The following is a 72,089-nucleotide window of genomic DNA, read 5'->3' on the forward strand; positions in this document are numbered from 1 at the left end:
AGAATAAATTCAGAAGACCCAACAACAACAACAATGTTTTGGGGAGAAGATTTGGGAAGCAGCCCCTTAGTGAGCAAGCTTGCAATAGGTGTGGGAATTACCATCTTGGTGCTCCGTGCAAGGCTGGTTGGGGTTTATGTTACTCATGTGGGAAGCCAGGGCACCGAGCCTCCAACTGCCCAGAGAAGCAGAGACAGGGTGCTAGGAGAGCACAACAGCCTGGACGGGTGTTCACTACCTCCACTGTGAGTGCCGAGGGATCCGAGACACTCATCCGAGGTAACTGTGAAATGGCTGGTCATATTTTAAATGCTTTGTTTGATTCTGCAGCATCACATTCATTCATTACATTTGAGAAAGCTAGTGAGTTAGGATTAAAGATTGAGGTTTTAGGCTACGATCTGAAAGTGTATAATGCCACCCATGAAGCTATGATAACTAGGTTAGGATGTCCACAAGTTTCCTTTAGGGTCAAAGAGCATGATTTCATTCATAACTTGATCTGTTTGCCGATGACTAGTCTCAATCTTATCTTAGGGTTGGACTGGTTGTCTGAGAATCGTGTTTTGTTGAATTGTTTTAAGAAGTCGTTACATTTCATGCTGGAAGGATCAGAAGGACCATTTTTGGTGAATGGTTGTTACTTGAACTCTGTGGAAGTGAATTGTTCAGGACAGGAATGTCAAGGTGTTATGCTGTTAGCCGCAAGTGTGTTGGGTGAGGAGCAGAGTGATGGGTGGAAATTAGATTCCATACCAAAACTCACCGGCAAGTGTACCGGGTCGCATCAAGTAGTAATTACTCACAAGAGTGAGGTCGATCCCACAGTGATTGATGGATTGAGTAATTTTAGTTAGGTGATGAATTTAGTTAAGCGAACAGTTGATGAATTGAGTGATTTTGATTGACAGAAGCTAAATTGCAAGTAAATAGAAGTGCAGAATGTAAATTGAGTAGAAAGATATAGTGCAGAAGATAAATTGACTGAATCTAAAGGTGCAGAAAGATTAAATTGCATGAAACTTAGAGTGCAAGAAAGTAAATGAACTGAAACTTAAATTGCAAGGAAAGTAAATAGTTGAAACTTAAAGTGCAAGAAATGTAAATTTGCTGAATCTAAATTGCTGAGAAATATAAATTGCTTGAAGATTAGAAGTATTTGGGTGCTGGGATTTGAAATTGAATAAGAAATTGCAAACTAAAATAAATCAGAAAGCTCTGAGATGCAAGAATCCAGATATAGATCTCAGTTGCAAGAACAAAAATGGAAGGCTTCTTCAAGAGACAAAACAGCAAGAAAACTTGACTCAATAGTGAAATCTTTAAAAAGAGATTGAAGATCGAAGAAGAGCAATGAGATTAGAAACAGATCTAAACTCTTTTGATCAAGCAGAAGACGAATTTCAGAAGAAAATGAAATTGAAAACAGCGAGAGAAACTCAGATCCAAATTCAATAGAATTTCTCAATCTCAATCTAAAAACCCAAAACAGAAAAGTAGAAGTTGCAGGTGAATGAAATTGAAAACAGAAAAAGAAACTCAGATCCAATTCTTAGAACAATTGAGAAGAGAGGTAAAAGATGATTCTCAAACTTAGAATCAATGAAGCTCTTCAATCTCAATTCACATTCCAAGAACAGATAGTGAAAGTTGTAGAAGAAAAGAAAATGCAGAAGGAAAACCAGATCCAATTCCCAAATCCCCAAATTCAAAACAAAAGTGAAAACTAAAATTGAGCTAAAAGTAAAACTAAAAATGAGCAAAAGGTCCTTTACAAATCAAATTAACTCATATATATACACTTTCTATTTTGGTCTTCAAAGCTTGGAGTGGGCTTTTCAAAGTTGGCCTTGAATGAGAAATGGATTTGAAGAAGGATGGGTCCGGTTTGGCTTTGGTTCAATTGAAGTGGAGGCATGGGTCCGGTTTGGCTTTGGTTCAAATTGGTTTGGTGTGTGGGAACCTCTCAGGGAAGCACTCCGTTTGGTTTTGTGAACGCTACATTCACTCTTTGCCTTGTCATGTGCCAAGCCTAGCCCATAGCGCTCACATTTTGAGCATTGCGCTCAATTTTTGAGTGCTACACTCCTTGTCATTGATTGTGTGCCTTGGTTCCTTGGATTAGAGGCATGAGAAAGTGAAGAAAAGATAGCGTTGCGCTTGATTTCTTGAGCGCTACTCTTCAGTTTGCTTGGTTCCCCTCTTCGAGCCTTGGTGAGAGCTCTTGACTTCTTTAAATTTCTTGGGCAAGAGCCTTGTGTGCCTTGGTTGAGCGCGAGAAAGTGAGAGAAATAGAGCGTTGCGCTTGAGTTTTTGAGCGCTGGCCCTTGGTCTTTGGTTTGTGCTGCACCATTTGGTGCTTTCTCTTTGATGAAAGACACGCATAAGTGAGGAAATTGGAGTGCTACGCTCAAATCTTTGAGCGCCACTCCTTGCTGTGCCTTGCTTTGCTTTGTGCGAGCTTTCCTCCCTGGGCTTGTTACTCCACGAAAAAGTGAACAAAAGAGAGCTCTATGCTTGAGTTTTTGAGCGCTACTCCTTGTGTCTTTCATGCGCCACGCTCTATGTTCATGGGCCACGCTTTTCAAAGCATGGCCTAAGGTCCAAAGCGTGCCCAAACTTCAAAAGTGTGCTAAAAATTCCTCTTTCCACCTTTTCTTTACCTACAAGCAACCAAACAACTAATTAAAGCTCCACCAAAATCAATGAATTCTAGCATAAAACCTATGATTTTGTGTAAAATGAATGATGTTTGATTGATTCAAGATAACCATGAAAATCCACTCCAATTACTTACTTAAGGTGCAAGAAAGTGCATAAAACCTAATGAAACTAGTGAAAAATGATTTTAAAACTAGTATAAGATGACTTGTCACACCAAACTTAAACCTTGCTTGTCCCCAAGCAAGCATTGAACATTGAAAAGAAATGAAATGAAATAGAGAAGCATACATGTCCTTATTTAGCAGATAATAGAATTTAAACTATGGGGTTTTATTCAGACAAACATGCAGCTCATTTATTCTTTGCTGATGAATAAGAAATGCTTCTTTGAGGATTCACTAGCGTTGCTGTCATAATGCCTTACTTTTTGATTGATCCTTGTTGGTTTTTCCTTCTTTCTATTGCTTAGAAAGATTATTTCTTAATGGTCACTCAGTGTCAAGTGTTGCAGCAGCCTTTTGGCTTAGTTTTGCTCAATACTTCTTCACTACAGACACTTGGCTCACAAATTCTCTTAGGAACATTGTGCCTAGCATCTCTTTGGATAACTAAATGCTTTGTAGCTAGGTTGCTCTTGATAATGGACTTTCGGTTGATAATCCCGGATTAGTTAATCAAAGTTACCAAGTTTTAAAAGACTCCTCAGAACCTAATTGTCCAAGCATATCCTAGTACAAAAAGCACCACAGACATATGTCCTAAGATCAAAGCTATTGGTGTCTAGCCTTATTGTTTGTTTCTTTGCCAATTCTTGGCTTTTCTTTTCTTTTTCTTTCTTACTTTGCTTCATTTTCCAGGGAATTTCATGTATAAAAGGTTTTATGACAGCAACCAAGCTCACACTACAAAGGACACTCTATTATACAACTTTTATTATTGAGCTCATCATCTTAATCAAGCCTTTACCACCACAAATTTCAATTCTAATTTCTACAACATTGGACACTCACTTTTTTTTCAAACATTTTCTCTTATTGATGCAACAAGGGAGACAAAACATGAATTTAAAGCAGATGAGTGATAACAAGCATAATACAAATCCTAACAAGAAAACTACTCAAGATATGAAAATACAAAACATAAAACATTTAGAGGCATATCATGTTTCAGATATGCATCATCCTTATTTAATAAAAGACTATAAAAAGAACTCCACCACCTCTAGTTGTCTTGCTTTTTCCCTTTGCTGCTTTCTCCTTTCTTCTTCTTCTTCTTCTTTCTTTCTTGGGGTTCTTCAACAGGGCACCTTCTATCCCAAATTTGGTCTACCTGATCCCAGAGTCCAGCATCCTTCAATCCTTGTTGCATGTGTGTTGTTTGTTTATTGGCTAGTGCTCTCTGATGATCAATTAACTTTTGGCATTGCTAAAATGGCTTGATCTGTTGGTCCAATGCTGGCATGCTATGGACTACGTAGTCCAACTTTGCTTGAGTTGCTATATCATACTCCATTCTATCCACATAGCTATGTTCTCCAATTGTATGATATATGTTTTTCCATTGGTAGAGATTTTGGGTGTACTCCCCATACTTGGCCTGTCGTAGGAACAATCCATTAATTGATTCTTGAACATTTGCTGATTGTTCCTTTTGCCCCTCAAAAACTTTTGCTTGAAACTCCCTTTGTTGATCTAACATCTGAAGCTGGAAGTTTTCTTGGATCTCCATCATTTCCTGCTGCCATTGCAGTTGTTGCTCACGATCCTTCAAATATTGCTCTTGTTGTTGCATGTATTGCTCTTGCTGCCTCAGATATTGCTCTGCTCTCATGTGTTGTTGAGATATTTCTTCAATGGCTCTTTGTAATTGGCTTAGGTCCATTGCAGCAGGAGCTTGTTCCCCCTCAACCTGTGGTCTTCTCCCTCTTCCTTGAGCTCTCCTCTCTTGCTGATTATCAGTGTCATCAGTGACACCCTCCATGCTTTGCTTGGTGATCCCTCTACTCCCTTTTACCTTCTCAGTGTTTTCATCCTCGAAGAATACTCCAGCTCTTTTGCACAGCCTCAGAATAGTGCTTGGGTGTCCAAGTCTACTTTTACCAGTATCCTCAGCTATTTCTTGAATACTATCCGCAATGAGCTGTGGGACATTGACTTCTCCTCTCCTAAGTATGCAATAGGTCAGAATTGCTCTCTTGATGGTGACCTCAGATGTATTTGCAGTAGGGAGAATGGATCTTCTCACTATCTCATACCAACCTTTGGCTTCTGGTATGAGATTTATTCTTCTCAAGTGGCTTGGAGCTCCCTCTGAGTCTCTTTCCCAATCCTTACCTTCAAGACACAACCCATTTAATATCTCATCAGGGTCATTCTCACCCTACAATCTTTCCTCAAAACTGGGTTCTCCATATGATATCACCCTTATCTGTAGAACTCTCATAATAGATGGTGGGCTAAAATCTACCTCAACCCCCCTGGTGCACGAAATTGTGATTACACTTTTCACAACTCCGCACAACTAACCAGCAAGTGCACTGGGTCGTCCAAGTAATACCTTACGCGAGTAAGGGTTGATTCCGCGGAGATTATCGGCTTGAAGCAAGCTATGGTTATTTTGTAAATCTTAGTCAGGAGATTAACAACAAGAGTGATTGAATTTATGAAAAATAAATAACATGAAATAAACAGTACTTGTGATTCAGTAATGAGAAACAGGCTGAGCTTCCGGAGATGCTATGTCATCTGAATCTCTGCTTTCCTATTGTCTTCTTCTCCAAACACGCATGGCTTCCTTCAATGGCAAGCTGTATGATCCTCTCGAATGAAAAAAAATCCATATGCGCTGTCACCACACGGCTAATCATCTGTCGGTTCTCACTAGCATCGGAATAGGACCTTTGTCCTTTTGCACACTGTCACTGCGCCCAACATTCGCACGTTTGAAGCTCGTCAAAGTTATCCCTTCCCAGATCCTACTCGAAATACCACAGACAATGTTTAGACTTTTCAGATCCCAGGAATGCTGCCAATTGGTTCTAGCCTATACCACGAAGGTTTTAACCTCCGGACTCGGTCCGTGGATCAGAAACCCAAGAGATACGTATTCAAGCTGTCGCCCAATGACTACGTTGAGCTCAAATAGAACAGAATAGTTGTCAGGAATGCGTTCATAGATTTAAGAATAATGATGAGTGTCACGAATCATCATCTTCTCCGGATTGAAGTACGAATGAATATCTTAGAATAGAATCAAGCGTGATTGAATGGAAAACAGTAGTAATTGCAATAATTCATTGAAACACAGCAGAGCTCCTCATTCCCAACCATGGGGTTTAGAGACTCATGCCATCAGAAATACAATATGAAGTGTAAAAAAAATGTCATAAGTTGTCAACTGAATCTCTAAAAGTAGTTTTTATACTAGACTAGTAACCTAGGTTTACAGAAAATGAGTAACTTAGTGCAGATAATGCAAAATTCTACTTTTGGGACCCACTTGGTGTGTGCCTGGGCTGAGCTTTCAAGCTTTCACGTTCATATGCCCAAGGTTGGCATTAAACGCCACTTCAGGTGCCAGTATGGGCATTTAACTCCGAAAAAGGTGCCAGTTCTGGCTTTTTATGCCAGACAGTTTTAGGATGACTTTGGATGCTGGTTTGGGCCATCAAATCTTGGGCAAAGTATGAACTATTGTATATTTCTGGAAAGCCCAAGATGTCTACTTTCCAACGCAATTAAGAGCGTGCCAATTGGACTACTGTAGCTCGATAAAATCCATTTCGAGTGTAGGAGAGTCAGAATCCAACAGCATCTGCAGTCTTTTTTCAGCCTCTGAATCAAATTTTTGCTCAGGTCCTTCAGTTTCAGCCAAAAAATACCTGAAATTATAGAAAAACACAAAAAATCATAGTAAATCCCAGAAATGTGATTTTTGAATAAAAACTACTAAAAATATAATAAAAGGTAACTAAATTATACTAAAAACTACTTAAAAATACTGCCAAAAAGGGTATAAATTATCCACCAAACTTAAATTGTTGCTTGTCTCCAAGCAACTAAAAACAAAATAGGATAAAAATAAGAGAATATACAATGAATTCCAAACTTATCAATGAAGATTAGCTTCAATTAGATGAGCGGGACTTGTATCCTTTTTGCTTCTGAACAGTTTTGGCATCTCACTTTATCCTTTGAAGTTCAGAATGATTGGCATCTATAGGAACTCAGAATTCAGATAGTGTCATTGATTCTCCTAGTTCAGTATGTTGATTCTTGAACACAGCTACTTTGTGAGTCTTGGCCGTGACCTTAAGCATTTTATTTTCCAGTATTTCCACCGAATACATAAATACCATAGACACATAACTGGATGAACCTTTTCAGATTGTGACTCAGCTTTGCTAGAGTCCCCAGTTAGAGGTGTCCAGAGCTCTTAAGCACACTCTTTTTGTTTTGGACCACGACTTTAACCGCTCAGTCTCAAGTTTTTCACTTGACACCCTCACGCCACAAGCACATGGTTAGGGACAGCTTGGTTTAGCCACTTAGGCCAGGATTTTATTCCTGTGGGCCCTCCTATCCATTAATACTCAAAGCCTTGGATCCTTCTTACCATTGCCTTTTGGTTTAAAGGGTTATTGGCTTTTTTTTGTGAGCTTTTCTATTCACTGCTTTTTCTTGCTTCAAGAATCAATTTTATGATTTTTCAGATTATCAATAACATTTCTCCTTTTTCATTATTCTTTCAAGAGCCAACAATTTTAACATTCATAAACAAAAAATTCAAAAATATGCACTGTTCAAGCATTCTTTTAGAAGACAAAAAGTATTATCACCACATCAAAATAATTGAACTAATTTCAAGATATAATTCAAAATCATGTACTTCTTGTTCTTTTGTAATTAAAAACATTTTTCATTTAAGAAAGTGAAGGATTCATAGGACATTCATAGCTTTAAGACATAGACTCTAAATTTTATTAATCATGAAATAAAATAAGACATAAAATAAACATAAAAGCAGACCAATAATAATAAAAGCAAGGAAATTAAAAACATAAAATTAAATGACTCTTAAAATAGATATCTAATGACAAAAGTTATCACAGAGTTATGATTCAACAACCTTGATTTTGAGGGGTAGGTACTCCTTCAATTTGTGGGACATCCAGCTCTTCAAGGGACAGCTTCTGGCGCTTTAGTTCCTGTAGCTCACGCCCTTGCTTCTCTTGTTCTCTGAGTAGTTTACAGAGCATGCTGTTTTGATTCTGCTGCTCTTCTTTGAGTTGATCCATAGATTCTTGCAGCTTGTTGACAGATGCTTCTAAGCGGGCCCAATAGTCAAATTGGGGAATTTCTGGGAGGAGCTCATGCGCCTTCCTCTTGGTGAGGTTGTCTTGAACTTGAGGTCCATCCATCACCCTTTTGGTGATTGGGTGTTCGACTGGGATATACTCATCAACACCTATTTGTACTCCCACATCTTTACATAACAGACTGATCAAGCTTGGGTAGGCCAATTTGGCCTCAGTAGATTCCTTATTTGCAATTGTGTAAATTTCACAAGGAATTAATTGATGGACCTCCACTTCTTTTCCCAGCATAATACAGTGGATCATCACTGCTCTTTTGACAGTAACTTCAGAACGGTTACTGGTGGGAAGTATGGATCGCCCAATGAAATCCAGCCAGCCCCTAGCAACTGGCTTGAGGTCTCCTCTCTTTAGTTGGTTTGGGATACCTTTTGAATTGGTTATCCCCTTGGTTCCAGGGAGGCATATGTCCTCTAGAACTTGATCCAACTTTTTATCTTTAGCCATTCTCCTGTTAAAGGATTCTGGATCATTCTGCAGTTGAGGAAGTTTGAGGACTTCTCTCACTTTGTCAAGATGGAAGTAGATAATCCTGCCTCTGACCATGGTTCGAAAAGTGTGGAAGGCAGTTCCCTCCATTCTTTGCTTATCTGTCATCCACAGATTTGCATAAAATTCCTAGACCATGTTTCTTCCCACATTCATCTCAGGATTATCTAGGATTTCCCAGCCTCTGTTTCGAATCTGCTCTTGGATCTCCAGATATTCGTCTTCTTTCAGATCGAACTTGACTTCTGGGATCACTGATCTTCTGCACACTATTTTGAAGTAATGATCTGCATGTTCTTTGGTGCAGAACCTCTCATGCATCCATTGTGGTTTTAGATGTTTTCTTTCTTGCCTCTTGGAGTGGTTTGTTTTCCTTTAGGGGCCATGATCTTGGTCAGTGATCACAGAAAATCACACCAAACTTAGAGGTTTGCTTGTCCTCAAGCAAAAGCAAAGAAAGAAGATGAGTAGATGGAGAGAGTGATTCGAATGATGGAGGAGGGGTGATGGCCGAATGTATAAATAGAAGGGGGGGAGGGTATGGTTTCGAAAATTTAAAAAAAGAAAAAGATATGATTGAAAAATATGATTGATAAAAGATAAACATGATATGCAAAAGAGAATATTGTTTTCAAAATTTAAGAGATATGAAGAAGATACGAGGAAGTTAAATCTGAATTTTTGTTTATGTATCTAAGAAATAAAAGATAATATGAATGAATTGAAAAGATTTGAAAAGAAATTAGGAAGTTACATAAGTTTTTGAAAAAGATTTGAAAAGAATTTGAAGGAGAATTAAAAGGAATTTATAAGATTATGAATTTTTGTTAATGGAAGTTAGAAATTGAATGTTTGCAATGTTTAGATGCAGAAAATTTTGAATTAAAACAAGAAAGTTCGAAAAAATTTGGATTGAAAACGAAATTACCTCTCCCCTGTCTGTTCTGGCATTAAACGCCTAGAATGATATCCATTCTGGCGTTTAACGCCCATCTGGTGGCCATTTTGGGCGTTTAACGCCCAGCCAAGTACCCTGACTGGCGTTAAATGCCAGAAATCCTTCTTCACTGGGGGTTTTTCTAAACGCCTAGAATGCTGCCAATTCTGGCGTTAAACGCCCAGAATGCTGCCCATTCTGGCGTTTAACGCCCAGTTTGCCTCTTTACTGGCGTTTTGATGCCAGTGAGCTCCTTTCCTCTGTGATTTCTCTGTTTTATGTCTTGAACCTCCATTTTCCTGACTTTTTCACTAAAAATATATTAATTAGCAAGGGAAACAAAATTAAAAAGACTTATCTAACTGTTACAAACATCTAATTATTGATAATAACTGGGTTGCCTCCCAGCAAGCGCTTCTTTACTGTCTTTAGCTGGACTTTACTCAGCTTTTTAACTTAGTCTCAAGTTTGAGCATTCTTGCTCAACATTGCCTTCAAGATAATGTTTGATTCTTTGTCCATTAACAATGAACTTTTTGTCAGAATTAATTTCTTGAAGTTCTTCATAGCCATATGGTGACACACTTGTAATCACATATGGGCCCCTCCACTGGGATTTCAATTTCCCGGGGAACAATCTGAGCCTAGAGTTGAACAGCAGGACCTTCTATCTTGTCTCAAAGACTCTAGATAATAGCCTTTTGTCATGCCATCTTTTTGCTTTCTCCTTGTAGATTTTAGCATTTTCGAAAGCACTGAGTCTGAAATCCTTTAGCTCATTCAGATGGAGTAATCTCTTTACTCCAGCTACCTTAGCATCAAGGTTTAGGAACCTGGTTGCCCAATAGGCCTTGTGTTCCAGTTCTACTGGCAGATGACAGGCTTTTCCATACACAAGCTTGAATGGAGAGGTTCCTATAGGAGTCTTGAATGCTGTTCTGTATGCCCACAGAGCATCATCCAGACCTCTTGCCCAATCCTTTCTACGGGTACTTACAGTCCGTTCTAGAATTCGTTTTATTTCTCTATTTGAGACTTTAGCCTGCCCATTTGTCTGTGGATGATATGGGGTGGCCACTTTATGGTTAATTCCATATCTGACCAGAGCAGAGTCAAGCTGTTTATTGCAGAAATGAGTGCCTCCATCACTGATCAGTATCCTAGGGACACCAAACCTGCTAAAGATATGCTTCTGGAGAAACTTCATCACTGTCTTAGTATCATTAGTGGGTGTTGCAATTGCCTCTACCCATTTAGATACATAGTCTACTGCCACCAGAATATAAGTGTTTGAGTATGATGGTGGAAAAGGCCCCATGAAGTCAGTACCCCATACATCAAACAACTCAATCTCTAAGAACCCTTGCTGAGGCATGGCATAACCGTGAGGCAGATTACCAGCTCTCAGGCAACTATCACAGTTACGTACAAACTCTCGGGAGTCTCTGTAGAGAGTAGGCCAGTAGAAACCACATTGGAGAACCTTGGTGGCTGTCTGCTCACCTCCGAAATGTCCTCCATACTATGATCCATGGAAATGCCAAAGGATCTTCTGTGCCTCTTCTCTAGGCACACATCTATGGATCATTCCGTCTGCACACCTCTTAAAGAGATATGGTTCATCCCACAAGTAGTACTTTGCATCAGTAATCAATTTTTTTGTTTGCTGCTTACTGTACTGTTTGGGTATGAATCTCACAGCTTTATAGTTTACAATGTCTGCAAACCATGGTACTTCCTGAATGGCAAAGAGTTGCTCATCCGAAAAGGTTTCAGAGATCTCAGTAGGAGGGAGGGACGCTCCTGCTACTGGTTCTATCCGGGACAAGTGATCAGCTACTTAGTTCTCTGTCCCCTTTCTGTCTCTTATTTCTATATCAAACTCTTGCAGAAGCAGCACCCATCTTATGAGTTTGGATTTTGAATCCTGCTTTGTGAGGAGATATTTTAGAGCAGTATGGTCAGTGTACACGATCACTTTTGATCCTACTAAATAAGATCTGAACTTGTCAATGGCATAGACCACTGCAAGTAACTCCTTTTCTGTGGTTGTGTAATTTTTCTGTGCATCATTTAAAACACGGCTAGCATAATAAATGACATGCAGAAGCTTATTATGCCTCTGTCCCAATACTGCACCAATGGCATGGTCACTGGCATCACACATTAGTTCAAATGGTAATGTCCAGTCTGGTGCAGAAATAACTGGTAATGTGACCAACTTAGCTTTTAGAGTTTTAAACGCCTGCAGACACTCCGTATCAAAGACAAATGGCGTGTCAGCAGCTAGCAGATTGCTCAGAGGTTTTGCAATTTTTGAAAAATCCTTTATAAACCTCTTATAGAATCCTGCATGCCCCATAAAGCTTCTGATTGCCTTAACATTGGCAGGTGGTGGTAATTTTTCAATTACCTCTACCTTAGCTTTATCCACCTATATTCCTTTGTTCGAAATTTTGTGCCCAAGGATAATTCCTTCAGTCACCATAAAGTGACATTTCTCCCAGTTTAAAACCAGGTTAGTCTCTTGGCATCTTTTCAGAACAAGTGCTAGATGGTCAAGACAGGAGCTGAATGAGTCTCCAAATACTAAGAAATCATCCATGAAGACTTCCAGAAATTTCTCTACCATGTCAGAGAAGATAGAGAGCATGCACCTCTGAAAGATTGCAGGTGCATTGCATAGACGAAATGGCATCCTTCTATAGGCAAAGACTCTAGATGGACATGTGAATGCTGTCTTCTCTTGGTCCTGAGGATCCACTACAATTTGGTTGTAACCTGAATAGCCATCCAAAAAGTAGTAGTATTCATGACCTGCTAGTCTCTCTAGCATCTAGTCTATGAATGGTAAAGGAAAGTGATCCTTTCTGGTGGCTATATTGAGTCTTCTATAGTCAATACACATACGCCACCCTGTAACTGTTCTTGTAGGAACCAGTTCATTCTTTTCATTATGAACCACTGTCATGCCTCCCTTCTTGAGGACAACTTGGACAGGGCTTACCCAGGTGCTATCAGAAATAGGATAAATAATTTCAGCCTCCAGTAACTTAGTGACCTCTTTTTGCACCACATCCTTCATGGCTGGATTTAGCCGCCTCTGTGGTTGAACCACTGGCTTAGCATTATCCTCCAATAGGATCTTGTGCATGCATCTTGCTGGGCTAATACCCTTAAGATCACTTATGGACCACCCAAGAGCCGTCTTGTGTGTCCTTAGCACCTGAATTAGTGCTTTCTCTTCCTGTAGATTTAAAGCAGAGCTTATGATCACCGAAAAAGTGTCACCTTCTCCCAGAAATGCATATTTCAGGGATGGTGGTAGTGGTTTGAGCTCGGGTTTAGGAGGCTTATCCTCTTCCTGAGGAATTTTCAGAGGTTCTTCTATTCTCTCTGGTTCCTCCAGATCAGGCTGCACATCCTTAAAAATATCCTCTAGCTCTGATTCAAGACTCTCAGTCATATTGACCTCTTCCACCAAGGAATCAATAACATCTGCGCTCAGGCAGTCTTTTGGTGTGTCTGGATGCTGCATGGCTTTGACAGCATTCAACTTAAACTCATCTTCATTGACTCTCATAGTTATCTCTCCTCTTTGGACGTCAATGAGGGTTCGTCTAGTTGCTAGGAAAGGTCTTCCTAGAATGAGAGTTGCACTCTTGTGCTCTTCCATTTCCAGTACTAAAAAGTCAGTAGGAAAGGCAAATGGCCCAACCTTGACAATCATGTCCTCAATTATGCCTTATGGGATTTTGATGGAGCCATCAGCAAGTTGGAGGCATATCCGGGTTGGTTTAACTTCATCAGTCAAACCAAGCTTTTTGATAGTGGATGCAGGTATTAGGTTGATACTTGCCCCAAGGTCACACAGAGCTGTCTTGGTACAAGAATCCTCTAATGTGCATGGTATCTGTTCTGAGGGTTACCTAAAACTGTAGGTCGATCTCGGACGAGATCCTCAGTGATGGTCGGAACCGATGTGTCCGGCTAGTGAGTGGAGGCCGAAGCTGGTACGTCCAACTTGTTTGGACTTGGACGTGCTGCTGATCCTCTGTCACCGAAGGGTGGGGGGTACCTGCAAGAGACTCGGATGCTTAAGTTAGCATGGGTATTAAACAGGTGTTATGTAGAATTAGAGTATGAGTTATACCTGGGTGCTCCAGTGTATTTATAATGGTGAGATGTGACCTTTTTGATAAGATAAGTTAGTTATCTTATCTTATCTTTATCCTTGAGTTGAGGTCAGCGTATCTTTCAACAGAACCGCCTTCATCTCTATAGGCTTAGGCCGCTTTAGGATTCGGGTCGTGCTCCTCTGTTTGGGCCCTTAATTGGGCTCTTATGTCGATTTGGCCGAGCTCTTTGAGAAGAGGTCGGATAGTCTGACCTGAAGAGGTTTGGTCGCTTTTTCTCGAATCATCCCAGGTCGGATAGCTCGACCCAGGGTATGAACAGTGCCCCTGCTTGAGCTCGATCTTCTTTCTGAGGTCGAGTCCTTGACTTTGGTCCTTCTTAAAGTCAAACTCAAGCATTTGTCGATTCCTTTCTTTGTAAAGTATTTTTTGAATGTAGAACGTTTTCCTCTAAAAGCGTGCGCTTTTGTATTAGCGCTTTTTTGGGAACGCAAGCAGTTTTAATATCCGCATTTAATTGGCATTAATTTGCCCTTCATTCTCTCTTGGCTTTTATTTTGAATTTCACGATCAAAAACGGTTTCTCTTCTTCATTTCTTCTTCGTAACTTCTCCCTTTGCTCTCTCGTTTTCTGTTTCTCTCATCTGCTCTCTGTCTTTCGCTTGTGCTTCTGCTTTCGTCGCTTGGCATTTTTCTGGGCAGCTTTTATCTCTGCGCTTCTACTCTTCCTCGAAGCTTCTTCCGTCTCCAGGTTGGTCCCATTTCGTATTTTCCTCGTTGTTTTTGACTTTGCGATGGGGTTTTTCTTTTGATCTTCTTTTTGGAGAAAGTTTGGATCTTTCTGTTTTTTATCATGCTTGACTTGTTGCATGCTCTGAAATTTCTTTTCTTTTTGGTGCGAATCTTTTTCTTGTTGCATGTTGCCGCCGTTTCTGTTTGTGCCTTGGCTGATGATTTTTTGCTTGATTTCAAAAGAAAGTTTGCGCCTTTGCTGCTTGGCCTTTTTTGACATTTCTGATATACTGTAGAAGTAGTGTTTTTTGCTGGTAAACTGTAGAAGTGTGGTCTTTTGTTTTCTTTCTAGATTTTATTTTGATGAGTGCTGGGATGTAGGCCGTAGAAATAACTTGAAAACCTTGTTTATTTACTGCCTCCAAGGGATGCCCCAAGACCTTTGTTTTGAGTCTTGGGGTTTTCCCTTTTTGTTTATCCGCCCGTCGAGATGTTATAACCTCTGTCCGAGATGTTTTTATGTAATCCATTCTTCTTTTCTTTTTGTAGGATTTAGTTGACCTCATGTCTTCCCGAAATAACGTTGTCGAAATGCCTTCCCAGGTTCCCACGGGTATGGCTGATTGGGTGGACTCCATGGTTCTTATGTGTGTCTCGCTGGTTGATTCTGAATTTTGTACTCAGTTTAGGTAGTTTCACAGTGTCTGTAGTAATTCTGGTGATGAGAAGAACTATGAACTTATCCCTCCCTCTTCTGACGAGAGAGTCTGCTTTTCGACTCGAGTTGTTGATGGTCGCCCTTTCTTTTATGCTTATGATTTTTTCTTTGGTCAGCTGGGTATCACCCTTCCTTTTACCAAATTCGAAACTGACCTGTTATGGTCTTGTAATGTTGCCCCTTCTCAACTTCACCCCAATTCCTGGGGTTTTATTAAAATTTTCCAATTGCTGTGCGATGGTTTTGGTATTCCTACTTCCCAATCTCTCTTTTTCTATCTGTTTGTCTTGACTAAGCCTGGTGTGGTAAAAAAGAAGTCGGCCTGGGTCTCCTTTCGTTCTACCTAAGGGAAGAAGGTTTTTTCCATGTTTGACGAGTCGTTCCGTGATTTTAAAAACTACTTTTTGAAGGTCCGAGCTGTTGAAGGAGCTCGCCCCTTTTTTCTAGATGAGAATGACGAACCTGCTTTTCCCTTGGAATGGAAAAAAGATGTGAGGGTCTCCAGGTATTCGTGGGAAATGTTGGATGAGGCTGAGCGAGCCTTTGTGACTATCTTGGAAGAACGCTGGGGTCAACCTCCCCATCTTGACACAAAGAAATTTCTAACCAATCATACTCTTCTTCAAACTGAACTGGGTATCTTGTGTTTCTTTTATTATTTTGTTTATGTTGCTTGTAGCTGTCCTTTCCGACTTATCTGACTTGTAGCTGAGTTTTCTGTTTTGTTTGCAGAGGCAATGAAGAATAATGAATCCATGAAAGCTTATAAGAGGGCACAGAGGGCGACTGCTGCCAGAAATGCTGCTGCCCAGGCGGCTGGGGAGGGATCTTCCCAAGTGCGCGAGAAGCCATCGGTGCAGAGTTTCACCGGGGTGAAGTAGGTGATCCCTACATCCCGAGTTCGTTTGGTAGATCCTCACGTCACCTCTGCTGCTCCTTCTGTTGCTCCTCCCAATAAAAAACAAAAGATTGCTGAGCCCTTTGACCTCGATGCTCCTGATTTTAATGCTATTGAATTCGTGGATCAACAAATCGCTCCTTATGGCACTCTCTCCATGGACGATGTGTCCATCCTCCATCACTTGGAATTCATGGCCCAAAATCATGTGAAGATGGCGTACATGTCGGCTGCCATATATCGGACTGCTCAGAATCTCCCTCTCCACGCTACTAAAGCGTTTTTGGAGGAGGCGAAACAGGAGTTTGATCGGATGAAGGAGCTAAAGGAGGAGCTTGAGACGAAGGTAGCCAAGCTGGAGAAGGATGGAACTGTGGATGCTGTGCCGATCTAGACTCGCCCTCCTTCTCCTTGTCCTGATGCTGCCAAGAAGGCTCCTGATGCTTGTTGATCCTTTCTTAAAATTTGTGTAGTTGGCCCGGCTTTTGGGCTTTTTTTTAGAACTCTTTTATTTATTTGCTAATACTTCTTAGTTGCTTATCTCGCAACTTTTATTTTGAAAAACAAACAATAGCTCGCTATCTTTTTGATAGTAGTTTTTGGTGGCCTTTCGAGGCCTTATAACTCTGTAAAAAGTAGTTTTTTGACTAGGCATCTTTTCTGTTTTCTGCTGATGTCGAAATCTTACGGCTCGACCTCCTTGGGTTGTTTTTGTTATGTTATTTGTAGCTTGAATCCTTTGAGGTCGTGGTTGTGGGGGTCCAACTTGTTTCTTTGGTTTTCTTTGCTTTGTATGCTTTCTTAACGTTGGTCCCCTTCTAAGCTATTCTCGTAATCCTGTGCCTTAGACCTTTGCTAGGTCTCCTTCAGGGATTACTTTTATAACTTTCCAGTTGTAGGAGTCCGACTTCGTTAGGTCGGTCTCCTTTAAGTTATTTGTAGTCCTCTTTCTTGGATCTTTGTCAGATCTCTTTCAGGGACTACTTTGATAACTTTTAAGTAGTAGGAGTCCGACTTGGTTATACCGGTCTCCTTTAAGTTATTTTTTGTAGTCCTCTTTCTTGGATCTTTGTCAGATCTCTTTCAGGGACTATTTTGATAACTTTTAAGTAGTAGGAATCCGACTTGGTTATATCGGTCTCCTTTAAGTTATTTTTGTAATCCTCTTTCTTGGATCTTTGTCAAATCTCTTTCAGGGATTACTTTTATAACATTTCATTTTGGGCTGACTTTGTCATGTCGAGCCCTTCTAAGTTAAAGTAATCCTCTTTAATAGGGTTGGCCAGACCTCTTTCCAGGGTTTACTTATAACTTTGGTTGACTTGGTCCGACTTCTCAACGTCGGCCAGTCTTTAAGTTATTATTTTAGCAATCCGTAAGACCTCGTCAGGTTCTTTTTTAGATCACTTTCGATAACTTCTTATATTATTCTGTGTTCATCTTTGCCGATTTGTAGAAAGTGGTTGTTGTCTCTAAATCGTCCTTTGGGTGAATCGCGTTTTCACCTTTATCGGACGGTTGTCTTTATCATGATCGTGCAGTGAAATTGTTTTTCACTTTCTGCCGATCTGTTGCTTTATAATCGGACGATGAATGCTTCAGATTAATGCGTCTTGAAATCTTTGTAGAATATCTAAAATATATTTTATTTAAAGGAAAAATGCAAATATATACATATGGGATTTGTATGAGTCTCAACTTGGTGCCTCATTAAAAAATCTTTTCAGGAAAAAGAGTGCATCCAATGATGAGATCTTTTATCTTTTCTAACTGTAGTACCTTCTGAGGTTGCAGGCGTGCCATGACCTGGGAAGCTCTCATCCATCGAGTTTAGACAGTCTATAGTAGCCCTTTCTAAGTACTTCTACAACTCGGTAGGGTCCTTTCCAGTTTGCTGCCAGCTTTCCCTCTCCTGGTCGAGTTGTTCCGATATCATTTCGGATTAGGATGAGATCATTTTCTGCAAAACTTCTCGGCACTACCTTTTGATTATATCTGGAAGCCATTCGGCATTTTAGAGCTTCTTCCCTGATCCGAGCTCTTTCTTGGATTTCGGGTAACAAGTCGAGCTCTTCTCTCTGAAGTTGGGAGTTTGCTCCCTCATTGTAGTGAACTACTCTGGGCGACCCTTCCTCAATCTCTACTGGAATCATTGCCTCTATTCCGTATGCTAATCGGAAAGGGGACTCCTTCGTGGTGGAATGTGGCGTTGTTCGATATGCCCATAGGACCTGTGGAAGCTCTTCTGCCCAGGCTCCCTTTGCATCTTGTAATCTCCATTTTAATCCGGCCAATATGACTTTGTTAGCAGCTTCGGCCTGCCCATTGGCTTGTGGATGTTCGACGGAGGTGTACTGGTGCTTTATATTCAAGTCGGCTACTAGTTTTCTGAAGCCTGCATCTGTGAATTGAGTGCCATTGTCTGTGGTTATTGAATATGGAACCCCGAACCTTGTGACAATGTTTCTATATAAGAATTTCTGGCTTCTTTGACCGGTGGCATTGGCCAGGGGCTCTACCTCGATCCACTTTGTAAAGTAATCTACCCCTACTATGAGGAATTTAACTTGTCCTGATCCCTGTGGGAAAGGGCCGAGAAGATCGAGTCCCCATTTTGCAAACGGCCAAGGCGAGGTCACGCTAATGAGCTCTTCTGGCGGGGCGATGTGAAAGTTGGCATGTTTCTGACATGGTGGGCACGTCTTTACAAATTCTGTGGCTTCTTTCTGTAGAGTTGGCCAATAAAATCCCGCCCGGAGTACTTTTTTGGCGAGAGCTCATGCTCCGAGATGATTGCCACAAATACCGCCGTGTATTTCTTCTAGCACTTCCTTTGTGTTGGAGGTTGGCACACATTTTAGTAAAGGTATTGAGATTCCTCTTTTGTACAGGATGTTGTTTATGATGGTGTAGTACTGTGCCTCCCTTTTTAACCTCTTTGCCTCTTTTTCTTCTGTGGGGAGCATTCCTGTTCTGTGGTAGTTGGCTATAGGGGTCATCCATCCTTGGTCCTGACTTGTTATGGTCAAGACTTTTTCCTCTTCCGAAATTGACGGGTTCTGCAACATTTCCTGGATGAGGCTTCTATTGTTACCCCCTGGTTTGGTGCTGGCTAGTTTTAAGAGTGCATCAGCTCGGGCATTTTGTTCGCGGGGTATGTGGCAGATCTTATACTCCCCAACTTGTCCGAGCTGTTCCTTGGTTTTATCCAAATACTTTTTAATGGTGGGATCTTTGGCTTGGTAGCTCCCTGTTATTTGTGATGTGACCACTTGTGAATCGCTGTAAATGTTGAGTTTTTGAGCTCCGACCTCTTTAGCCAGCTTTAAACCAGCTAATAACGCTTCATATTCTGCCTGGTTGTTTGAGGCCGGGAACCCGAACTTAAGGGAGAGCTCAACCTGGGTTCCTTGGTTGCTTTCTATTATTATGCCCGCACCGCTTCCAGTTTTATTTGAAGAACCGTCCACGTAAAGATTCCATTATGTGGGGGTTTCTAGGGCATCTGTGAATTCTGCGATAAAATCGGCCAGATACTGTGATTTGATGGCCGTCCGAGCTTCATATTTGAGGTCAAACTCTGACAACTCGACTGCCCATTGTAGAATTCTGCCTGCTAAATCTATTTTCTGCAATATTCCTTTTATGGGCTAGTTAGTTCGAACCTTAATAGTGTGAGCCTGGAAGTACGGGCGGAGTCGTCGAGACGTTAGGATAAGAGTATAGGCAAATTTTTCTATTTTCTGGTAGTTCAGTTTGGATCCCTGTAGTGCCTTGCTAATGAAGTAGACGGGTTGTTGCCCATTTTCGTTTTCTCTGACTAGTGCTGAGGCTATTGCCCGGCTTCCTACTGCGAGATATAATATGAGCGGTTCTCCTTCTCGTGGTCGAGATAGGATAGGTGGCCGTCCTAAGAATTCCTTGAAGTCTTTAAAGGCTTGCTCACATTCTGTCGTCCATTCGAACTGTTTTCCCTTTCTTAGAGTGACATAGAAGGGGAGAGATCTTATCGCAGCTCCTGCTAAGAATTGGGATAGAGCGGCCAATCTCCCGTTGAGTTGTTGTACTTCTTTGACACAGGTTGGGGTATTCATGTTGAGTATGGCTTGACATTTGTCTGGATTTACTTCAATTCCCCTTTGTGTGAGCATGAAACCTAAGAATTTGCCTGCTTCTACTGCGAAGGTACATTTTGCGGGATTGAGTCGCATGTTGTGTTTCCTTATGGTGTCAAACACTTGAGCCAAGTCGGATAATAATGTATCTTCGGTTTGCGTTTTTATCAACATGTCGTCCACATAAACTTCCATAATTTTTCCGATGTGATCTGAGAAGGCTTTATTCATTAGCCTTTGATAAGTAGCTCCTGCGTTCTTGAGACCGAAAGGCATCACGATGTAGCAGTAGTTTGCCTTTGGTGTTAAGAACGAGGTCTTTTCCTGATCTGGTGGGTACATGGGGATTTGGTTGTATCCCTAGTATGCGTCCATAAACGAGAGATATTTATATCCAGAGGAAGCATCTACCAGAGCGTCAATGCTTGGAAGTGGGTATCGGTCTTTTGGACAAGCTTTGTTGAGATCGGTGTAATCAGTGCACATTCGCCACTTTCCATTCGACTTTTTCACCAAGACGATGTTGGCTAGCCATAGTGGGTACTTGACTTCTCTTATAAATCCGGCTTCCAGCAGTGCTTGTACTTGCTCTTCCACAGCCTGAGATCGTTCTGGCCCAAGCTTTCTTCGTCTCTGCTGCACCGGTTGAGATCCTGGATAGACCGCCAACTTGTGGCACATTAGTTTAGGGTCTATGCCTGGCATGTCCGCGGCTTTCCATGCGAAGAGATCGACATTATCTCATAAGAATTGTATTAGCAATTCCTTTAATCCTCCTTTGAGGATTGTGCCGATATTAGTTATTTTTTCCGAGGTGTCCCCGATCTGAATTTTTTCTATAACCTTCTGGTTGGGAGCGAAGATCTTCTCGTCATTGAACTCCGCCCAACTCGATTGCGTGGAACTCTTCTCCTTTGCCTCTGAGGTTTAGGCTTTCGTTATAACAGCGACGTGCCATCTTTTGGTCAGCTTTTATCGTGGCTATCCCTTTTGGCGTTGGGAACTTCATACATAGGTGTGGGGTCGAGACTATTGCGCCGAGTTAGTTGAGTGTTGTCCGACCTATGAGAGCATTGTAAGCTGAACTTACATTGACTACGATGTATTCTATTTTGAGGGTCCTGGATTGGTCTCCCTTTCCGAAGGTTGTATGTAGTGATATATATCCTAGTGGTCGAACCGGGGTATCTCCTAACCCGAACAGACTGTTCGGATATGCCTTAAGTTCTTTTTCTTCTAAGTCGAGTTTATCAAAGGCTGTCTTGAATAATATGTCGCCAGAACTCCCTTAGTCTATTAAGGTGCGGTGTAGGTTGGCGTTTGCTAATATGATGGTGATGACCATGGGATCGTCGTGTCCTGTGATGATGCCGGACGCGTCCTCCTTAGTGAATGTTATCGCTGGGATGCTGAGTGTTTCCTCCTCTCCTTCGACATGACATACTTCTTTGAGATACCTTTTGCGGGAAGATTTGGAGATCCCTCCTGCTGCGAATCCGCCATGTATCATGTGGACGTGTCTTTCTGGTGTCCGAGGTGATCATTCTGCTCGTTCGGTATCTTCATCCCTTCATCTTTTTCTTTGATCATCATCTCGGGTGGCCAGAAATCGATCTAATTTTCCTTCCCTCACCAATTTTTCTATGATATTTTTCAAGTCGAAGCATTCGTTGGTGGCATGTCCTCTGACCCGATGATATTCACAATATTCCTTCCGATTTCCTCCTCATCTTTTTCCTTTGAGGGGCCGTGCTGGGGGAATCTTTTCTGTATGGCAGACCTCTTTGTATATTTCGACTAGGGTTGCTCTGAGGGGAGTATAATTATGGTATTTTTTAATTTTCTCCCCTTGTCGGTCTTCTTTCTTTTTGTCTTTATCTCGGTAGGGGTTCCCAGATTTTGAGGTTTCTCCTAATTGAGCGTTTTCTTCCATGTTGATGTATTTTTCTGCTCGCTCCTGTACTTCGTCTAGTGAGGTAGGGTACTTCTTTGATATAGATTGGCTAAATGGCCCCTCTCGTAGGCCATTGATGAGTCCCATGATGGCGGCCTCTGTTGGTAAGCTTTGTATGTCCATGCATGTTTTGTTGAATCTTTCCATCTAGTTGCGGAGGCTCTCCCGATCTCCTTGCTTGATCCCCAGTAGACTGGGGGCGTGCTTGGCTTTATCTTTCTGGATGGAGAATCTGGCCAGGAACTTTTTGGCCAGGTCGTCGAAGTTTGGGATGGACTTTGGAGGTAAGTTGTCAAACCATCGGATTGCTGTCTTTGTGAGAGTTGTTGGGAAAGCTTTGCAGCGAACGACGTCTGAGGCGTCAGTAAGGTACATTCTGCTTCTGAAATTGCTGAGATGGTGGTTGGGATCTGTGGTGCCATCATATAAAGTCATATCTGGGAGTTTGAAGTCCTTTGGGATTTTGGTTTTCATGATCTCTCTGGTGAATGGATCCTGTTCTTTACGTGAGCTTTCCTCAGGAGTGATCCGAGGGGCCTTCGATTTGAGATCGGCTTCCACTTGCTGTAATTTTTCTTCCAATTCTCGACGTCGCCGTATCTCTCTTTGTAGATCCTTCCCGATTTCTCGTTGTTGTTGGGTTTCTTTTTCAAATTGCTTCAAGCGATCTTGAAGTACTTCTATTGCCCCCGGGTTTGCTGGATTTTTGTCTCCGTTGGATTTCGGGGTGTCTTTTAGTGGGGTGTCCGCGTTTTTGTGCGGCGTTCTATTTTCTAGATCTGAATCATGATTGTTGTCATGGTTGTCCGCCATGGTGTTGGGATGACTTCCAGGTCCCCGGCAACGGCGCCAATGTTCCGAGGGTTACCTGAAACTGTAGGTCGATCTCGGATGAGATCCTCAGTGATGGTCGGAACCGATGTGTCTGGCTAGTGAGTGGAGGCCGGAGCTGGTACGTCCGACTTGTTTGGACTTGGACGTGCTGCTGATCCTCTGTCACCGAAGGGTGGGGGGTACCTGCAAGAGACTCCGATGCTTAAGTTAGCATGGGTATTAAACATGTGTTATGTAGAATCAGAGTATGAGTTATACCTGGGTGCTCCAGTGTATTTATAATGGTGAGATGTGACCTTTTTGATAAGATAAGTTAGTTATCTTATCTTATCTTTATCCTTGAGTTGAGGTCAGCGTATCTTTCAATGGAATCGCCTTCATCTCTATAGGCTTAGGCCGCCTTAGGATTCGGGTCATGCTCCTCTGTTTGGGCCCTTAATTGGGCTCTTCTGTCGATTTGGCCGAGCTCTTTGAGAAGAGGTCGGATAGTCTGACCTAAAGAGGTTTGATCGCTTTTTCTCGAATCATCCCAGGTCGGATAGCTCGACCCAGGGTATGAACAGTATCAAAAATCTTCTGGGATCTTTAAGCTTCTCTGGTAAGCTTTTCAGAATGACTGCAATGCATTCTTCAGTGAGGAAAACTTTTCCAGTTTATCTCCAATCCTTCTTATGACTTAAGATCTCTTTCATGAACTTAGCATAAGAGGGTATTTGCTCAAGTGCCTCTGCAAACGGAATCTTTATTTCAAAAGTCCTGAGGTAGTCTGCAAAGTGGGAAAATTGTTTATCCTGTTCCGCTTGGCGGAGTTTCTGAGGATAAGGCATCTTGGCTTTATATTCTTCAACCTTAATTGATGTAGGTTTATTTCCTGCAGAAGTGGTTGGAGAAGCCTGCTTAAGGGGGTTGTTATCAGCACTTGCAAGTGTCTGACCCCTTTGTGGCGTTTGAATGCCAGAGTTGGGGGTTGCATGGGCGTTTAACGCCAGATTGCCACCCTTTTCTGGCGTTTGGATGCTAGAACTGGCCATCCCTTGGGTGTTTAACGCCACCTTTTCACCCCTTTTTGGCATTTAAACGCCAGAATCATTCCTCTCTGGGCTCTTACTGTCCTCAAAGGGATTTTGGGTAGTGGTTTGGTTATCCTTTATTAGCTGTTCCTTTCTTGGCTTCCTGCTACCTTGGATTGATACGTTTACTGTTTTTCCACTCCTTAATTGAACAGCTTGGCATTCTTCTGTTATCTATTTAGATAGCTGCTGTCTTGTCTGATTCAATTGTGCTTCCATATTTTGGTTAGCATTTTTAGTGTCTTGGAGCATCTCTTTGAATTCTGCGAACTATTTTGTTATAGTAAGCAATTGCTGATTGAGTTCAGCAACTTGTTCTCGATGACTAAGTTTAGTGGATACTGATTTAGCCTCTTTTTTCAGGAAGGACTCACTACTCAAGTACAGATGCTGATTTCTAGCAACTGTATCAATGAGCTCTTGAGCCTCTTCAATTGTCTTTCTCATATGTATAGATCCATCAGTTGAGTGGTCTAGAGACATTTGAGCTTTTTCTGTAAGCCCATAGTAGAAGATGTCTAATTGTACCCACTCTGAAAATATTTCAGAGGGGCATTTCCTTAGCATCCATCTGTACCTTTCCCAGGAATTATAAAGAGATTCATCATCCTCTTGTTTAAAGCCTTGGATGTCCAGCCTTAGCTGTGTCATCCTTTTTGGAGGGTAATATTGATTCAGGAATTTGTCTGATAATTGTTTCCATGTTCTTATGCTTGCTGTGGGTTGGTTGTTTAACCACCTCTTAGCTTGATCTCTTACAGCAAATGGAAACAGTAATAATCTGTAGACATCCTGATCCACTTCTTTATCACGTACTGTGTTAGCAATTTGTAAGAACTGTGCCAGAAACTCAGTAGGTTCTTCTTGTGGAAGACCAGAATACTGACAATTTTGCTGCACCATGATAATGAGCTGAGGATTTAGCTAAAAACTGCTTGCTCTGATGGGGGGGTATACAGATACTACTCCTGTATGCAGCAGTAATGGAATTAGCATATAATCCCAGAGTCCTTCTAGACTGTTAATTTCCACTTAGGTCCATGATGGAGAAAAGGAATTGATGTGAATTGCAATTAAAATATATTTTTATTTTTATTTATTTAATTAAAAATAGCCGAATAAATAAAAAAATAAGATAAAATAAAATAATTAGAAAATAAAATATAAGTTTCGAAAACTAAAAGAAAAAAAAGAAATTCGAAAATTAAAGTAATCAGTTAGTAAAAAAAAATTTGAAAAACTTTGGATATGATTTTTGAAAAAGATATTGAATTTTGAAATTTTAAAACTAAGATGAGATAAAATAAAAATTTTAAAATAAAAATCTGAATTTTTTAAATGAAATTTTCAAAAATTCAATTAAATAAAGAGAAAGGATATTTTTGAATTTAATGAGGAAAGAGAAAAACAATAGAATGACACCAAACTTAGAATTTTTTTAGATCAAAACAGAGAAAACAAACAAGAAAACTTTGAATGTCAAGATGAACACCAAGAATACTTTGAAGATCAGAATGAACACCAAGAACAAATTTTAAAAATTTTTAAGAAAATAGAAACACAAAGGACACCAAATTTAAAAATTTTTATATTTTGGACACTAATAATTTGAAAATGTATAAGATTAACAGCAACAATCACCAAACAAGAAATTTTAAAGATCAAATAAGGAAAATTATCAAAAACAATTTGAAGATCAATAAAGAACTAAGAACATATAATTTAAAAATTGAAAGAAAAATAAAATCATGCAATTGACACCAAACTTAAAATATGAAACTAAACTCAAATAGAAGACTAAATTATGAAGTTATTGGTTTTTTTAAAAATTTTCGAAAATAGTTTAGGAAAATAAAATAAGGATTTTAAAATTTTAACCAAAAACAATAATAGAAGACTCAATGTTAGTGACTCTAAACCAAAAAGACAATTTTTTTCCTAATCTAAGGAACAAAATAAACCGTCAATTGTCCAAACTCGAACAAGCCCCAGCAACAGCGCCAAAAACTTGGTGCACGAAATTGTGATTATACTTTTCACAACTCCGCACAACTAACCAGCAAGTTGACACAAGGATTTATACCAGTTCGGATTTCCACAAAATAATTCCGTTGTTAGTATAGTCCAAACCAATAGTCAATCCTCAAATCAAATTAAATTTGATTTGTCACAAGTAACAAACCCCAAATGAAAATTAACCGGAGTATTTGGACTCCGGGTCGTCTCACAAGGAATTGCAATGAAGTGGTCAATTATTGGCTATGAAGGGGACAAGGGGTTTTGTTTATAAGGGACGGAAAATAAATGACAAGAAAAGTAAATCATGCAAGTATTTAAAAAAGACAAGTAAATAAGAGAAAGTAAGTAATAAAAAGAGAGACATTCATGGCAAGGGTTGAGATCATAGGCTTTCTATCCTAGTCATACAATGATCAATTCATCTTATTTAGTCAACTCCAACAAATAGAAGAAGGTATCATGTCATCTTCACATAGGGAGAATGTCAAACAAGATTAATTAATCATGTCACAAATATAAACAAGAATTTATCTTATTACGTCATCTCCAACATTGGAAGAAGGTATCATATTATCTTCCATGAGAGAAAGTCTAATAAGACTAGCTAATCTCAATCCAAAAGTCCTAATCAACTTACTAATTAAATTAGCAAAAGACTAGCGTCAATGGAAACAATATTAGCTAACAATTCTAGATCACCAACATAAGTTGGGTTTTCATGACTCAAGATTGCCTAATTACTCTTTCCAAGCCAAGAATGCTCAAAATCTACTCTAAGATCCAACCAAGCATTTTATCAAACACTTGGAAGGCATAAAAGGAAAGTATAGTAAAATTGCAAGGAATATAAATCTACACTACTCAATTGCAAGGAATTAAACAACAATAAAGCAAATCAATGATAAAAGAGCATGAATCATAAATTGCATTGAAAGAGAAATAGAAGAACAAAAGTGCATCAACATAAAAGTAGAGAATTACATGAATGAAATACAAAATTAGAGAGAGGAAGAGTAGAGGGACAAGAAATTGTAAAGGAAAAAGTAAATCAAAGCATGAATTAAACCTAGATCTAAGAAATTCTAATCCCAATTCTAGAGAGAAGAGGGAGCTTCTCTCTCTAGAAACTAAACTACATGATGCTAACACTTCAAACAATTGCTCCCCCCTTTGCCCAAGCTTGAATTCTGCATGAAATAGCATTAGAAATGAGTTGGGTTGGGCCCAAAGTGCTTCAGAAATCACTGGGGGCATTTCACTTTAGTGGGCCACGGCAGCATTGGCGCGCACGCGTGCATGGCCCGTGCGCGTCCCTGTACATGAATCAACATATGGGAAATTTTATATCATTTTGAAGCCCCAAATGTTTGCTTTTCAACGCAACTAGAACCGCCTCATTTGAACCTCTGTAGCTCAAGTTATGGTCGATTGAGTGCGAAGAGGTCAGACTTGATAGCTTTACGATTCCTTCATTTCTTCATGAGTTCTCCCACTTTGCATGCTTTTTTTCTCACTTCTTCCATTCAATACTTGCCCTATGAACCTGAAATCACTCAACAAATACATCAAGGCATCAAATAGAATTAAAGTGAATTAAATTTAGCTATTTTAAAGCCTAAAAATCATGTTTTCACATTTAAGCACAAATCAAGGGAGAATTGCAAAACCATGCTATTCCATTGAATAAATGTGGGAAAAGGTGATAAAATCCCCCAAATTAAGTACAAGATAAACCACAAAATTGGGGTTTATCACAAGTGCACTGGGTCGTCCAAGTAATACCTTACGTGAGTAAGGGTCGATCCCACGGAGATTGTCGGCTTGAAGCAAGCTATGGTTGTTTTGTAAATATTAGTCAGGAGATTAATAACAAGAGTGATTGAATTTATGAAAAATAAATAACATGAAATAAACAGTACTTGTGATTCAGTAATGAGAAATAGGCTGAGGTTCCGGAGATGCTCTGTCATCTAAATCTCTGCTTTCCTACTGTCTTCTTCTCCAAACACACATGGCTTCTTTCAATGGCAAGCTGTATGATCCTCTCGGATGAAAACAAATCCATATGCGCTGTCACCACACGGCTAATCATCTGTCGGTTTCCACTAGTGTCGGAATAGGACCTTTGTCCTTTTGCACACTGTCACTGCGCCCAACATTCGCAGGTTTGAAGCTCGTCATAGTCATCCCTTTCCAGATCCTACTCGGAATACCACAGACAAGGTTTAGGCTTTCCGGATCCCAGGAATGCTGCCAATTGGTTCTAACCTATACCACGAAGGTTCTAACCTCGGGACTCGGTCTGTGGATCAGAAACCCAAGAGATACGCATTCAAGCTGTCACCCAATGACTACGTTGAGCTCAAATAGAACGGAATGGTTGTCAGACATGCGTTCATAGATTTGAGAATAATGATGAGTGTCACAGATCATCATCTTCTCCGGATTGAAGTACTAATGAGTATCTTAGAATAGAATCAAGCACGATTGAATGAAAAACAGTAATAATTGCATTAATTCATTGAAACACAGCAGAGCTCCTCACCCCCAACCATGGGGTTTAGAGACTCATGACGTCAGAAATACAATATAAAGTGTAAAAAAATGTCATAAGTTGTCAACTGAATCTCTAAAAGTAGTTTTTATACTAGACTAGTAACCTAGGTTTACATAAAATGAGTAACTAAGTGCAGATAGTGCAGAATTCCACTTCTGGGACCCACTTAGTGTGTTCCTGGGCTGAGCTTTCAAGCTTTCACGTTCATATACCCAAAGTTGGCATTAAACGCCACTTCAGGTGCCAAAATGGGCGTTTAATGCCGAAAAAGGTGCCAGTTCTGGCGTTTTACGCTAGACAGTTTTAGGCTGACTTTGGACGCTGATTTGGGCCATCAAATCTCAGAAAAAGTATAAACTATTATAAATTGCTGGAAAGCCCATGATGTCTACTTTCCAAAGCAATTGAGAGCGCGCCAATTGAACTTCTATAGCGCGAGAAAATCCATTTTGAGTGTAGGAGGGTTAGAATCCAACAGCATCTGTAGTCCTTTTTCAGCCTCTGAATCAGATTTTTGCTCAGGTCCCTCAATTTCAGCCAAAAAATACCTGAAATTACAGAAAAATACACAAACTCATAGTAAAGCCCAGAAATGTAATTTTTGAATAACAACTACTTAAAATATAATAAAAAGTAACTAAATTATACTAAAAACTACTTAAAAACACTGTCAAAAAGGGTATAAATTATCCGCTCATCACCCCCTAACATAACTCTTATAGGGAGGGTTGTCTTTGCTTTCCCTCACAGCATTTGCATAAAATTCCCTTATCATGACTACACTGATGTCTGTGAGAGGCTCACAAAGAAGTTCTCATCTCCTTTCTGCCTCTATTCTTCTCATGATGGGATATTCCCCATCTTTCAGCCTGAACCCTGTGTCTGGAATAACTTTCTTTGCTTCCACTAGCCTATAATACCTTGATTCATGAAATGGAGACTTAAACCTCTTGGTATCATAGGTTGGTGGTTCGGCCACTATTGGTTCCTTTCCTTTCCTCCTTCTAGAACTTGAGGAAGCCATATATTAAGAAGGAAAGAAAGAAGAAGAGAAGACAGGCTTCAGTTAAGGCACAGTTGTGAGGGAGGAAATGGAAGGTGAGGTGTTGTGTGGTGTCTTTGGGTGAGGGAAGAACAATGTAGGTCTTGTGGGGGATTTACACGAAGAAAGCAAAAGTGTGCGGGATGAATATATGAAGAGAACAATGGTTATGTGAGCTTAAGAAGAGCTACTACCAATTTGTAGTGAATGTATGAAACAAAGAAAAAGGTTGGAGGCTTTATACGAAGAAAGCAAGGTGTGTGGCTTAAAGGATATTGCTGCCAATTTATAGAAGTGGAGGGATTGTTGGAGGGAAGCTTTGGCTCGGTTATTTGGCAATGAGGGGTGAGGATTGAGCAAAATATTGTTGTGGATCCATGAGATGGACGGCCTGCATGTGAAGATGAGTGGAGACAAGGATTGCTCCTCCATTGGTTGCATGTAGTTTGGCCTCCAAGGTTCAAAGCTATGCATATTTTGTTTTTCAAGAGAGCACACTTCCCTAGGCACATGTGACTCTCTTTTGATCTTGTGACAACCGTACATGCCCCTTTTATTTTCTTCTCAATCTCCCTTGTACCTATCCACGTGAATTAAAGCATGGTAAGCTTAAACTTTGGATTTCAACATAGTGATGGTGCACTACATATATATAAAAAGAAAAGGTTGCTATGTGTTCCTTATATGTGAATAACCAACCATGCTTCTTAGAACTTAAACAAAATTTTGGTGAACACCAAACTTGTTTTCTTCTAAGTGATCTTTATAAAATCAAATGAATATCCATCACAATTAGTATATTTATTGTAAGGAACCTTTTATTTGCTACCATGCTATCATAAACTCATAAAATGATGCAATGTATGGTTTCTCTATTCATGAATTTGAGCCTTTGAGTTAAAAGAAAATGATTCTCTTGCAATTCAGAGCATACACAGACACCAAACTTAAGGTTTGGCTATATACTTAAACAGAAAGAATGAGTATATATCCTAGAATAGTTTTATGATCAATCATGCTTGACAAGCTATTTTAAAGTGCCTTTAGGCACACCAAACTTAGGAGTCAAGCATATGCTCTAAAATGATATGTGCAATTCTTAAATCCACTCATGAGAGCTCAAACTTATGCTAGAAAAACCAGTAATTATTGAAATAAAAAATAAGAATATAAAATCATGGGTTGCCTCCCATGGAGCGCTCTTTTATTGTCACTAGCTTGACATTAGTCCCTTATTTGGGTGGTTGATGATTGTGGTGCCTCAATTTGTTTCCTCTCACGGTGGGCCTTCTGCCTGTACGTTGATGGTCAATCTCCACATGCTCCAGTGAGAGTATCCTGTTGATCGTGTAGTAATCATCAGTTTGTGGATTTGTCTCCAACTGCTGGTATAGCAATCTCACTCTGTCCCCTTTTGAGAATCCTTCAGTTGGTATCTTCTTGTTCTTTCACCCTTTTGGACCTCTTTTCTTACTCTTCTTTCCTTTCTTCACTTGTCCCTCTTCCTTTGCAGCATGTTTTATGTCAGGAACCTCCTTCTTAATAATTAAGTCTTCAACCCCTTCCTGCCTTCTTTTCTCAGCCTTTACATGTTATTTACCCTCTTTTTCTTCTCCACTGTCTATCTCTTGCTTTGCAGATGAGCTGTTGATCTCTTCATTGGGTTTTTCTTTCCAGTGTATATCTTCCTCTTCAACCTTCATACAACTTTTCTCTTTATCAGTAGGCTGTATTTCTTGGAAGACATTCAAAGTGATCTTCTCAAGGTCAATTCTCCTTGTTCCACATCAATAATGGCCCTTGTTGTGGCCAGGAAAGGTCTTCCTAATATCAGAGAGTCATTCTCCTCTTCTCCTAAGTCTAGGATTACAAAATCTGCAGGAAAGATGAATTTCTCCACTCTAACCAAGAGATTTTCAATCACCCTTTCAGGAATTACCAAATATCTATCCACTAGCTCCAATGACATTTGTGTAGGCTTCACTTCTTCTATAGATAGCCTTCTCATCATAGACAGAGGCATGAGGTTAATACTGGAGCCCAAATCATACAGTGCCTTATCAATGGCTGTGTTACCAATGATACAAGGCAAGTAGAAACTCCCAGGGTCTTTGAACTTTGGTGGAATGCCTTCTTGAACCAATGCACTGCATTCCTATGTTAAGATCATTGTCTCTCTCTCTCATTCCAACTCTTTTTCTTGTTGATGAGCTCTTTGAGAAATTTTGCATATAGAGGCATTTGTTCTAGAAATTCAGCAAGTGGAATGTTGATCTCCAGCTTCTTAAACACCTCTAGGAATTTTGGGAACTGTTGATCTTTAAGCTCTCTGTTGAACCTTTGAGGATAGAGAATGGCAAGAGTGTATGGTTTCTCCTCCTTCTTAGAAGCTTGTGATTGTTCCTCAATAGCTTGCTTTCCTTTCTTTGAAGTTTGAGGTTCCTCTTTCTCCTTGAGCCTTTCATGGTTCTTTTCTTCAATTGTCACTGGCTCTTTGCTGCTGCTGGCTGATAAACCCATATTTTATGATATATATTGTGCTCAATTTAAGTGATTTATTCAACTCTTCACCCATTTATTCATGTAAATTGCATGGTTTCACTTTCCCGTCCTTATTATGTGATATATGTGAAATACATGTCTCCTATGCTTTGAAATTATTTATTTTAATTACCCTTTATTACCATTCGATGCCGTGATTTGTGTGTTGAGAAGTTTCAGATCTTCTAAGGCAGGAATGACTTAAAGGATGGGAAGGAAACATACAAAAATGGAAGGAAAGCACAAAATAGAGTTTTTGAAGAAACTGGCAGCGACGCGAACGCATGGACGACGCGGTCGCATGCCCCGCGCAAAAAGGCAGCGACACGAACATGTGACTGACGCGGACGCGCGCCATGAGCAGAACACAGATGATGGTACGCGTGACCGAAGCGAACGCGTGACAAGGAAAATTCCAGATGACGCGACCGCGTGACCCACACGGATGCGTGACAGACGCCACGCACCAGAAATTACAGAAAATGCTCCCAATGATTTTTGAAACCCTTTTTGGCCCAGATCCAAGTCCAGAAGGCACAGATTAGAGGTTATAAAGTGGGGGAATGCATCCATTCATTATCATGTCTTCAATTATTCACTTTTCATAGTTTAGATGTAGTTTTTAGAGAGAGAGGTTCCCTCCTCTCTCTTAGGTTTTTAGGGTTAGGATTCCTCTTAAAGGATTTAGAATTTCAACTCTTCATCAGGTTCAATATTCCTTTTACTTTATATTTCTCTTTTACTTTTAGATATTTTAATACTATCCTTTAAATACTTATGTTGCCAGATTGGCTTATGAACTCTTTATGTTTAAATTGATTTTCTCTTATTAATGCAATTGAAGTATTTCAGATCATTGATTCTTATTTAGCTTTTTATGTTATTGGCTTTAATTGATTAACTGGAAGCTCTTGAGTTATCAACTATCCGTGATTGGTTGTTACGTCGGCTAAATTGACTGGTATTCCACTAACTCTAGTCTTTCCTTAGGAGTTGGCTAGGACTTGGGAATCTAACTAATTAGTTCACTTGACTTTCCCTTGCCTTCATAAGGGTTAACTAAGTGGGATTAACATCCATTCTCATAGGAGTAACTGGGATAGGACTTCCGAATTTTCATACCTTGCCAAGAGTTTATTTTATAATTATTTATTTATTTTACTTGTCATTTGAATTACTTGTTCCTTACTTTCAAAACTCCCAATTTACAAAACTCATAACCAATAATAAGAATACCTCCCTGCAGTTCCTTGAGAAGACGACCCGAGGTTTAAATACTTCGGTTATCAATTTTAAAGGGGTTTGTTACTTGTGACAACCAAAACTTTTGTAAGAAAGGTTGTTGCTTGGTTTAGAAACTATACTTGCAACGAGAATTTATTCTGAATTCTAAACCGTCAATCTTCAGTTCTTCAAAATGGCGCCGTTGCCGAAGAACTGCAAATGTGTGCCTTATTATTGGTTATTGTAAATATTTTTCTTTTACTTGTTTATGTGTTTTTGTTTTTCCCTTTTATTTCTACTAGCTACCATGAATTCTCACCCCTATCGCTTTGAGTTTGGTTCTAATATTGTTGAAGAGAATGAAAGCTATAGCAGGAACATGCATCAAGGTCAGAGCAATCAAAGATGGTTGGAGCCACGAGGACTTGATCAACCCTTTAGGCAACAACACCCTCCACAGTATTACAGACGAGGACCACTTTACAATGCATACCAAGCTAATTGATATGGTGGACCCCCTTGTAATCACCAACAAGCCCCACCCTGAGCCTATAGACCATCCTCTCAACGTAGCTTTGAACCACCACACTCACAAGTTCCTTTTCACCACTCACCACCGTATGATCCTTATTTACCCCAATTACAATCCAATTACTCCATAACACCACCACTTCCCTATGTACCATGTTCATATCCATCACCTCAAGAATCACAGGCTCGCCTTAAAGAAACAGTAGATCAACTTCATACAACCCTTCATCAGCTGGAGCAAGCAATACATCAATTATCTTCCAGACGTTTAGACACTCAAGAAACTCCAATAGCTTTATGTGGAGAATCTAAAGACAAACGGAGCATGAAGGAGACACTAGAAACCCCAGTACGCAGTAATGAGCATAACTTTGTTCTGGAACAATTGGAGGAAGCTTAAATTACCCAAGAAGAAGAAGTACTGATTGAAGATATAGGAGATGCTGAACCTCCATGGGAATCCAGAGTTGTGAAAAATTTCGTCAAGGACGTTACAATCGATGCTAAGGAGGATAGTGCACAACCCCCAAAGCAGGTATTTCATGAAGAACTAGACGGAATAACCCAAGACGCAAGTTTCTTTGATGATGATAGTCTCAAGTCAAGTTCTCCTAGTAATGAACTCGCATCCGCACGTGAATTCTCTGAGATTGAAGAACCTTATCCAAGTAAATACGAAGATGATGTCAAGGTAGATTTTTTTCAACCCCCAACTTATGACTTGAGTGATGCGGAAGATATCGAAGACTTTGATCAAGACGTGGTTTCATTTGAAGAAGTTTGCAAAGAAGTGGAGGAATCCGCAAAACACTACAAGGGAGTAGAACTTACAGAACCACTGAAAACACCTATCCCAAGGCCATTACCACCTAATACAAGCTTCAAGTGGGTACAATCCTTAACCTTTATCTTTATTTTTCCACTTGAATATAGTTTGCTTGAAACAGATGGCTAGCTTAGAGCTCTCTGCGGCTTTAAGAGTAAGAGGGAAATGGCTCGTACTCAGAGCTGGTGTACAAGATTCAATAAGGTTCCACGCTTCAATTCGAAGTGCAAGGATTGGTATCAAGTTCGATTGAATGGGTCACGGAAGACGTTTGGTCATCTTGGTGAGAATACAATTTCTAAACCGCCCGGATGGAAGCATATAGATCAAGACAGGCGGATTTAAAAGCAAAGTTTAGGACCCTGGAATCTATTCTGACATTCGTCACCCCGGGAGCCTGAGAACTTGTTTAAAGTTGCTCAAAGGCTTCACATGCCTAGTTTGGAACCCCGGAGGCTGTTGGCATTCCAAACATTGGTGGAGATTTCTGGATGAATTTAAGCATAAGCCACCATAACAGGAAGCTCATCCAATGTCCAACTTAAGGACTTTAACTAAAAGTGCTAGGTGGGAGACAACCCACCATGGTATGGTCGTTTCTTTTTCAATTTTTATTTCGTACTGTCTGATTTTATGTTATATTATTTTTATTGAACCTGGATGTTGTTCATAGCATTTGCATTAGCATTGCATACTGCATAATTGCATACCTGCATAAAAAAAAAGAGGGCGCGATGCGACCGCATTGCTAACGCGTTCGCGTCAGTTGCGGAAAATACCTCCCACGCGTTCACGTCAATCACGCGAACGCGTGATCTGAAAATCGGCGTAAAAATCCAACGCTCAGAAATCTGGGTTGGAATCGTGCGGCTGGTGTGCGTTTAGCACAAAACGGCCCACACGTTCGCATCCCTGACGCGAACGCGTCACTTGCACAACACCCATCCCACGCGAAGGCGTGAGCGATGCGTCCGCGTCGCGTGGATAGCATGGAACCCTAGATGGAGACAGAGAGTTGCGCTGAAACGACGCTGAAATTGTGCGTTTAGCACAATTTCCAACAACGCGGTCGCGTGCCTCACGCGACCGCGTCATTCATCATTTTACCCATTCCATGCGATCGCGTCACTCACGCGATCGTGTCCACCCCATTCCACCCTAGCCACGCGATCGCGTGCCCCACGCGTTTGCGTAGATTCAAATTCACTAACCCCAGTGATGCGAAACCCTACCCCATTGCGCCCCTATTCTCTTCCCCCAACCCACTCTGCTCCCTCTCTGCTCCCTACTCCAACACCACCACCCCAACCACCTCCGACCGCCGCACCACCCTCGACCACCCAGCCACGACCACGACGCCACCCCCTCCTTCTTCCTTCCCTCTCCTTCTTCTCTCTCTCTTCTCTTCTTCCCTCCACCACCGCTGCCCCCTCCGCGGCCAACCACCACCACCGCGCCCTCACCACCGCACTTAACCTCCTCTCCACCATTACCCCAACCCGAAACCCCTACCACCGAACAACCACCCACCGCCGTGCCAACCACGGTTCGCCGCCGCGCCACCCTACGTCACCGCCGCATTGCCGCCAATACCACCCCACTCCCACCACCTCTCTTAGTTCCATACTTGTGCCTCTAACCACCAGGTTCCGCCGAATGCCGCTTTTCTTTCATTCGTAGTTAGTTGCATATTTTTCAGTTTATGTTTAAAATTAGGATAGTTAGAGATGTATGTTGTAGTGGATTCTAGGTGGTTAGGTAGCTAGGATATGGTTAGTGGATTTAGGCCTGATAATTGCGCTGTTCATGCTTCTTGTTTTATCAATTTCGCAATTCTGATGTTGCTGTGATGTTAATCCTGTTCATATGCTGTTTCATGCTACTTTTTTACACTGCTTTTTCATGTTTATATTCCGTATATGTAATTGCAGCTTTATTTTAATTTATATGAACTGTTCTGCTTGCTGTTTATTACCCGGGAACATCCAATTTTAGTCAGAATGCTGCCCAATTTTTTGTAAATTGTCTTGATTTTCATTCATGTTTTGGTTTTGGCAATTTGAATTTGGCATTCCTTAGCTTTTCCCAAACCACTTCATGAATGCACGGGCCAGCATTCTTATTCCTTTCTATTTCCTGGTTAACAAATTGCACTTTTGATGATTCGATTTTAATTTTTTGCTATTTTTATATCTTTATGAATCATCATCACTAACCTGATATTTTTGAATTTGAGTTGACTAGTCTTTCAATTTGTGTATTTCTTGATACTTAGGAAACATTTCTCAACGCCACTTACTTTGACTTTTTCCTCCTAACTCACTGCTTTCCACTTTTTCACTTTTCACCACTTTAAACTTTCTAACTTCTCCTTTTGCTTTTTAACTAACTCATTCAACTTTTTACTTCATGGCATGATTATTGTTTTTCCTAATTAACAGGTATTCTACTTATAACATATTTTGGATTGTAATTTCTCATCTCAGCTTTTTAACTCCGAAACAATCCAAAATGCACAATTATTCAACTCATTTCATTATTCTACTGCTCATTTGCCACTATGTGCTTATCTTGTTATTTGCCTACTTATTTTCCTGTTTTTATTATATCCTAAATTTCTGTTTTTCAGGATGTCTGACCCTCAGTGTAAGGGAAAAGGCAAAGCCACAACTGGCAAACAGAAAAAAGGTGAATCCTCTATGTCTATCCTAGACATTATGCATGATGACTCCTGGCGGGAGAAACACTTTACCCCGCAGGAGAAGGCTGACTAGCTCCTCCCCGCTAATGATCCAGTAAAATTGGCAAACAAATACTGTGAGCTGAAGTATCCAGTGTTTGCTACCTCCAGAAACATGTACCTGGAGAGAACTCTGAAAATTCCAGAAGAACTACAGCAGTACACCTCCGATCAGATCAAACAGAGAGGCTAGTTCTTCTTGGAGAGAAATTTGACTGAGGTCAATGCTTCCTGGGTAAGAGAGTTTTACTGCAATTATTTCAAAACTTCCCTGGATGCAGTGCACCTCAGAGGGAAATAGATACTGGTCACTGAGGAAGCCATTGAGGATATTCTGCGCCTTCAGCCTAAGTCAGATCAGCCTGACGGTTACCAAAAGGCTGAAGAGGACATGCGCTTTCTAAGATTTGACTGGGATGCTGTCAAGCAAAGGATAGCCCTTGACCCTACCGTCCCATGGGTCATGGGAAAGAACACAGCTATGCCTAAGGGAATTAAGCTAATGTATCTGAATGATGAGGCTCGGCTCTGGCACCAGATCCTGAGCAACTTTGTTATGCCGAGTACTCATGAGACGGAGCTGCCTGCCACTATGATCACCCTTCTCAGGTATGTGCTGGAGGGTAAGGACCTGTATCTGCCACGATTCATCCGGCACTATATGGCCAGGGTCCATGTCAGAGGCACCTTTCCTTTCCCTTACCTGGTCACCCAGCTAGGCCGTCGAGCTGACGTGCCTTTGGAAGATGCTGACAAGAAGCCACCTGCTGCAGACTACAAGAAGATTATTCCTCACAGCAGAAAGTTTCGGGCTTTAGGCTATACACCTCCATTCCTCACCACTTCTGATGAGACAACCACACCTTCAGCTGCCCCTTCTTCTTCCACTGCTACACCAGCCCTACCCACTGCACCTCCACCTGCCTCAGAGCCTGTTTACCACCTCGTGCACCGCTTATTCCAGCAGCTGGACCAGATGGAGCATCGCAACAAGCGGCGATATGAGAGATCTGAGCGTCGCAACAAGCGACGCTATGAGCACCTCAAGATGATGATCCGATCTGGCAGCGATTTCCCCTCCGAGCCTGACACACCATCTGAGCCATCTGAGGAGGAGGCAGACGAGCATGAGGAGGAGATCCATCCATAGAGAGAGGCCGAGCAGGCAGGCTCAAAGCAGACTATGCCACAACAGGAGGAGCTACACTAGATACAGGCCGCAGATGCAGAGATTCCTATCCAGTCAGTGCCTCCACTGCAGCAGACAGATCCTCCTACCCTCATGCAGTCTGCAGACCCTCAGGCCACCACAGAGACTCCAGTAGCCCATCCTTCCGGTGATGACACTACTTCACACCCAGCTTGAGTGAGCATCGAGGACGATGCTACATCTTAAGTGTGGGGAGGTCGCCATCTCTGGCGTATTTTTTGGTGAACCACTACAGACTCTTTTTATCTTATTTTGTTTATTTTTCTGTATTTTTATCTTTATTTTTATTTTTTCAGTACTTGCACACTAGTCTTTTGCTGTATTTTTACTCTATTTCAACATTTTGCACTTTAGTTCATATTTTAGCCATTTAGTTTAGTTGCAATTCTAAACTTATTAGTTATAGAATATGTTGATTAATTAGTATAGTTTACCCTTTTAGCATATGATAGTTTGGTTTAAATTAAAAATAAAAAGGAAGTAAACTAGAGACTTTAACATAATCAAAACAATCCACACCTTGTATATATAGCATTACATGTTAGTTAGTTAACAACATTTCATCAAGGAACAACACTAAAACTTTAAAGGCACCCTAAGATTTACATTGAGAATAATTGGAACTCTTAATTTTTACTTGCATGATATGTATAACTGATATATGATTTTTGAGCTAGAGAACACACAGCCTGTGAGTTTTGAGCTTAATTGTATGGTTACATTCAAACCATAATTTTTATTCCTATGTGTTTTGCCCTTCTTTTTCATTCTGGTATTCTTTACTTTGTTTTAATCTATATGTCCAATTATAGAGTATAGATACATACTAAGAGATGATTGAGGCCATCATTTGAATTTTTCCTCACTTATCCCAAATTAGCCTACCTTTTACATCACCCTTGTTAGCCTCCTTGAGCTTTTTAATCCCCTCTTGTTCTATAAACCACATTACTAGCCTTAAGCAGAAAAATAAAATAAAAATTCAAGTTGAATCTTGGTTAGCTTAAGATAGAAATTATGTATTGTTTAAGTGTGAAGAACTTTATGGGAACATGGATGATAGAAAAAAAGGTGAAAAGTAAAAAAAAAAAAGAGAATAAAGATGTTTCAAAATAAAAATTTGGGAAGCATGCTCATGTGAAATCAAAACAATTGAATTACCATGTGCATTAAAAAAAAATTTTATTTACATTTTCGGTATTTAATTAAGGGGATGCGAAAATTCTCCAATTGCAAAAATAAAAAGAATAAATGCACATGGGATAAAATTAAAGTTAATGCATGAGCTTGCAATACAAAGTGAGAAAATTTGGGCAAATAGGTTAAGAAACTTTGATTTATAAAATATGTATGTTAGGTGAGATCATAGACTAATCAAGGATTCACTTATTAGCTCACTTAGCCTTATACATATACCCTTACCTTTACCTTGGCCCCATTACAACCTTGAAAAAGACCTCATGATTTTTGTATGCCTATATTCTATAAATTGTTGATTGGTTAGATGAAGAACAAAGTTATAGAAAGTAAGGATAAAAAGAAGAATAGAGTGATTAACCCAATAAACACTGAGTAACTAGAGAGTAAACACAAAATCCAATGATGGTTCAATAGCTCATCACCATATATCTCTGCTTAAATTGTTAATTGTCTTGCAAGTTTGTAAAATATTTTTACCCATCTCAATTGTAAAAGTGCTTTAACAATATCTAGGGTTTGGCTATGTATATATGATTCCTTGAGGATGTGAATTAATTTAACTACATGTAAGTTTTATATACAAGTGAATAACAATTAGAATTGCATGATTCATTTAGGTAGTTGTATTTAGGATAGATTGCATTGCATGAGATTCCACCACTTTGACCTTACCTTACTCTTTATCTTGGACTTAGCATGAGGACATGCTATTGTTTAAGTGTGGGGAGGTTGATAAACCCATATTTTATGATATACATTGTGCTCAATTTAAGTGATTTATTCAACCCTTCACCCACTTATTCATGTAAATTGCATGGTTTCACTTTCCCTTCCTTATTATGTGATATATGTGAAATACATGTCTCCTATGCTTTGAAATTATTTATTTTAATTACCCTTTATTACCATTCGATGCCATAATTTATGTGTTGAGAAGTTTCAGATCTTTTAAGGCAGGAATGACTTAAAGGATGGGAAGAAAACATACAAAAATGGAAGGAAAGCACAAAATGGAGTTTTTGAAGAAACTGGCAGTGATGCGAACGCATGGACGACGCGGTCGCATGCCCAGCGCGAAAAGGCAGCGACGCGAACACGTGACTGACGCGGACGCGCGCCATGAGCAGAACACAGATGACGCGTACGCGTGACCGAAGCGAACGCGTGACAAGGAAAACTCCAGATGATGCGACTGCGTGACCCACGCAGACACGTGACAGACGCCACGCACCAGAAATTACAGAAAATGCTCCCAGCGATTTCTAAAACCCTTTTTGGCCCAGATCCAAGTCCAGAAGGCACAGATTAGAGGTTATAAAGTGGGAGAATGCATCCATTCATTATCATGTCTTCAATTATTCACTTTTCATAGTTTAGATGTAGTTTTTAGAGAGAGAGGGGTTCCCTCCTCTCTCTTAGGTTTTTAGGATTAGGATTCCTCTTAAAGGATTTAGAATTTCAACTCTTCATCAGGTTCAATATTCTTTTTACTTTATATTTCTCTTTTACTTTCAGATATTTTGATGCTATCCTTTAAATACTTATGTTGCCAGATTGGCTTATGAACTCTTTATGTTTAAATTGATTTTCTCTTATTAATTCAATTGAAGTATTTCAGATCATTGATTCTTATTTAGCTTTTTATGTTATTGGCTTTAATTGATTAACTGGAAGCTCTTGAGTTATCAACTATCCGTGATTGGTTGTTATGTCGGCTAAATTGACTGGTATTCCACTAACTTTAGTCTTTCCTTAGGAGTTGGCTAGGACTTAGGAATCTAACTAATTAGTTCACTTGACTTTCCCTTGCCTTCATAAGGGTTAACTAAGTGGGATTAACATCCATTCTCATAGGAGTAACTAGGATAGGACTTCCGAATTTTCATACCTTGCCAAGAGTTTATTTTACTTGTCATTTGAATTACTTGTTCCTTACTTTCAAAACCCCCAATTTACAAAACTCATAACCAATAATAAGAACACCTCCCTGCAGTTCCTTGAGAAGACGACCCGAGGTTTAAATACTTCGGTTATCAATTTTAAAGGGGTTTGTTACTTGTGACAACCAAAACTTTTGTAAGAAAGGTTGATTGCTTGGTTTAGAAACTATACTTGCAACGAGAATTTATTCTGAATTCTAAACAGTCAATCTTTAGTTCTTCAAAATGGCGCCGTTGCCGGGGAACTGCAAACGTGTGCCTTATTATTTGTTATTGTAAATATTTTTCTTTTTCTTGTTTATTTGTTTTTGTTTTTCCCTTTTATTTCTACTAGCTACCATGAATTCTCACCCATCTCACTTTGAGTTTGGTTCTAATATTGTTGAAGAGAATGAAAGCTATAGCAGGAACATGCATCAAGGTCAGAGCAATCAAAGATGGGTGGAGCCACGAGGACTTGATCAACCCTTTAGGCAACAACACCCTCCACAGTATCATAGACAAGGTCCACTTTACAATGCATACCAAGGTAATGGATATGGTGGACCCCCTTGTAATCACCAACAAGCCCCACCCTGTGCCTATAGACCATCCTCTCAACGTAGCTTTGAACCACCACACTCACAAGTTCCTTTTCACCACTCACCACCGTATGATCCTTATTTACCCCAATTCCAATCTAATTACTCCCTAACACCACCACTTCCCTATGTACCATGTTCAATCAACTCCTTCAAGCTCAAATACCCCCTTCTTTGGAGCTTCTTGCCTTTCAGAGGAATAGAAATACTCATTGTTGGCCACCTCATCTATGAGATCATGTGCCTCTTGAGCGGTTTTCATCATTTGTAAAGATCCTCTTGAGGAATAATCCAAAGCTTTCCTTGAAGGTAAGGACAAGCCTTCATAGAAATTTTGCAGCTCAACCCATTCACTGAATATTCCCTCTAGACATCTTCTAATCAGAGCCTTGTACCTCTCCCAAGCCTCATATAATGACTCTCCTTCTTGCTGTCTGAAGGTTTGCACATCCGTTTTCAATTTGATGACTCTTTGAGGTGGATAGAATTTGGCTAGAAACTTGCTAACCAAATCATCCCAGCTAGTAATGCTCTCCTTAGGGAAGGTCTCCAACCAATGTGTGGCTTTATCTCTCAGTGAAAATGGGAATAAAAGAAGTTTATAGATATCAGGATTGACTCCATTGGTTTTGACAGTGTCACAAATTCTCAAGAATATAGATAGATGCTGGTTTGGATCCTCAGCAGCACTTCCTCCATATTGACAGTTATTTTGAACCAGGGTGATCAATTGAGGCTTGAGTTCAAAGTTATTGGTATTGATATTGGGGGTTAGGATGCTACTCCCATAATGCTTTGGGTTGTGATAAACCACTATTTTATGGTTTATCTTGTGCTCATTTGAGTGGTTTTTATCAAGTCCTTACCCACTTATTCATATGATTTACATGATTTTACAATTCCTTCCTAGTGTTATTCTATGATTGGAAACTTGCTTCCTAGAGTCTTTAATGTGTGTATTTTAATTCTCCTTTATACCATTCGATGCCGTGATCCGTGTGTTAAGTGTTTCAGGCTTTATAGGGCAGGAATGGCTTAGAGAATGGAGAGGAAGCTTGCAAAAATGGAAGGAACACAAGAAACTAAGTAGATAACCAGCGAGCATCGACGCACACGCATGGCTCACGCGTGCGCGCGTCATGGAAAAATTTGTAGCGATGTGTGCGCGTGCCCGACGCGTATGCATGGATTGGAGTTTGCACATAGACGCGTGACATGCCAAGACGACCAGCAACGCGTATGCGTGACTGACGCATACGCGTGACATGCGCGATCTGCAGAAATAACAGAAAATACTGGGGGCGATTTTGGGCCGAGTTTTGACCCAGTTTCCAGCCCAGAAACACAGACTAGAGCCAGGGAACGAGTAGAGACTCAAGACGGATTCTCCTTAGCATAGTTTTAGTTTTAGATCTGAATCTAGAGAGAAATTATTCTTCCTCTAGGTTTTCTTTTATATTCACATATTCTTAGTTTTATACTTTTGGTTTGGATATTGAAGAGTCATTACCTCTGTTGAAGATATTATTTTAGTTTGTTTTCTTATTCCCTTACTCTTCCATATTCTTAATTCTTGTTTAGAGTTACAATTGGATTATTTTTAGAATTTATTAATGCAAAGGATTACTTTCACTTTTAATTAAATTGTAGTTATTGTCTATCATGTCTTCCTTTTATTCCCTATTTAATTCTATGCAATTAATTTTCATGTCAATGGAGTAGATTCCCTACTTGACATGGTGGTTGATTAAAATGAGACACTTGAGTTGGAATGCTCAAGTGATTAGTTAAATTGGAAGTTGTTGGCTAATTTTCTATTTACTAACGCTAGACCTTCCCAAGGGAGAGGACTAGGATTTGCGAATAAGAGTTAGCTTAATCACTTGACTTTCCTTTATTTAGTAAGGGTTAACTAAGTAAAATAACAACCTCTTGATACTACACTTGTGAGAATTCCAACAAGGATGGAACTTCCAATTAATCATTCCCCCAGTCAAGGCTTTTTATTCTGAATATATAATTCCCTTTTAATTTACAATTATTTATTTTTTGTCATTCAACTCTCAAATTTCTCGGAAAACTCCTGATTAATAAGATAGCACCATTTTTGTCAACTCGTTGGGAGACGATCTGGGATTCATACTCCCAGTATTTTTATTCTAATTTTGTGACAACCTTTCTAAATTGATGAGCGGATTTTTGCTGGTTAAGGACTATACTCGCAACGTATTTCTATATTGATTTCTTAATTGGCTGGTTTCCGCAACCCACCAGGTTGGGAATAGTATATGAGGCTATAACTCTTCTCTGAGGTTGACCATGGTTGTTGGCCACACCCTCATTGTGAACTGGAATGTTCACCTCCATCACTTGATCCTCTCCTTCTGATTTCTCGTCACCAATAATCCCCTTTCCTCTTGCCTCTCTTCTTAACCTTCGAAGAGTTCTCTCGTTCAAGTTAAAAGATGTGGATTCACCTCCTGACATACAAACACAAACAGAAACCAAAATGAAAATACTCTACTGCTAGAGTGAAGTTAGTGTTAGCTTAAGCAAAAAATCAAACAGTTAGTAGGCTTAGTAAAAAAATGAAAAGAAAATACTTAATCTAGACTATCACCTTACTTAATCATTGTCAATTTAAATCAATCCCCGACAATGGCGCCAAAAACTTGATGGATAAAAATTAGATTCCACACCAAAACTTACTGGCAAGTGTACCGGGTCGCATCAAGTAGTAATTACTCACAAGAGTGAGGTCGATCCCACAGGGATTGATGGATTGAACAATTTTAGTTAGGTGATGAATTTAGTTTAGCGAACAGTTGATGAATTGAGTGATTTTGATTGACAGAAGCTAAATTGCAAGTAAATAGAAGTACAGAATGTAAATTGAGCAGAAAGATAGAGTGCAGAAGATAAATTGACTAAATCTAAAGGTGCAGAAAGATTAAATTGCATGAAACTTAGAGTGCAAGAAAGTAAATGAACTGAAACTTAAATTGCAAGGAAAGTAAATAGCTAAAACTTAAAGTGCAAGAAATGTAAATTTACTGAATCTAAATTGCTTGAAGATTAAAAGTATTTGGGTGCTGGGATTTGAAATTGAACAAGAAATTTCAAACTAAAATAAATCAGAAAGCTCTGAGATGCAAGAATCTAGATCTAGATCTCAGTAGCAAGAACAGAAATGGAAGGTTTCTTCAAGAAACAAAACAGCAAGAAAACTTGAGTCAATAGTGAAATATTTAAAAAGAGATTGAAGATCGAAGAAGTGCAATGAGATTAGAAACAGATCTAAATCTCAATTACTTTTTTGATCAAGCAGAAGATAAATTGCAGAAGAAAATGAAATTGAAAATAGCAAAAGAAACTCATATCCAAATTCAATAGAATTCCTCAATCTAAATCTAAAAACCCAAAACAAAAAAGTAGAAGTTGCAGGTGAATGAAATTGAAAACAGAAAAAGAAACTCAGATCCAATTCTTAGAACAATTGAGAAGAGAGGTAAAAGATTATTCTCAAAATTAGAATCAATGAAGCTCTTCAATCTTAATTCACATTCCAAGAACAGATAGTGAAAGTTGCAGAAGAAAAGAAAATGCAAAAGGAAAACCAGATCCAATTCCCAAATCCCCAAATTCAAAACAAAAGTGAAAACTAAAATTGAGCTAAAAGTAAAACTAAAAATGAGCAAAAGGTCCTTTACAAATCAAATTAACTCCTATATATACACTTTCTATTTTGATCTTCAAAGCTTGGAGTGGGCTTTTCAAAGTTGGCCTTGAATGAGAAATCGATTTGAAGAAGGATGGGTCCGGTTTGTCTTTGGTTCAATTGAAGTGGAGGCATGGGTCCGGTTTGGCTTTGGTTCAAATTGGTTTGGTGTGTGGGAACCTCCCAGGGAAGCACTCCGTTTGGTTTTGTGAATGCTATGTTCACTCTTTGCCTTGTCATGTGCCAAGCCTAGCCCATAACGCTCACATTTTGAGCGCTGCGCTCAATTTTTGAGCGCTACACTCCTTGTCATTGATTGTGTGCCTTGGTTCCTTGGATTAGAGGCACGAGAAAGTGAAGAAAAGAGAGCGTTGCGCTTGATTTCTTGAGCGCTACTCTTCATTTTGCTTGGTTCCCCTCTTCGAGCCTTGGTGAGAGCTCTTGGCTTCCTTAATTTTCTTGGGCAAGAGCCTTGTGTGCCTTGGACGAGAAAGTGAAAGAAATAGAGTGCTGCGCTTGAGTTTTTGAGCGCTGGCCCTTGGTCTTTGGTTTGTGTTGCACCATTTAGTGCTTTCTCTTTGATGAAAGACACGCATAAGTGAGGAAATTGGAGCACTACGCTCAAATCTTTGAGCACTACTCCTTGCTGTGCCTTGCTTTGCTTTGTGCGAGCTTTCCTCCCTGGGCTTGTTACTCCACGAAAAAGTGAACAAAAGAGAGTGCTATGCTTGAGTTTTTGAGCGCTACTCCTTGTGTCTTTCATGCGCCACGCTCTATGTTCATGGGCCACGCTTTTCAAAGCGTTGCCTAAGGTCCAAAGCATGCCCAAACTTCAAAAGTGTGCCAAAAATTCCTCTTTCCACCGTTTCTTTACCTACAAGCAACCAAACAACTAATCAAAGCTCCACCAAAATCACTAGATCTTTGCATTATTTATAAAATCAATGAATTCTAGCATAAAACCTATGATTTTGTGTAAAATGAATGATGTTTGATTGATTCAAGATAACCATGAAAATCCACTCCAATTACTTACTTAAGGTGCAAGAAAGTGCATAAAACCTAATGAAACTAGTGAAAATGCTTGTAAAACTAGTATAAGATGACTTGTCATCACAGAGCCTAGAACAAATCCAGTTGTTTGTGAATTTTCTGAGGTGTTTCCTGATGACATTGAGGAATTCCCTCCTAGCCGAGAGGTTGAATTTGCGATTGAGTTGGTTCCGAAAACAGGGCCAATCTCGATTTCCCCTTACAGAATGTCGCCTTTGGAAATGGCTGAACTCAAGACTCAGTTGGAAGACTTAATGAGCAAGCGCTTTATTTGCCCTAGTGTTTCTCCGTGGGGAGCGTCGGTGTTATTGGTGAAGAAGATGGATGGGAGTATGCGGCTTTGTGTGGATTACAGACAATTGAACAAGGTCACAATAAAGAACAACTACCCACTGCCAAGGATTGATGATCTCATGGATCAGCTGCAAGGAGCCGGAGTTTTCTCCAAGATTGATTTACGATCTGGTTATCACCAGATAAGGGTGAGAGATGAAGACATCCCTAAGACCTCTTTCAGAACTCGTTATGGCCACTACGAGTACACTGTAATGTCTTTTGGGTTGACCAATGCTTCCGCAGTGTTTATGGACTATATGAACAGAATCTTCCGCCCATTCTTGGATAAGTTTGTTGTCGTCTTCATTGACGACATACTAATTTATTCTAAGACCAAAGAAGAGCATGCCAAGCACTTGGAACTGTGTTACAAATTCTGAAGGAGAGGAAATTGTATGCCAAGTTGTCTAAATGCGAATTCTAGAAGAGTGGGGTGAAGTTTCTGGGTCACGTAGTGAGTAAACAGGGGATAGCAGTAGATTCTGCCAAGGTGGAAGCAGTGATGGAGTGGAATTGACCGACCTCAGTTACTGAGATTAGAAGTTTTCTGGGCTTAGCTGGATACTATAGGAGGTTCATTAAAGGCTTCTCGCAAATGGCATTGCCGTTGACCAAGTTGACCCACAAGGACGCGCTATTTGTTTGGACTTCTGAGTGCGAGGAAAGCTTTCAAGTGTTGAAGCAAAAGTTGACTGCCGTGCCTGTGTTGGTGTTACCCAAGCCAAATGAACCATTCGAGGTGTATTGTGATGCCTCACTAAAGGGTCTAGGGTGCGTGCTGATGCAACACCAGAATGTGGTGGCATATGCCTCACGGCAGTTGAGACTTCACGAAGTTAACTACCCAACGCATGACCTGGAACTTGCTGCGATTGTGTTTGCATTAAAGGTGTGGAGACATTATCTCTATGGAGTCAAGTTTCGAGTTTTCTCTAATCATAAGAGCTTGAAATACCTCTTTGATCAGAAAGAGCTCAATATGCGGCAGAGGAGGTGGATGGAGTTACTAAAGGACTATGACTTTGAGTTAAATTACCATCAGGAAAAGAGAACGTTGTGGCAGATGCGTTAAGTCGGAAATCACTATATGCTTCTTGGATGATGCTTCGGGAGGAGGAATTGCTTAAAGCATTCGAGAACCTGAAGGTTGGAGTTCAAGAAGTGTCGGGAACTCTGTGTCTGAGTCGGTTACAAATCTCAAGTGATTTTAAGTCCAGACTCTTAAAGGCTCATCAGAACGATGATGTGTTGTCGAAGGTATTACCTGCTATTAAGCAAGGGAAGAAATGGAGAGTGTCATGGGATCCAGATGGATTGTGGAGATTCAAGGGTAGGATCATTGTGCCGGATGTTGGGACCTTGCGTCAAGATATTTTAAAGGAAGCGCACAAAAGTGGATTTTCTATCCACCCTAGGAGTACCAAGATATACCATGATTTAAAGACTATGTTCTAGTGGCCTGGTATGAAGAATGATGTGGCAGAGTATGTCTTGAAGTGCTTAACTTGTCAAAAGGTGAAGATCGAACATCAGAGACCTTCCGGGACGTTGCAACCCTTGGAGATTCTGCAATGGATTTTGTGTTGGGGTTGCCAAGAACTAGAACCGGTTTCGATGCTGTCTAGGTGATTGTGGACCGACTAACAAATTCGGCTCACTTTCTACCCATTCGGATGAACTATACTCTTGAGGAGTTAGCACGTTTGTACATAAAGGTGATTGTGAGACTTCATGGTGTGCCTACGACTATAGTTTCTGACAGGGATCCCCGTTTCACTTCGAGGTTCTGGGGTGCGTTTCAGAAAGCTTTTGGAGCCCGTTTGAGTTTAAGTACTACTTACCATCCCCAAACAGATGGTCAATCTGAGAGGACAATCCAAACCCTAGAGGACATGTTGAGGGCTTGTGTTTTGGACCAGCCGGTGAGCTAGGATCGGTACATGCTGCTAGTAGAGTTTGCGTACAATAATAGCTACCATGCGAGCATCGGGATGGCTCCGTACCAGGCTCTGTATGGGAGGAAGTGCCAATCTCCGCTATGCTGGTATGAAGTTGGGGAGAAGAGTCTTTTGGGGCCTGAGATGATAGCCGAAACCATGGAACAAGTTAAGAAATCAAAGACAAGATGCTCACTGCCCAGAGCCGTCAGAAGAGTTACGCCGATTAGAGGCGAAAGCCCTTAGAGTTTGAGGAAGGAGACCATGCTTTCCTTAAAGTTACTCCGACAACAGGAGTATGTAGAGCGATTAAGACAAAGAAGCTGAACCCTCGATACATTGGTCCATTCCAAATTCTAGAGAGGGTTGGGCCGGTGGCGTATCGAATGGCTCTACCACCTCATCTTTCGAACCTGCACGACGTATTTCATGTATCGCAGCTTCAGAAGTATACTCCTGATGCTAGCCATGTGTTATAACCGGAATTGGTTCAGCTAAAGGAAAACTTGACTCTGCCGGTGACTCCGGTCAGGATTGATGACCCAAGTATTAAGAAGTTGCATGGAAAAAAGGTTTCATTAGTGAAAGTGGCATGGAGTCGAGCCGGTGTTGAGGAGCACACCTGAGAGCTTGAGTCAGAGATGTGAGCAGACTACCCACACCAGTTCTCAGGTAACTAAATTCAAATTTTGTGGGCAAAATTCCCATTTAGGTGGGTAGAATTTAAAATCCGGTTAATTAATAGCTAATTAACCCATAAAATAAAATATATTCTCAAAAGTAAGAAATGAGGTTTTTATGGTTTAATGTTGTAGAGAAATTCGAAACGAGAATTTCAACACCAATTTTAAAGAAAACGGCCCAAGATTGGGCCGAACGGGCCAAACCGGGCCAACCGGACCTGTGTTAGGCCCTTGGTTCAGCCCAATGCCCCACTTAATGAAGGGCACATCCCTTCTTCTCCACCGATTCTAAACACACACGCCGAAAACACTTGGGGGAGGAAGGAAGAACATGAACCCTTGTTCCTATTTCACTTCTAACTTCAATTGATCATATCTTTTCGCTCCGAGCTCCGATTGATGCACCGTTTACGATCACGCGACCGTGGCGTCGAGCTCTACAAAATCCACCCAAGTAATCTTGAGGTAAGTCATAGAATCCTCTTCGAATTCTCAGCCCTCATTTTCGAAAATTTGTGGGTAAAGTGTTGAGATTTTTGAGTTTGGATTTTGTAGGCTCAAATTAACTTGAAGGGAAGGTTTTATCTAGCTCCCTTGGTGTTTGGATAAGGTGAGAATCTCAACCCTAATCTAGAGACTTGAGATTTAGTGATTTAGTGATTGAGTTATTGTGTTTTTATATGATATTGTGGCTTAGGCTTTGTATATATGTGTTTTGGAGCTTGATTAGTGGTTTTGGAAAATTTTGGTGTGGAATCCCAAGCTTGGAAATCTGTTGGTGAGGCTTTGGAAACCTTTGAAGTTGATTTGAGAGTGTTCCGGGTGGAACGGGAATCGGCCAAGGTATAGTTTCGGTTTCCTGTATCTAAAATGTAATGTGGTGTGAAAACGTAGGCTAGAGACCCTAGGGTAGGAGATGAATCATTAATGATGTGGATAGTTTGATATGAATTTTGTTGTTATATGTGAATTTAGTAAATTACGGAATGATGATAAATGTTGGTACCATTTGTGAAAATTGGGTGTGATATGGTTCGATATGTAGAGTTGGTGATAGCATTGAGGCTCTTGTTGAGGAGCATGAGTTGAAATGTGAATTTGTTATGTGTGGATATATATATATATATATATATATATATATGGTGATTGGTGGATTGGATATTGTTGGAGATTGGGGTGTGAATTGTTGATTTTGATGTGGGAATTGTCACCTCGAAATTTGGTTAAATATGGTAGATTTGGTGGTTTGATGATTGAATGAGTGGATGTAAGTATTTGGTAGTTAAACATTGAGTTTGGCTGGTTTTTGAATGAGTTGGTAAGTATATGTTTTGAAATTGGGAGTTTATGAGTTTTGGTAAAAATGAAAATTTGATGAACTTCCACGGATCATATCATGAGTTATTGTTTTTGAAACTTAATAATTTTTATATCAAATAAAAGGCAATTTCATAAGCTTCGAAATGGTTTAAATTTGGTTGAAATCTGATTTTTGTGGAAGGAGATATGATTGTGAGAAGTTTGGGCCAACAATTTGAATTCTGCAACTTTTGCAGAATTTGTGATCTCTGGTTTGTGTGCGGACGCACACTCGGCGAGAATTTGGTTCCTGTGTGCACGCATAGCCTTGTGCGTACGCACACGTAAAGACAAGGCTGTTGGTGGCAGTGCTAGCACGCCCTGTGCGCACGTGAGACCAACGAAAGATTGCGAGCTATGCGTACGCACAAGCCTATGCGCACACACGCGTTGGGAATGACACACTGGTGGCAACACTAGCACACATTGTGCATGTGCCCCCACCCTAAAGATTTTGCTTTCTGTGCGTGCATACGGACCTGTGCGTACGCACACGTCTAAAAATATTTCTAGGCGTGCACACGCACACCCCTGTGCGTCCGCACGCGACCCAGTTCTTCTCTAAAACTTTGTTTTCAATCTCTTCACATTCCCAACAAGCTCGTAACCTTCCGGAATGTTATTTCACACTTATAAACCTCCAATTTCATTCCTTAAGTCTTAATTTGTTGTTAAATGCCTAGTGATTAAGAGAAGGCTAGGAAAGGGGTAACTCGTGGGGGAAGAAAATGGATGTAATGATGAGTATGATGTATAATGATGATGTGAGCGGTTGGGAAGGATGGTGGAGTGCTGAATATGTTTTGAGCCGAAAGGGCTGAGTATGGAATTATGATTGGTAGGCTGGAATGGCTGAGATGTATACTAATGTATGGCTGTGATTATTGCATATATGCTGATTATTATGACCGTTGTACTTCACCTACCTGAGATATGAGTTTCCCTGGGTGAAAGCAGTGGCTAGCCACCACGTGCTTCAGGTAGAGACTCGATACTCTACTAACCCTATGTTGCAAGTGTGGTCGGACACTGTGAAAGTTCCGGATGAGCTTGCCCCCGTGAATATACACTAGTGAGGTTGTTGGATATAAATTATGATTATGTTTGTGGATAACTCGAGTTGGGGATGCGCGACAAAGGGACAGTCCAATGGTTAGCTACCAGGACTTGTCGGGCTGGCTTTATAACTGACAGATGAGACTCATCAGCCACTAGGACAGGCATGCATCATATGCATTATATGTGATTTTTCTGAATTGCCTAATTGACTGCATCATTACTTGCTACTTGCTTAATTGTTCTATCTATTTCCTACTTGTACATTTCCTTGTTTGATATACTTGTGCTTGCATTTATTTCGCTGTTGGTGGTTGGGAGGTTTGCAGGATTTGGAAAGAGGATATATATATATAGTTAGACCAAAGATCCTTAAGTTAGTCGCCTATTTACTTTTGTCATAGTTTAGTTCTGTTTACACGCTTTGATTATAATTTGGAAGTTCTAAGATTGTCTTTGGCTTTCCCAGGACATTACATGTTAGATATTTGGGCACTGTTACCATGCTGAGAACCTCCGGTTCTCATCCATGCAGATTTTTGTGGTTTTCAGGTGCAGGACGTGAGGCTCCTCGCTGAGGCATGCTGGAGACCTTTGGTGCACGAAATTGTGATCATCAACAATGGTGCCAAAGGACTTGGAGCTCTTAAACGTGAATCACACTTTGTCACAATTCCGCACAACTAACCAGCAAGTGCACTGGGTCGTCCAAGTAATAAACCTTACGTAAGTAAGGGTCGATCCCACGGAGACTGTCGGCTTGAAGCAAGCTATGGTCACCTTGTAAATCTCAGTCAGGAGAATTCAGATGGTGATGAAGAATTAATAATTAAAAGATGAATAAACATAAAATAAAGATAGAGATACTTATGTAATTCTTTGGTTGGAATTTCAGATAAGCGTATGAAGATGCTTTGTTCCTCCTGAACCTCTGCTTTCCTATTGCCTTCTTCCAATCATTCATACTCCTTTCCATGGCAAGCTTTATGTTGGGCATCACCTTTGTCAATGGCTACTTTCCGTCCTCTCAGTGAAAACGTTCCAAATGCGTTGTCACCGCACGGCTAATCATCTGTCGGTTCTCAATCATGTCGGAATAGGATCCATTGATCCTTTTGCGTCTGTCACACGCCCCACAATCGCGAGTTTGAAGCTCATCACAGTCATCCCTTCCCAGATCCTACTCAGAATACCACAGACAAGGTTTAGACGTTCTGGATCTAAGGAATGGCCGCCAATAATTCTAGCCTATACCACGAAGGTTCCAATCTTAGATTAGAAATCCAAGAGATACGCATTCAAGCCATTGCTAGTAGAACAGAGGTGGTTGTCAGGCACATGTTCATAGGTGAGAATGATGATTAGTGTCACGGATCATCACATTCATCAAGTTGAAGAACGAATGAATATCTTAGAGAAGAAGTAGGCGTGAATTGAATAGAAGAACAATAGTACTTTGTATTAATTCATGAAGAACAGCAGAGCTCCACACCTTAATCTATGGTGTGTAGAAACTCTACCATTGAAAATACATAAGATAAAGGTCTAGGCATGGCCAAATGGCCAGCCTTCAAACGTGTCTAAGATAGCATAAGACTTATCAAAGATGAAAATACAATAGCAAAAGGTCCTATTTATAGAAAACTAGTAGCCTAGGGTTACAGAAATAGGTAATTAATGCAGAAATCTTCGTCCGGGCCCACTTGGTGTGTGCTTGGGCTGAGCATTGAAGCTTCCATGTGTAGAGACTTTTCTTGGAGTTAAACGCCAGCTTTTGTGCCAATTTTGGAGTTAAACGCCAGAATTCTTGAGCTGAATTGGAACGCCGGTTTGGGCCATCAAATCTCGGGCAAAGTATAGACTATTATATATTGCTGGAAAGCTCAGGATGTCTACTTTCCAATGCAATTGAGAGCGCGCTAATTGGGTTTCTGTAGCTCCAGAAAATTTACTTTGAGTGCAGGGAGGTCAGAATCCAACAGCATCTGCAGTCCTTTTTCAGCCTCTGAATCAGATTTTTGCTTAGGTCCCTCAATTTCAGCCAGAAAATACCTGAAATTACAGAAAAACACACAAACTCATAGTAAAGTCCAGAAGAGTGATTTTTATTTAAAAACTAATAAAAATATAATAAAAACTAATTAAAATATACTAAAAACACACTAAAAACAATGCCAAAAAGCGTATAAATTATCCGCTCATCACAACACCAAACTTAAATTGTTTCAGTCATAAAACTTTGAGTGGTTTTGATTAGATCAGAGACAATGGTTGCTAAATCAGAGTGGCTTTGCTTAGAATTCTCTGTCTGTTGCTGAGAAGATGATGGAAAAGGCTTGCTATTGCTAAACCTGTTTCTTCTACCATTATTGTTGTTGAAACCTTGTTGGGGTCTCTGTTGATCCTTCCATGAGAGATTTGGATGATTTCTCCATGAAGGATTAAAGGTATTTCCATAGGGTTCTCCCATGTAATTCACCTCTTCCATTGCTGGGTTCTCAGGATCATAAGCTTCTTCTTCAGAGGAAGCTTCCTTAGTACTGCCTGTTGCTGCTTGCATTCCAGACAGACTCTGAGAAATCATATTGACTTGTTGGGTCAATATTTTATTCTGAGCCAATATGGCATTCAGAGTATCAATCTCAAGAACTCTAAAGAAACTAATTGAGGCTTAAGCTCAAAGTTGTTTGCTCCAATGGCAGGGATTGAGATGCTTCTCCCATTGAAGTCGGGAGTAGGTGCAGTAAAGTCACCAAGCACCTTCCTTGCATTGTTGGCATTATTGTTTTCGGCTGCCATGGTTTTTTCTTCCTTGAAAAGCTCTGTTAGGCCCTCTAAAGAGAATTGTTCTTTAGCTTCTCTTAGCTTTCTCTTCAAGGTCCTTTCAGGTTCAGGATCAGCTTGAACAAGTATGCCTTTATCTTTGTTCCTGCTCATATGAAAGAGAAGAGAACAAGAAAGTATAGAATCCTCTATGTCACAGTATAGAGATTTCTTGAGGTGTCAGAGGAAAAGAAGAATAGAAGGAGGAGGTAGAGATGAGAGAATTCGAACTTATTAAAATAATAGGGTTCGAATTGCACCTTGAGGAGGAGTGTTAGTTCCTTAAATAGAAGGATGTGAAAAGAGGGGAAGAATTTTCGAAAATTAAAGTAAAAGATTTTGAAATAATTAAAAGAAAATTTTGAAAATTTGATTGATGATTTTCGAAAACTAAAATTGGGAAAGAAATTAAGTGATTTTTGAAAAAGATTTTGAAATTAGAAATCAAAAAGATATGATTGAGAGTTAATTTTGAAAAATATGTGATTGAGAAGATATGATTGAGAAGATATGATTCAAGAACAAATTAAAAAGAGAAAGTTTTAAAATTAAAGTTGATTACTTGACTAACAAGAAATTAAAAGATATGATTCTTAAAATTTAAAGTTTGATCCTTTCTTAATAGGCAAGTAATAACTTGAAAATTTTTGAAGTAAATCATTAATTTTAGCAAGGATTTTCGAAAATAGTAATAAATAAAAAAAATGGAAAGAAATTGATTTTGAAGAGATATGATTGAAAAGATATGATTTGAAAAAGATTTGATTTTTGAAAAATTATAAAGATTTGAAAAAAATTTGAATTAAAAACAAAATCTTCCCTTTAGTGTCATCCTGGCATTAAACGCCCAGAATGGTGCCATTCTGGCATTAAAAAGATATGTTTTGAATGCCCAGCTTTTTCTGTTTGATTCCTCTGCTGAATATTTTAAATCTTCAATTCTCTGTATTGACTTGAAAAGACACAATTTTAAAGATCAGAGCAATGAAATCATCAAGAACAACTTCAAGATCAATGAAGAACATAATGCATATATTCGAAAAATGAAAGAAGAATAAAAACATGCAATTGACACCAAACTTAAGAATTGATACTAGACTCAAACAAGAAACATAAAATATTTTTGGTTTTTATGGTTTTATAAATTTTTTTGTGATTTTCGAAACTTATATGGAAAAGAAAATAAAGAGATTCAAAACTTTTAATAAGAATTCCAGGAATCATGCAATGTAGCACATGTTCATAGGTGAGAATGATGATGAGTTTCACGGATCATCACATTCATCAAGTTGAAGAACGAATGAATATCTTAGAGAAGAAGTAGGCGTGAATTGAATAGAAGAACAATAGTACTTTGTATTAATTCATGAAGAACAACGGAGCTCCACATCTTAATCTATGGTGTGTAGAAACTCCACCGTTGAAAATACATAAGAACAAGGTCTAGGCATGGCCGAATGGCCAGCCTTCAAACGTGTCTAAAATAGCATAAGACTTATCAAAGATGAAAATACAATAGCAAAAGGTCCTATTTATAGAAAACTAGTAGCCTAGGGTTACAGAAATAGGTAATTAATGCAGAAATCTTCTTCCGGGCCCACTTGGTGTGTGCTTGGGCTGAGCATTGAAGCTTCCATGTGTAGAGACTTTTCTTGGAGTTAAACACCAGCTTTTTTGCCAGTTTGGGCGTTTAACTCCAGCTTTTGTGCTAGTTTTGGAGTTAAACACCAGAATTCTTGAGCTGACTTAGAACGCCGGTTTGGGCCATCAAATCTCAGGTAAAGTATGGACTACTATATATTTCTAGAAAGCCCAGGATGTCTACTTTTCAACGCAATTGAGAGCGCACCAATTGGGCCTCTGTAGCTCCAGAAAATTCCCTTTGAGTGCAGGGAGGTCAGAATCCAACAGCATCTGCAGTCCTTTTTCAGCCTCTGAATCAGATTTTTGCTCAGGTCCCTCAATTTCAGCCAGAAAATACCTGAAATTACAGAAAAGCATACAAACTCATAGTAAAGTCCAGAAGAGTGATTTTTATTTAAAAACTAATAAAAATATAATAAAAACTAATTAAAATATACTAAAAACATACTAAAAACAATGCCAAAAAGCGTATAAATTATCCGCTCATCAACCTTCTTTTGGTGGAGATCCTTGTATCTTGGGATTTTATTTTGGTTATTATATGCCTGTTTAGATACTGTGTTCTCCACTGTATATGTATTTTGTATCACCTCCTCTTAGAGGTTATTTTGTATATTGTCTTTTGGGTTGTCTTTTGGGAATTTCCTTACTATATATGTATGTATACTGTATGCTCGGACCGGTTATCTTCGTAAGCCAAGTCCCGAGTCTTGATATTTGTATTTTGGCACTCTTTTTATATTTCTTCGTTTTAACTCACTCCTTGTCTGTTCGTTTACGTTATCAATCGGAGTGTTGCGCTTTTGACTTAAAACGGTTTTGATTTACCCACTTTTCTTCAAAGGCTCCTAGTTATGATCATTTTTGCAATACTATACGTACTAAATTTTATTTTAGAGGTCGTAATACCTCGCCACCTCTGTTTTATGACTTAAGCATAAGACTCTGTGTGGTAGGGTGTTACAACCAGGGTGGTAATTTTCTGCATGATCCATTCATCTGAGGGACTACTAATGATTTAGTGGGAAGAGCAACTGTTACCTTCTCGTGACAAGCACGGAAGACGATGACCACAATGAGGGATAGCGGAAAAAGACCGACTGAGTAAGATGAGTGGTTATAGGCCGCGACAAAGCTCGTGACTGGAGATTGAGGTGCGGGCCTGGAGCAAGACGAACAGACAAATATCTCCAATGTAAATGACGGCGACAATCAGAAGCCCAGCGGAGGCGATCACGGTGGAGGAAACTAGGGTTTCCCTCTAAGGAGATGCTCGTTCTTCTCTGAGCAACTGAAGGGCTTACTAGGCTCGCTCCAGTGCCAGTTCATCTTCAAACCTTTCTTACATGTTTTTACCCGTGAATTAGAGAATCACTTACAACAACATTTTAAGCCGCAACTTGTTGGTATTTGTGTGAAACCTAAACAGCAAAATAAAACCAACAAAAAAGAATAATACTTGAAGCAATAAGCAAAAGAAAAGAACTCAATCGTTGAAAACTGAAGCCCATTAGTGTTAACTCCACTTTAGAATTCAATACTCATAATAGAAACAGCTTTCATATGGAGGAAGAACAAGAAGAAATAAGTTGACTTTTCCTACCACCAGGCACCTGACGTTTAGCAAATTCCATGCCGATCCACTTCTCCGAGAGCCACTTCTCAAATATTTGTTTCTTTTTGTGGCGGCACGTTGTTGAAGATATTTGTGCTTTCTCATCATGCTTCCTCCATATATGGCTCATCCCTGCTTCTCTGGATTTCTAAAATCTTCTGGTTGGTGGTATGAAGTGAAAACTGAGGAGGAAGAGGAGGATCATCAGAGTATGTGGCGGTGATGGCGGTAGTGAGGTGAAGAAAAACATTAAGATCCCTGAATTTCTTTTCTTTAGTTGCTCTTAAAATTTCAGTCACCAAAAGTAAAAGGAAAGAGAGGGAATCTGATTTTGAGAATGGATTTGGGAGGGAAAATCCCCGCTTCGGAGCCTCTGAAAGTAACACTGTTCTTTGCCATGCGATGTGTCGTTACCATGATGATTTTAAATTGGATGGGACACTACTCAAGTCTATTGTACTGACCTACTTAAATATTATATTAGCGGTTTAACATATTCAGTGGCTTTTTAAGAGATTAACTTTTCTAATTTTAATTTTAATCTTATAAATTGGATATAATAATTTAAACATTAAAAATAAAAAATGTTATAAACAATTAACTATTTATAGACGTTATTAACTTTACTTATCTATTTTCAATAGTATTTAATTTGAAGTAGAGATAAAAATTCATATTCAAAATACTCTTTATATTCATACATAATTTCAATTGGTGAAAAATATTTTTTAAATTTTATATTTAATTTTTTAAACTCTTTATTTTTATTATTTTTTTAAAACATTAATTTACATTTTTGTAATATCCTTTCACCATATTAAACACTATTCTCTCTCTTACTATATACTATTCTCTGTACACATACCTGTTATTGACTATTAAATCACCTTGGCCTTCTTTCTGATTTTTTTCTTCTCCTGCTACCTTCTTTTCACCCGATCGTTATGAATTATCACCACGTATTATCATCGCAACTTTTACCCTTGTCTATTAATATAATCTACAACCATCTATTCTGTTAACTTTTATGAGTTATTGAAGATTTGCTAGAAGAATTAAAACACAAAACATTTAAAATTTTTGGCCAAATTATCAAAATTTGATGTTAGTAATCCCTATAAAACAATATCAAAATTTATTATTTCGAACTAAATTAATAAAAAACAGCACATAATGTAAGTTTTTTAACTAAAAATTTATATATTTAAGTCGTAGTCTAATATAGTACATTGAGACAAAAGGCAGTGACGGAGAAAAAATATCGGTAAAGATTTTCACAAAAATTATCGCGTTGCAAGTATAGTTCTAAACTAACAAATTATCCTCAGTCAATGTTTAAATTGTTTGTCACAAATACAAACCCAATAAAATAAACCGAAGTATTCAAATCTCGGGTCGTCTCTCAAGGAATTGCAGGGAAGTATGTTTAGTATTGGTTATGGGAAAGTATATTTTTGGGGTTTGAGTTTAACAAGCAAGGAATGTAAATAACAAGAAAATAACTAAGAACTAAGAAAAGTCCTAGCAAGGGTTGAGAATCGGAATTCTTATCCTCATTATCATTGTCAATTGTGATGGTAATTGCAAATTGCTCTAACTTAGTTAACCTCTAACAATTGAAGGAAAGTCAAGTGAGCAAATTAACTTGAGTTCACAAGTCCTAATCAAAGACTAGAGTTAGTGAAGCTCAAGCCAACTAGCAACTTTCAATTACCAAATAACAAGAGACTTTGACAATTCAAGAGTTTCTAAATTACTCAATCCAAGCTAAGAACGTAAAAAGCTAAATTAAAATCCACCCAAGCAATTTATCAAAGACTTGGTAGGCACAAAATAAAAGCACGATAAATTTAACAAGGGATATTAAATCTAAACAACTAATTGCAAGCATCAATGACTAACAATTAAATGGAGTAACAATGAACATGGAAAACATAAATTGCATTAAATGAAATCTAACGTAACAAGATCTCATAAACATAAAAATGGCGAAAAAGGGAAATTAACAAGAGAAGGAGATGAACTAAAGTGCTTAAACAAATAAAAGTAAAAGAAAACTAAATTAAAGGAAGATTGAACCTGAACCTAAGAATAAATTGAAAGAAGACACCCTAAAACCTAGAAAGAGGAAAGAGCCCCTCTCTCTAGAAACCTACATCTAAAACCTAAAATTGTGTGAATGAAAAGTGAATGATTGATTCCCCCTTCCTGCTCCACTCTGCAGCCTCTAATCTTCACTTTCGGGCTTGAAACTGGGCCAAAAGCAACCCAAAAATAACCCCCAGTGTCTTCTATTTAATGCAGCATGTGACTCTCTATCACGCGTATGCGTCGTTGGACTTTTCACTGGCCACGCGTAGGCGTCAGCCACGCATGCGCGTCATCTGTCGAATGCACCAGTCATGTGTACGCATCATTCGCGCGTGCGCGTCACTACCATATTCTGAATTTCTCAACTTCTTGTGTTCCTTCCATTTTTGCATGCTTCTTTTCCATCCTCTAAGCCATTCCTGCCCTAGAAAATCTGAAATCACTTAACACACATATCACAGCATCGAATGGTAATAAGAAAGGATTAAAATTAGCAAATTTAAGGCCACAGAAGCATATTTTCAATCATAGCATAAAATTAGGAAGGAAAATATAAAACATGCGAATTATATGAATAAGTGTGAGAATAATGGATAAAATCCACTCAATTCAATACAAAATAAACCATAAAATAGTGGTTTATCAATCTCCCCACACTTAAACATTAGCATGTCCTCATGCTAAGCTCAATAGAAGCTATAAAAGAGGTGAAGAGGAATGGTAGAATTTATGAAATGCAACCTATCTATATGAATATAACTAAATGAAAAATGCTTTTACCTACTTTGTTAAAAATAAATCAAATTCTCCAAGAACAAACATGAACTGGATTCCACTAACTCAAATCAGAAAATGAAATACAAATAGACTTGCAAGAAGAAAGCTCGTGAAAGCCGAGAACAAAGAATCGAGCATCGAACCCTCATTGGAAGTGTATACACTCCAATCGCTCAGGTGTTTAAGGTTCAATTATCTCAATTCTCTACTAATCTTGCTTTCTAAGACTTGCTCTTCTCCTACCAATCAACAAACATTTAGTGCACAAACACACATATCAAGAGGTCTTTTCAAGGGTTGTAATGGGGTTAGGGTCAAGGTAGGATTGTATTTGGTCAAGTGGACTAAAATCTAAATCCTTGATTAACCTAAACTTCCCACCTAACTTTAGACAATCCATGTAATCAGAATATAAAATCTAACTATCCATTAACTATGTTTTACCTCATATTCATGCATCCAAACTTGAGTACAACTCATATGCATTGCTATCACCATTTACTTTGGGGCATTTTGTCCTCTTTTATTTATTTGCTCTTTTTCTTTTCTTTTTATCTTTTTATCTTTTTATTTTTTTCTTTTCTTTTATTTTTCTCAATGCATATGATTAAGATATTGAATGCAAGAATATGTGCTCAATATTCTTTTCACATTTTCACAAAAAAGTCTAGCATACTCAATTCCCAAACCAAATATTTCCAAACCCAACTTTCCCACACTTAAATCATGAACACTTTTACTAGTCTAAGCTAAACAAGGATTCAAATTAGGGTCATTTATTGTTTTTTGCTTAGAGTTAATGATGTGCTAAAGTAAAGAACAAGTGGGATAAAATAGGCTCAATCATTAGTTTGCAAAAGATAATGAAATGGTAGGGCCATATGAGTATGTGAGTTATAGTGAAACAAAGGCTTCAATAACGTAAGTGTATGCATACATCAAACAATGCAAATATAGAATTAAGCAAGACAAAGATCACAATTTTAGAGAGAATAACACACACCAAAATAAAACATTGGTTGATAAGATGCAACCAATCAAATAGGCTCAAAATCTCACTGGTTTTGTGTGTTTGAGCTCTAAAACCATGTTCCAAAATAAGTTTCTTCAAGCAAGTTCAATAAAAATTTTAATTTAAATTGGTGAAATGCTATAAAATAGTTTCTTAGAAAAGAATTCATCACTTCAACTAAGTAGTACATAAATGCAAGCAATTAACTACACATGCAATCTATTATGCAATGCAACAACTAATCGAACAAAGAAAAATAAGAATTGGTGTTGAAAAGAAAGTAACTAACCCACAGAAGTCGGTATCAACCTCCTCACACTTAAAGATTGCACCGTCCTCGGTGCATGCAAAGATATGCAAGTGGACGGGTGACTACAACAGATGCGCTTTCTCAAAAGATTGTGCGGAGAGACTTGTTGTGCCCCAGTTAGAAACTTTTCCTTTTCCCTCTTGGAGGCCAGCCTGAAAGGAGAGAAGAAAAAAGAAGAAGAAGAACCAACAAACAAAGATATGCAAATAAATAAAATATGGGTATGCTAATGCCAAGTAATAATGAGGTTCTCAACTACATGGTAGCTACAACATATGAGTAAGAAAACAATAGAAGCGAAGGGCATTTCAAGTAAATAGCAGACAAGTCGAGAAGCACCAAAACAATGCACGAAATAGTCAACAGTTAAGTAAGAAAATTCAACTCTAATGGAAAAATAGCAAATTTAGAAAAAGACATGAAAACAAGTACAAAATTAAAATGCAATGAATGAAAGTATGTAAATGCAATAAACAAAAGAGAATAAAAGAGAATAAGGATGAGAAGTTAAAGAAAGGAAGAAGAAAGTAAGAAGGGAACAAGAAAAGGAAGAAGAAAGGAAAGAGGAAAGAATAAGAAAGGAGAGAAGAAAGAAGAAGAATAGAAAATAGGACGGGACACGTAAGCGCCGCCCACGCGTACACGTGGGTTGCAGGATAAGGAAGTGACGCGTACGCGTCAGTGACGCGTACGTGTGGATGTGAATTGTGCTCCGCGCACAATACTCGCACAGTAGCAGCCCATCTCTCTGTTTGTAGTACTGGACAATCAAAATTTTGAATCGACGCGCACGCGTCGTCCACGCCTACGCGTGGATGGCAAAAAACGCAAAGGACGCATACGCGTCAGTGACGCGTACGCGTGGGGTTGGCTATACGCCTAGCACCCCACCAGCACGGCCCTGGCACAACTCTCTGTCTAGGCCACGCGCTCGCATCGTCCCAGCACCGTTTTTGCATGGTCCATTTTATGGGGTTCCACGCGTGCGCGTCGGCCATGCGCACGCGTGGTATTTTTTTTAAATTAACAGGCTACCAAAGTAATATCAAACATTAATAAACAAGTGAAATCATAATGTAAACCAAATAAACCTAACTAAAGATGAAAATTTAACTTATTACCAATATAAATAAAAGAGAAAATAGAAAGAATTTACCATGGTGGGGTGTCTCCCACCTAGCACTTTTAGTTAAAGTCCTTAAGTTGGACATTTGGTGAGCTCCTTGTCATGGTGGCTTGTGCTTGAACTCATCTTGAAACTTCCACCAACGCTTGGACTTCCAATAAGCTCCAACATTTTCAAATGATTTCACCAAGCCTTAATGAAGTTCTTCACAAGCGTTGAGCTCCCATAGTTGATTCTCTTGTTTGTCGGGATCCCAAATCTTGTTTCTACACTCGTCGTTAAGTGGATCATCATTGTTCTAATGGGTGGCAAGTAATCTGAATTCTCAATGAAATATCAAACTCTTCTCTTAGATCCAACCAATTGATCACTAGTCCAACCTTTGCATCTAGCTCTTGAAATCTCAACCTTGATGAGTCTTGATTTGCAACTCCAACCACTAAACATCTGTCTCTTACGCTTCATTCCACAAAGCCTCCTAAGTTGGCCAACTCTTTCAAGAATACCAAACTCAGTGGGATAGTAAAGTGAATAGAGAGAAGTTTTACCCACTCAAATGAAGTAGACGGCAACTGGTGCACGAAATTGTGATCATCAACAATAGCGCCAAAGGACTTGGAGCTCTTAAACGTGAATCACACTTTGTCACAATTCCGCACAACTAACCAGCAAGTGCACTATGTCGTCCAAGTAATAAACCTTACGTGAGTAAGGGTCGATCCCACGAAGATTGTCGGCTTGAAGCAAGCTATGGTCATCTTGTAAATCTCAGTCAGGCAGATTCAAATGGTTATGGAGTTTAAGGTGATGAAAATAAACATAAAATAAAGATAGAGATACTTATGTAATTCATTGGTGGATTTCAGATAAGCGTATGAAGATACTTTATTCCCCTTGAACCTTTGCTTTCCTATTGCCTTCTTCCAATCATTCATACTCCTTTCCATGGCAAGCTTTATGTTGGGCATCACCGTTGTCAATGGCTACATCCCGTCCTCTCAGTGAAAATGGTCCTGATGTTCTGTCACAACATCGGCTAATCAACTATTGGTTCTCGATCATGTCGGAATAAGATCCATTGATCCTTTTGCGTCTGTCACACGCCCCATAATCGCGAGTTTGAAGCTCGTCACAGTCATTCCTTCCCAGATCCTACTCGGAATACCACAGACAAGGTTTAGACTTTCCGGATCTCAGGAATGGCCGCCAATAATTCTAGCCTATACCACGAAGGTTCCAATCTTAGATTAGAAACCCAAGAGATACGCATTCAAGCCATTGCTAGTAGAACAGAGGTGGTTGTCAGGCACGTGTTCATAGGTGAGAAAGATGATGAGTGTCACAGATCATCACATTCATCAAGTTGAAGAATGAATGAATATCTTGGAGAAAAAATAGACTTGAGCTGAATAGAAAAACAATAGTACTTGTATTAATTCATGAAGAACAGCAGAGCTCCACACCTTAATCTATGGTGTGTAGAAACTCCACCGTTGAGAATACACAAGAACAAGGTCTAGGCATGGCCGAATGGCCAGCCTTCAAACGTGTCTAAGATAGCATAAGACTTATCATAGATTCAAAGTACAATAGTATGAGGTCCTATTTATAGAGAACTAGTAGCCTAGGGTTTACAGAAATCAGTAATTAATGCAGAAATCTTCTTCCGGACCCACTTGGTGTGTGCTTGGGCTGAGCATTGAAGCATTTTCGTGTAGAGACTTTTTTTGGAGTTAAACACCAGCTTTTGTGCCAGTTTGGGCGTTTAACTCCAGCTTTTGTGCCAGTTTTGGAGTTAAACGCCAGAATTCTTGAGCGGACTTGGAACGCCTGTTTGGGCCAACAAATCTTGGGAAAAGTATGGACTATTATATATTTCTGGAAAGCCCAGGATGTCTACTTTCCAATGCAATTAAGAGCGCACCAATTGGGATTCTATAGCTCTAGAAAATCCACTTTGAGTGCAGAGAGGTCAGAATCCAACAGCATCTGCAGTCCTTTTTCAGCCTCTGAATCAGATTTTTGCTCAGGTCCCTCAATTTCAACCAGAAAATACCTGAAATCCCAGAAAAACACCTTAGGCCAGGATTTTATTCCTGTGGGCCCTCCTATCCACTGATGCTCAAAGCCTTGGATCCTTTTTATCACCTTTGCCTTTTGGTTTAAAGGGGTATTGGCTTTTTCTGCTTGCTTTTCTTTTTCTTTCTTCTTTCTTTTCTCTTTTTTTTCTCTTTTTTTTTCCTGCAAGCTTTTCACTGCTTTTTCTTGCTTCAAGAATCAATTTTATGATTTTTCAGATCATTAGATAAAATTTCTCCTTTTCCTTTCATTCTTTCAAGAGCCAACATTTTAACATTCATAAACAATCAAATTCAAAAATATGCACTGTTCAAGCATTCATTCAGAGAAACAATAGTATTGCCACCACATCAAGATAATCAAACTGTTTTAAAATTTGAAATTTATGCACTTCTTTTTCTTTTTCAATTAAAAACATTTTTCATTTAAGAAAGGTGATGGATTCATTTTCATAGCTTTAAGGCATAGACACTAATGATCATGTAATAAAGACACAAACATAGATAAACATAAAGCATAATTTTCGAAAAACAGGAAAATAAAGAACAAGGAAGTTAAAGAACGGGTCCACCTTAGTGATGGCGGCTTGTTCTTCCTCTTGAAGATCTTATGGAGTGCTTGAGTTCCTCAATGTCTCTTCCTTGCCTTTGTTTCTCCTCTCTCATGGTTCTTTGATCTTCTCTAATTTCATGGAGGAGGATGGAATGCTCTTGGTGCTCCACCCTTAGTTGTCCCATGTTGGAACTTAATTCTCCTATGGAGGTGTTGATTTGCTCCCAATAGTTTTGTGGAGGAAGATGCATCCCTTGAGGTATCTCAGGGATTTCATGATAAGGAATTTCCTCATGCTCTTGATGAGGTTCTCTTGTTTTCTCCATCCTTTTCTTAGTGATGGGTTTGTCCTCATCAACGAGAATGTCTCCCTCTATGTCAATTCCAACCGAATTGCAAAGGTGACAAATGAGATGAGGGAAGGCTAACCTTGCCAAAGGAGAGGACTTGTCCGCCACCTTGTAGAGTTCTTGGGATATAACCTCATGAACTTCCACTTCCTCTCCAATCATGATGATATGTATCATGATGGCCCGGTCTATAGTAGCTTCGGACCGGTTGCTAGTGGGAATGATTGAGTGTTGGATGAACTCCAACCATCCCCTAGCCACAGGCTTGAGGTCATGCCTTCTTAGTTGAACCGGCTTTCCTCTTGAATCTCTCTTCCATTGAGTGCCCTCTTCACATATGTCCATGAGGACTTGGTCCAACCTTTGATCAAAGTTGACCCTTCTAGTGTAGGGGTGTGCATCTCCTTGCATCATGGGCAAGTTGAATGCCAACCTTACATTTTCCGGACTAAAATCCAAGTATTTCTCTCGGACCATTGTAAGCCAATTCTTGGGGTCCGGGTTCACACTTTGATCATGGTTCTTGGTGATCCATGCATTGGCATAGAACTCATGAACCATTAAGATTCCGACTTGTTGAATGGGGTTGGTGAGAACTTCCCAACCTCTTATTCGGATCTCATGTCGGATCTCCGGATACTCATTCTTTTTGAGTTTGAAAGGAACCTCGGGGATCACTTTCTTCTTGGCCAAAACTTCATAGAAGTGGTCTTGATGCACCCTTGAGAGGAATCTCTCCATCTCTCATGACTCGGAGGTGGAAGCTTTTGCCTTCCCTTTCCTCTTTCTAGAGGTTTCTCCGGCTTTTGATGCCATAAATGGTTATGGAAAAACAAAAAGCTTTAGCTTTTACCACACCAAACTTAGAAGGTTGCTCATCCTCGAGCAAAAGAAGAAAGAAGAGAGTAGAAAAAGAAGAAATAGAGGAGATGGAGTGGGCTTTGTATTTCGGCCAAGGGGGAGAAGTGTTGTTTAGGTTGTGTAAAAATGAAGGAGTGAAGATGGGTTTATGTAGGAGTGAGAGGGGTGTGTATGGTTCGGCCATTATGGGTGGGTTTGGGAGAAAAAGTGGTTTGAATTTGGATGGTGAGGTAGGTGGGGTTTTATGAAGGATGGATATGAGTGGTGAAGAGAATGGTGGGATTTGATAGGTGAGGGGTTTTTGGGGAAGAGGTATTGAGGTGATTGGTGAATGGGTGAAGAAGAAAGAGAGAGGTGGGGTAGGTGGGGATCCTGTGGGGTCCACAGATCCTGAGGTGTCAAGGATATCTCATCCCTACACCAAGTGGCGTGCAAAACGCCTCTTTCTGCCAATCCTGGCATTAAACGCCAGGCTGCTGCCCATTTCTGGCATTTAACGCCAGCTTCTTTCCCATTCCTGGCGTTAAACGCTAGTTTGGTGCCCTTTTCTGGCATTGAACGCCCAGAATGGTGCCAGACTGGGCGTTTAACGCCCATTCTGCTACCTTTACTGGCGTTTAAACGCCAGTAACTGTCTCCTCCAGGGTGTTCTGTTTTTCTCTTTGTTTTTGCTTTTTCAATTGTTTTTGTGACTTCACATGATCATCAACCTATAGAAAACATAAAATAACAAAGGAAAATAGAAATTTAACATAGAATAGTAACGATTGGGTTGCCTCCCAACAAGCGCTTCTTTAATGTCAATAGCTTGACAGTGGGCTCTCATGGAGCCTCACAGATGTTCAGAGCAATGTTGGAACTTTCCAACACTAAACTTAGAGTTTGAATGTGGGGGTTCAACACCAAACTTAGAGTTTGGTTGTGGCCTCCCAACACCAAACTTAGAGTTTGACTGTGGGGGCTCTGTTTGACTCTGTATTGAGAGAAGCTCTTCATGCTTCCTCTCCATGGTTACAGAGGGATATCCTTGAGCTTTAAACACAAGGGAGTCTTTATTCACTTGAATGATCAATTCTCCTCTGTCAACATCAATCACAGCTTTTGTTGTGGCTAGGAAGGGTCTGCCAAGGATAATGGATTCATCCATACACTTCCCAGTTTCTAGGATTATGAAATCAGCAGGGATGTAATGGTCTTCAACTTTTACCAAGACATCCTCTACAAGTCCATAAGCCTGCTTCTTTGAATTGTCTGCCATCTCTAGTGAGATTCTTGCAGCTTGTACCTCAATGATCCCTAGTTTCTCTATTACAGAGAGAGGCATAAGGTTTATGCTTGACCCTAGGTCACACAGAGCCTTCTCAAAGGTCATGGTGCCTATGGTACAAGGGATTGAGAACTTTCCAGGGTCCTGTCTCTTTTGAGGTAATCTCTGCCTAGTCAAGTCATCTAGTTCTTTGATGAGCAATGGAGGTTCATTCTCCCAAGTCTCATTACCAAATAACTTGGCATTTAGCTTCATGATTGCTCCAAGGTACTTAGCAACTTGCTCTTCAGTAACATCTTCATCCTCTTCAAAGGAAGAATACTCATTAGAGCTTATGAAAGGCAGAAGTAAATTCAATGGAATCTCTATGGTCTCAGAATGAGCCTCAGATTCCCATGGTTCTTCATTAGGGAACTCCATGGAGGTCAGTGGGCGTCCATTGAGGTCTTCCTCAGTGGGAACCACTGCCTCTTCCTCCTCTCCATGTTCGGCCATGTGAGATGTGGTTATGGCCTTGCACTCTCTTTTTGGATTCTCTTTTGTATTGCTTGGAAGAGTGCTAAGAGGGAGTTCAGTAATTTTCTTACTCAGCTGACCCACTTGTGCCTCCAAGTTTCTAATGGAGGATCTTGTTTCAGTCATGAAACTTTGAGTGGTCTTGATTAGATCAGAGACAATGGTTGCTAAGTCAGAGGGGCTCTGCTTAGAATTCTCTGTCTGTTGCTGAGAAGATGATGGAAAAGGCTCGCCATTGCCAAACCTGTTTCTTCCACCATTGTTGTTGTTGAAGCCTTGTTGAGGCCTCTGTTGGTCCTTCCATGAGAGATTTGGGTGATTTCTCCATGAAGGATTATAGGTATTTCCATAGGGTTCTCCCATGTAATTCACCTCTTCCATTGCAGGGTTCTCATGGTCATAAGCTTCTTCTTCAGAGGAAGCTTCCTTAGTACTGCCTGTTGCTGCTTGCATTTTAGACAGACTCTGAGAAATCATATTGACTTGTTGGGTCAATATTTTATTCTGAGCCAATATGGCTTTCCGAGTATCAATCTCAAGAACTCCTTTCTTCTGAGTTGACCCATTATTCACAGGATTCCTTTCAGAAGTGTACATGAATTGATTATTTGCAACCATTTCAATGAGTTCTTGAGCTTCTGCAGGCATCTTCTTAAGATGAAGAGATCCTCCAGCAGAGCTATCCAATCACATCTTGGATAGTTCAGATAGACCATCATAGAAGATTCCTATGATGCTCCATTCTGAAAACATGTCAGTAGGACACCTTTTGATCAATTGCTTGTATCTCTCCCAAGCTTCATAGAGGGACTCACCATCCTTCTGTCTAAAGGTTTGGACTTCCACTCTAAGCTTACTCAATTTTTGAGGTGGAAAGAACTTTGCCAAGAAGGCATTCACTAGCTTTTCCCAAGAGTTCAGGCTTTCCTTAGGTTGTGAATCCAACCATGTTCTAGCTCTGTCTCTTACAGCAAAAGAAAAAAGCTTAAGTCTATAGACTTCAGGGTCAACCCCATTGGTCTTGACAGTGTCACAGATTTGCAGGAATTCAGCTAAGAACTGATGAGGATCTTCCAATGGAAGTCCATGAAACTTGCAATTCTGTTGCATTAGAGAAACTAATTGAGGCTTAAGCTCAAAGTTGTTTGCTCCAATGGTAGGGATAGAGATGCTTCTCCCATAGAAATCAGGAGTAGGTGCAGCAAAGTCACCACGCACCTTCCTTGCATTGTTGGCATTGTTGTTTTCGGCTGCCATGGTTTCTTCTTCTTTGAAGAGCTCTGTTAGGCCCTCTAAAGAGAATTGTTCTTTAGCTTTTCTTAGCTTTCTCTTCAAGGTCCTTTCAGGTTCAGGATCAGCTTGAACAAGTATGCCTTTATCTTTGTTCTTGCTCATATGAAAGAGAAGAGAACAAGAAAGTAGGGATTCCTCTATATCACAGTATAGAGATTCCTTGAGGTGTCAGAGAAAAATAAGAATAGAAGGAGGAGGTAGATGGAGGAGAATTCGAACATATAAAGAAGGAGGGAGTTCGAATTGTACCTTGAAGAGGAGTCTTAGTCCCTTAAATAGAAGGATGTGAGAAGAGGGGAAGAATTTTCGAAAATTAATTAAAAGATTTTAAAAAGAAATTTGAAAATTTGATTGAGATTTTCGAAAACTAAGATTGGGAAAGAAATAAAGTGATTTTTGAAAAAGATTTTGAAATTAGAAAAAGATATGATTGAAAAAATTAATTTTGAAAAAGATGTGATTGAAAAGATATGTTTGAAAAGATATGATTGAAAATTAATTTATAAAAAGAAAATTTTTAAAATTAAAGTTGATTACTTGACTATCAAGAAATTAAAAGATATGATTTTAAAATTTAAAGTTTGATCCTTTCTTAATAGGCAAGTAACAACTTGAAAATTTTGAAGTAAATCTTTAATTGAAGCAAGGATTTTTTAAAATGGTATAAAATGGAAAGAAATTGATTTTGAAAGAGATATGATTGAAAAGATATGATTTGAGAAAGATTTGATTTTGAAAAATTATGAAAACTTGAAAAAAATGTGAATTAAAAACAAAATCTTACCTCTAGTGTCATCCTGGCGTTAAACGCCCAGAATTGTGCCCATTCTGGCGTTTAACGCCCAAAACTCTACCTTTTTGGGCGTTAAATGCCCAGCCACCTAGCTGGCGTTTAAACGCCAGTTTTCCTTCTTCACTGGGCATTTTGAACACCCAGCTTTTTCTGTTTGATTCCTCTGCTGAATGTTCTGAATCTTCAATTCTCTGTATTATTGACTTGAAAAGACATAGTTTTGAAAAATATTTTTGAATTTTTGATGATGAGAAACAATAAAAATGCAACAAAGATCAAATAAACAATGCATGTAAGACACCAAACTTAAAAGTTTGTATACTAAGGATTATAACAATGTAAAAATGCATATGAAAAACAACAAAACACACTAAACAAGAGAATTTAAAGATCAGAGCAATGAAATCATCAAGAACAACTTGAAGATCAATGAAGAACAATATGTATAAATTCGATAAATGCAAGAAGAAGAAAGTCATGCAATTGACACTAAACTTAAAAATTGA

General features: G+C 39.6%; 2 protein-coding genes across 2 annotated transcripts in view; one reads left to right on the top strand and one right to left on the bottom strand.

The window, feature by feature from the left end:
- LOC107605549 (putative golgin subfamily A member 6-like protein 3) lies at positions 4,090-32,059 on the bottom strand. Its single transcript, XM_016307461.1, has 4 exons — positions 31,732-32,059; positions 31,479-31,606; positions 31,140-31,266; positions 4,090-4,997 (listed from the first exon to the last, which is right to left on the bottom strand). Exons 1-4 carry the CDS (start codon positions 32,057-32,059, stop codon positions 4,090-4,092), a joined length of 1,491 nt encoding a protein of 496 aa, XP_016162947.1.
- The window catches only part of LOC107605566, a 37,495-nt gene continuing 13,440 nt past the window's right edge, over positions 48,035-72,089 (top strand). Inside the window, exons 1-4 of the mRNA XM_016307482.1 lie at positions 48,035-48,383; positions 48,482-48,789; positions 48,895-48,954; positions 49,065-49,296. Of these exons, the coding sequence (XP_016162968.1) occupies positions 48,035-48,383; positions 48,482-48,789; positions 48,895-48,954; positions 49,065-49,296 (949 nt within the window). The remainder of the gene's footprint in view (positions 48,384-48,481; positions 48,790-48,894; positions 48,955-49,064; positions 49,297-72,089) is intronic.

The sequence above is a fragment of the Arachis ipaensis genome, chromosome B01 (assembly GCF_000816755.2).
Source record: "Arachis ipaensis cultivar K30076 chromosome B01, Araip1.1, whole genome shotgun sequence".
Taxonomy (NCBI): domain Eukaryota; kingdom Viridiplantae; phylum Streptophyta; class Magnoliopsida; order Fabales; family Fabaceae; genus Arachis; species Arachis ipaensis.

Bases quoted from the DNA above. Each gene is read 5' to 3' on its own strand.
- LOC107605549 (XM_016307461.1), bottom strand. From the start codon at position 32,059: ATGGGTTTATCAGCCAGCAGCAGCAAAGAGCCAGTGACAATTGAAGAA. The intron at 31,267-31,478 runs GTAATTCCTGAA...CAAGAAATACAG, and splicing joins AGCTAGTGGATAGATATTTG to CCTACTGATAAAGAGAAAAG. The intron at 4,998-31,139 runs GTAAATAACATG...TGTGTCTTGAAG, and splicing joins CAGTGGAGAAGAAAAAGAGG to GTAAGGATTGGGAAAGAGAC.